General features: G+C 35.3%; 2 protein-coding genes across 2 annotated transcripts; one reads left to right on the top strand and one right to left on the bottom strand.

Annotated features, from left to right (window-relative positions):
* Nucleotides 1-26340: 26340 nt before the first annotated feature.
* Nucleotides 26341-32703, top strand: LOC133329415 (homeobox protein 2). Its single transcript, XM_061537887.1, has 4 exons — nt 26341-27955; nt 30294-31617; nt 31902-32079; nt 32146-32703. Exons 1-4 carry the CDS (start codon nt 26341-26343, stop codon nt 32701-32703), a joined length of 3675 nt encoding a protein of 1224 aa, XP_061393871.1.
* An 18441-nt stretch (nt 32704-51144) lies between these two features.
* LOC133329414 (carcinine transporter-like) lies at nt 51145-53906 on the bottom strand. Its single transcript, XM_061537886.1, has 4 exons — nt 53719-53906; nt 53217-53659; nt 52017-52209; nt 51145-51952 (listed from the first exon to the last, which is right to left on the bottom strand). The coding sequence occupies exons 1-4, from the start codon at nt 53904-53906 to the stop codon at nt 51145-51147; spliced, it is 1632 nt and encodes a 543-aa protein (XP_061393870.1).
* Nucleotides 53907-72089: the final 18183 nt, after the last annotated feature.

Genomic DNA, 72089 nt, shown 5'->3' with positions numbered 1-72089 from the left:
AAGTTTTAATAAAACAAATACAGAAAACTTCTGCGGAACATTAAATGAAATTCAATGACTTAAAGGTTTGTTGTTGGATTTCTATTAGAAGGAAAGAAGATCAGAATTTTGAAATTTTGTCGAGGTTCTTATAAATTTCAAACGGAATACATATGGAAAATCCGATGTAATCTTATAGCAGACAATAAGTTATTCCAGTAGCAGAGAACATTTGCACATACTTCTTCTTAAAGAAGTTGATTTTTTGTAGAGGGTTTGATGTCCATTTAAAAGCAAAAGATAGTCGAGGTCTTCTACTTCTTCATAGAAGAGCTGAAGGAGGTCTTCTTCTTCATAGAAGAGCCGAAGGAGGTCTTTTTCATCATAGAAGAGCCGAAGGAGGTCTTTTTCATCATAGAAGAGCTGAAGGAGGTCGTCTTCATAGAAGAACTGAAGGCCTTATTCTCCATCGAAGAGCTGAAGGACTTCTTTTTCGTAGAATAGCTGAAGGCCTTCTTTTTCATAGAAGAGCTGAAGGCCCTCTCCCTCATAGAAGAGCTGAAGGCCCTCTTCCTCATAAAAGAGCTGAAGGCCCTCTTCCTCATAGAAGAGCTGAAGGAGATCTTGTTCATAGAAGGCCTGGAGGAGGTCTTCTTCATAGAAAACCTGAAGGAGGTCTTTTTCATAGAAGAGCTGTAGGAGGTTTTCTTCTTCATAGAATAGCTGAAGGAGGCCTTTTTCACAGAAGAGCTGAAGGAGGTCTGCTTCATAGAAGAGCTGAAGGAGGTCTTCTTCATAGAAGAGCTGAAGTAGGTCTTTTTCATAGAAGAGTTGAAGGAGGTCTTCTTCTTCATAGAAGAGCTGAAGGAGGTTTTCTTCATAGAAGAGCTGAAGAAGGTCTTCTTCATAGAAGAGTTGAAGGAGGTCTTCTTCATAGAAGAGTTGAAGGAGGTCTTCTTCATAGAAGAGCTGAAGGTCTTCTTCTTCATAGAAGAGCTGAAGGTCTTCTTCTTCATAGAAGAGCTGAAGGTCTTCTTCTTCATAGAAGAGCTGAAGGTCTTCTTCTTCATAGAAGAGCTGAAGGTCTCCTTCTTCATAGAAGAGCTGAAGGTCTTCTTCTTCATAGAAGAGCTGAAGGTCTTCTTCTACATAGAAGAGCTGAAGGTCTTTTTCTTCATAGAAGAGCTGAAGGTCTTCTTCTTCATAGAAGAGCGGGAGGTCTTCTTCTTCATAGGAGTGCTGAAGGAGGTTTTATTCATTAAATACCTAGAGGAGGTCTTTTTCATAGAAGACCTAGAGGAGGTCTTCTTCATAGAAGACTTAGAAGAGGTCTTCTTCATAGAAGACCTAGAGGAGACTTTTTTCATAGAAACCTATAAGAGGAAGACCTGAAGGAGATTTTCTTTATAGAAAAGCAGAAATTCTCTTAATAGAATACCAGGAGGAAAATTTCTAGATGACCAGAAGGATTTTTTAGGTGAGCAGGAGGAATTCTTTTGCACGAACAGGGTGATAGTACCAATAAGAACAGGTGGACTTCTTCTAGAGGAGCAAGAGTGAGATCCTTAAAGAAGACTAGGTGGACTTCTAAAAGAAATCGGGACTTCTTAAATAAGTCATGTAGTTTTTCTTACAGTAGTCCACAAAGACTTTTAAAAGAAGTCCAGTAGAGCTTCTATTGAAATCCAATAGGTCTTTTTATAGAACTTTAGCAGAATTTCTTATAGAAGAGTGGAGTTATTCTTAAAGGATTTCCTTCATACAGACTTCATCTACAAGACCAGGTGAAGTTTTTATAGAAGATCGGGTGATCTTCTTAAATAAGTCCAGTAGTTCTTCTTTTAATAGTTCAGAAGGTCTTCTAATAGATGTCCAATAGAGCTTCTGTAGAAGTCAAATAGGTCTTCTTATAGAAGACCAATAGGCCTTCTTCTAGAAGTCCAAAAGATCTTCTTATAGAAGTCAGTAGGCCTTTTTATAGAATACATGGAGGATTTCTTATACAAGAGCGGGAATTATTCTTACAGGATTGCCTACTTACTGACGACCAGGTGGATTTCTTATAGATGACCAAGTGGACCTCTTATAGAAGACCAGGTGTACCTCTTATAGAAGACCAGAAGGGCATCTTCTAAAAGACCAGCAGGACTTTGTTTAGAAGACCATGTGCACTTTTTTATAAACGACCAGGAATTCTTCGTATATAAATCAACTTATTAGAGGTCCGCTATTGGATTTCTTATAAAAGTCCAGTAGCCTTTTCATATAGAGGTCCGCCAGGTATTTTTACCGAAGTCCAGGTGGTATTCTCATAGGCTTCTTATTTGAGACCAACAGGTATTATTCGTTATATCCTTTTATCCTGCAGATTTGATTAATGACTGATGGGCACTAAATGACTACTGTATATTTTTTTCGTATTTTTTCGTATTTCCCCATATTTAATCCCTCCCTCAATTTTTTTTTCGAATTATTAAGCTTTTAATATTTCACAACAACAATAACAAAAAACTGCGACATCAATTCAATGCTTAATTTACCAATTAACAGATTACACTTGACTCAAAATTGCAACAATTTCCAATTCCCACCCCTCCTCACTTACAGAATAACCATGAACAAATATTGTCCACCCCGCTGTGGGGGACCGTAAAGCAAATCACATTTTTTCCAAAAAACCACTATTGCGAAAACAAAAATGAAAATTCTGACAACCAAATAATTTGATTATGAAGAATATTTTTCCACTCAAAAAAATCACCACTTCCATATAACTATGTGTGTGTGTGTGTAAGTGAGTGTGTTGGCATGTGTGTGTCAGGACAAATTTTTGTGTTTATTGGCATGGATTATGCGGTGTTGACAGATTTAATTTATTTGTGGCTTCAAATTAAATTAGCAAATATTTTCATAAAACAAGCAGCAAAAGGCAGTGCGACACACACACAAACACTCCCACACATGTACATACACATGTAGATATTATTGGGAGAGTACTATGAACACCCTAAATCCAGGCATTCAAAATTTTTGCTTGGCACAAAAAATCCAAACGAGTGAAACATATCCACAGCGACAGTTGACAGACAATACAATGCCAATGAGTGGCTGGGTGCGGGCCTGGTCGATGCTCCGCAATGCCTAATAAGCCATGTACAAAAGCAATATCAACCAACGTCAACAGAAATGAATTCTTTTTGCAGAAATTTCAACGTTCGATGGCAGTTCGACAGTAGCTCCCCCCTCCGCCCATCATAAATATTGGAAACTCGCAAATAATAAAGTCAGGAAGAGATGAAAAAGAGGGGCAGGGAAAGAGAAAGTGGAAGGGGGGTTGGTCCTTTATGGTTTCATCCAGTAAACACTTCAATGTGTTGCTTACCCATTGGCCCGTGGAATTTTTTCCTTCCCTCGGGGTTTTTTTCCAACAACTGCCGGGTCCTTGCTTATGTGTTCCTGGATGTGTTGGCCACTTTGTTATGTCATTGTGTGGATTAACGTGTATTAATAATAGTCAATAATAAAATTGTTGTTCGATGCGCAACAGTTACAAAGGACCACAAGGACTCACACATACATATGTGTGTGTGTGAACAAAGGTATCTCCCCCGAAAAAAATCGCATGAAACCAATTAAGCGATCCCAAAAATATCAACCCCAAAGGCCAATTGCCGGAGCCGTGTAACTCCCCCAAATTTGCATAAAGTGTGCGAATGTGAAGTTGTTCACAATGCCAATGCCGATTTGGCTGGGCTATTGCGGCCCAGATCAGTGTGATGGGGGTTACATGGCCACAATGTGTCAGGGTGTTGTTACCAATTTTTGGGACATACAATTATGGATATTTGTTTCGTGGATGCAATGGATGGGATTTAACTGAAGGGTGCAGGTCTAAAAAGTAGGAAGATCAGAAGGTCAAAATTTAGAAGACCTTTAGATTTTATCAGGAAGAGCAGGAGTTTAACATTTAGAAGATCTGATGACCTTCCATTAAAAAGACCTAAGGGAATTTTTAACTAGATATGATGCCTTTCTAGAAGAAACCCCACTGGAATTCTTTAAGAAAAATTATAATATTTTATGGAAATACCTCCTTCTTGGTCCCCTATAAGAAGACCTTCTGATATTTCATTAAAAGAATTACAGAATTCTATAAAAATGCAATCAGGTAGTTTATAATATGACCCTGAACTGGTCTATAAGAAGACCTCCTAACGTTTTATAAGAGGTCTGACCCTTCTGATCCTCTATTATAAAATCTTCAGTTTCTTCATAGCAAGAACTTCTGGACTTTTTTAAGAAACCCTGATGACCTCCTGGACCTCTATAATAAGAACTTCTAATAATCTTTAAAAATACCTTCTTCTTGCTCTTCTATATAAAAAAAACCTTTAGCTCTTCTATGAAGAAGACCTTGAGTTGAAATCTGAAGAAGGACTTCAGCTTTTCTAGACGAAGAAGACCTTCAGCTCTTCTATGAAGAAATAGGTCACCTTCATCTCTTCTCTGAAGAAGGTCATTTTCAGCTCTTCTATGAAGAAGAAGATGACCTTCAGCTCTTCTATAAAGAAGAAGAAGAGGACCTTCAGCTCTTCTATGAAAAATAAGAGGACCTTCAGCTCTTCTATGAAGAAGAAAAAGACCTTCAGCCTTTCTATAAAGAAGAAGACCTTCAGCCGTTCTATGAAGAAGAAGACCTTCAGCTCTTCTATGAAGAAGTAAAATACCTTCAGTCGTTCTATGAAGAAGAAGAAGACCTTCAGCCGTTCTATGTAGAAGAAGAGCTTCAGCCGTTCTATGAAGAAGAAGATCTTCTGCCGTTCTATGAAGAAGAAGAAGACCTTCTGCCGTTCTATGAAGAAGAAGACCTACAGCCGTTTTATGAAGAAGAACACCTTCAGCCGTTCTATGAAGAAGAAGATGACCTTCTGCCGTTCTATGAAGAAGAAGACCTTCAGATCTTCTATGAAGAAGAAGAAGACCTTCAGCTCTTCTATGAAGAAGAAAAAGACCTTCAGCCGTTCTATGAAGAAGAAGAAGACCTTCAGCCGTTCTATGAAGAAGAAGAAGACCTTCAGCCATCTTATGTAGAAGAAGAACTTCAGCCGTTCTATGAAGAAGAAGAGCTTCAGCCGTTCTATGAAGAAGAAGAAGATCTTCTGCCGTTCTATGAAGAAGAAGAAGACCTTCTGCCGTTCTATGAAGAAGAAGACCTTCAGCCGTTCTATGAAGAAGACCTACGGCCGTTCTATGAAGAAGAAGACCTTCAGCCGTTCTATGAAGAAGACCTTCTGCCGTTCTATGAAGAAGACATTCTACCGTTCTATTAAGAAGAAGAAGACCTTCTGCCGTTCTATGAACAATAAGAAGAAGATCTTCTGCCGTTCTATGAAGAAGACATTCAGCCGTTCTATGAAGAAGAAGACCTTCAGCCGTACTATGAAGAAGAATACCTTCACCCGTTCTATGAAGAAGAATACCTTCAGCCGTTCTATGAAGAAGAAGACCTTCAGCTCTCCTACGAAGAAGATCTCTCTCTACTCGTCTATGAAGAAGATCTTCTGATCTTCTATGATTAAGATGTTAGCTCTTCTATGAAGAAAAAAGACTTTCAGATCTTCTAAGAAGAAGACCCGCTTCAGCTCTTCCATGAAGAAGACCCTGCACCTCTTCTATGAAAAATACCTTCACATAGTAGAATTTATGGGCATTTTTAAAATACTATTGATCGTCTATAAGCTTTTCGAGGCAGATAATAGAATGATTTCTACTTAGTTACCATACGAAGGTCTTCCTAAGGAAAATCCAAAGGAAGTTTGTCTGAAGGAAACCTCTTAGGGACGTTTGCTTTCTAAACGTCCCTTCAAAGCCTTGAAGAAATAGAAGAGGTCTTCCGGAGGCGACTTTGAGATGCCTGGTAGATGGTAGATCTTTGAGAGGCCTTTTGGAGACACATTGAGAGGTCTTTTCCAGATGACATACCCTAGTAAGTTCTGATGAAAATGGTAGATCTTTGAGAGGCCTTATATAGATTAAAGTTATTGCAGATTTATAAAGTAATTTTGAGGACCAATGAGAGGGTTTCTAGATATAGACCTTGAACATCTTTGAGAGTCATTTTTGTAGTTTGATGACAGTATTGTGAGGTTTTCCAGAATTGCAAGGATCTTGAAAGGCCTTCTGGAGATTGAATACATCAAAGAGGTATGTAAGACCTTTGAGAGGTTTTCTATAGACTGGTGGCATGTAAGAGGTATTTTCGGAATAAAAGTCTTATAGGACCATTTAGAGAGTATTTGTTTGGTTGTATTGTTTTGAGAGATACTTTAGAGGTGAAAACCCCCATTTTCCTGTTCGATCATAGAAGAACCTAATTTCAGTTCCTTATTTGTAAACTTTTTCTTCCTGGCCACTTCTGTTTTATAGCTCCACTCGGTATCTTTGTTCCACGACTGTTCATCGTCACATTTAGGCCGTGTTACTTCTCCCTACTGTAAGCAACAGAAAGCCGTGATTGTTGTTTTTTTTCTGCCCTGACCACGTTTAAATATTGAACTAATTGAAATGGGGGAGCTACTCATATTGCGTAGAGATTCTGGTCGCCCCTAGTCACGGTGAGTGAGCGTGGTGAAAAAAAGTACTACCACATTGTACCTTTTGTTATCATCGTCAGCAGCATCATCGTCATATGTCAATAAACATAATATCAGTATAAGTGTTGGATGAGTGAGTGTGAGTGTGTGGGTGTGTGTCTGTGTATTTTTGAGTGGATATAATATAATTATGATTTTAATTTGCTTAATTGAATTTCCGTTTTTAAAAGGCACCAAACAGGCATCTCTGCTCGATTTCAGGCATTTGCAAATAGTAATTGCAGGAATTAATGCAGTGGCAGCGGGGTAGCAGTAGCTGCAACAATGGATATCATCATCATTGTCATGACTGTATCAGTTGCATAGAAGTGGCATATGCCATTTTGATTCAGTTATTGGGAAGTTTGCATGTGCGGGTGTGTGTCTGGGAGTGTTTCAAGGATCACTCGTCAATTATATTATTATGGAAATTACTCAGTTATTAAATGATATGCCGTCCGACGCCATATATCATTATGAACCAATAATCGCTTGTTTGGTCATTGATATGTGTGTGGTGACTCCGATTGCGGATTGTGGCAATGACAATGACCATCAGAGGTGATGATGATGATCAGGATAATTGTTAAGTGGAATAATATGAACAGACAAAGATATATTTTTGTTATGATTTTTATCATAATAAATATATTTCTTAAAAAAAGATCGGAAATATTTTTTGAAGAAATCAGAAGACCTGACGTAAAAAAAAACATTTTTTCAAGGATTCGTAAGGCGTGTATATTTTTAAAAAAATATTTTTCATAAAATTCACATGGCTCGGATTTTTTAAAATATTTTTTGAAGTATTAATAAATTGTATATTTTTTTAAGTACAAAGGAGGATTTAAAAAAAATATATTTTTTTTGAAAATACTCATAATTCTCATTAAATACCAAAAACAATCCTTTATTTCTCCACAAACCTTAAATGGAATACGAAAATGAATTTCTTTGTAACAACAACAATGTAATTTTAGATTTTTTTGCTGGTGCATCTTTCGAGCTTGTCAAATGTCCGTCTAATGCTTGTCATACAAGGAGATCACAAACAAATAAGTTGGCAAAAGAAAAAAAGAAACTACGGAACTGAAACACCAAATTCCACTTAATGCATTCCAAGCGATTTGCTGCAGAGCACATGGGGGGAAATGGGGTGCGATACCCATTACACAAAAGAAGAAGAAGTTGTCATACAGACAAAGACATGCTATTGTTTTCAAGTCCTATTGTTTGGTGTGGATTCTTTGCTGATTTCTTTTTTTGAGGGTGCAAACGCCCAAATGGTCAAAAAAAGTGTTGGGAGGAAAAATTTCGGAAAGGGGATCTAATTTTTGTTTGTGGGTTTTGAATGATTGGGTTTGTGTTGACTGACAATTTTATGCCTAATGGCCAAGAAATAATGCAAAAAACTACAAGAGCAACGTTATATGGAAGGGTACGGCAGGGTATGTAAGGATATGCAATGAGATGCTGTAAATGAATGGGTGAGATGAATAAAAAACACAGCACCCCGAACTTCCCAACCTTTAGATTTGCATGCTGTCCCTTCCTTATGATTTTGTTGGAGGGGTTGATAAGGGGAGTCCAAATGCAATATGATATTTTTTTATATAAATGTTGGGGTCTTTTTGTGGATATATGTATGCACGATGGCATTGCAAATTAAAATGGAGGTTATGCCCATTTTGTCGTTCAGTTTGCAAACACCTAGAAATTTTCTTCGTAGACCACAATGAAGTGTAGATATTTACCTAATCGAAGTAAATTTCTATGTTGATTTAGTTATGAACATCGGTCTCTCACGAGGATATAGAAGTATGGGACCATATTTTGACAAAGTTCTGGTTTAAAGATCCCATGAAATTTTAGGTATCTTGAAGGATTTATTTCTCACTTAAGGGAACCTCCCCCCATTCTCAATTTTTTATTTTTAAGATTTTAAATGGGCTGGTAAATTAATACCAATGCTTGTTAAGGCTTGTAACATTGCACATATATATTTGAAGATTTAAAAAGGAAGAAAAATAATTTACAACAAATTTTTGTTGTTGTTTTGTTGTTGTTTTTTGTGATCAAAGAAAAGTCATTATTTTTGATGGCGGGCATGATAACTCCTCACTGGAACATCGGAATCCCAAAATTCCAACGGTGTTAGAAAGAGTACATGTCTGGCTCCCATATGAACTAGGATTATTGACTTCGCTCTAAAATTAACAAAATGGCGGACCTTTCAAAAAATATTTTTGGAAAATCGCCAGATTTTGACCAAAAACCACGTTAAAAAATAAGGAAGATCTCCACCGATTGGCTTTATCCTAGTTCATACGATAGCTATACACCCAAAGAGAAACGTGTAAAAATTTGAAATCGATTGGGTTATTAGTTTTTGAGTTATCGTGCCCGCCATCACTTGATGCTGACACAATAAATCGGCTATATCTTCAAGAGTTCTTCAGATTTTTACTTGACATTTTGTAGGGACATTCTTGAATTAGTGTAGATTCGAATTGAATCAAAAAATTTTTGAGACCAAATATAGAACCTATAAAATATTTTATATAGAAAATATGAAAAAATATATGAAATATTTTATCACTCAGCCTATGAAATAACTTTTTTTACATAAAAGGCAACCTAACAGCAAAATAGAAATGTTCCGTCCGGTTATACGTAGTTCGAAAATTCTAAATGCACTTATAAAACTAAATATTAGTCCATGTTTTCACAGAAACTGAATTTTCGTATGATCTGGGCATTTAAGACCCACTGTACCCAGGTCCCCTTAGATATATTAGTTTGAGGAAAAAGAAAACCATTATTTTTATATGAACAATAGGACTTTATTAAACATGCTTCGAACACGACACCTCTCCTGTTGGCCTGTTGGTTTATGGGCTGCATGAGGGTTGTATCTGCCTTCCTCGCATATGGGGTATACACATATATAACCATCTACCGTATATAGGTTCCGTTCTATTTAAGAGGCTTGTCACATTACCAACCGTAATGGCCCTCCTTCTTCTTCTTGCAAAAAATGATCAATAGGGTCCACGTTTTGACATATTACTCTATATTACATATTTAGAGAATACCCAGGTCAGGGCTCAGGCATTTCGAATGGTTTCGGGCTTATCGGAAGATCTAATGCCATCGCTCCATCCATGATTGAATAGAGCTAAGGTATTTATAACAGAACTCCAATGAAGTGCTATCACCGGATTTTTTATTTCAGTTTCTTTTTTGTGGTTTCTCATGGTGAAGGGAGTCACAAGTTCGACCTGACCGAATTTAATGACGTTTTTCTTTACATTTTTTCTTCTGGCCATTCATAAAGATATCAATGGGAAAAATTATCATGTCACAACATGTCTTTCCAGTTTTTCATATTTGTTGTTTTTTTTTTGTCTAAAATTTTGTAAAGTAAAATATGATGTTCGACAAGAAAAAGGGAAAACTGTAAAACAGGACAAATACGAAGAGAACAGGACATTTGATGGCAAAAACAAGGAAATATAATTTTCATATTGGAAACTTATTTACCCACCCTTTAACCTTCAGTAATTGTAGTACGTAGATGGGGAAATAATTTAAAGGTTTGAGGTGCTTCACCGCCGGTCAACTTCGATCCAATTTTATCGACATTTTCATAATGGATTTCTTTTCCCAACGTAATATTTATCATCTAAAGATTAGTTTGTGATTTCATTGGACGGTCTCAGACCGAATATACCTTATAAATAAGTATTTTATTATTGTTAAAAATTATTAAAATACCTATTTCTTTGAATTTTATTAAAAAAATCCGTCCATATCGTTCACAATAAACACGAGTCTACCTACCTCCTTCATCATGCCATCCATATTACTTTATACCAATCGAGTAGTATGATACTCCTCAGACATCCATCGGCTTTGTCTAAATAAAAATTGAGCCAAAAATTACTGCTGCTTCTGTTACTACTGCTGAACCTGCCACTACTTCCCTTTATGCGGCGGCAGTGGTGCATTTGCCGACAGTTTATGGGCTCATTGGTCTCCGAAATGTAAATGCATCCGCACAATATAGACACTGAAGTTTTTCCTTCCTACTTATGTTTATTTGGATTTTTTTTGTTTTCGTTTATTTGTTTGCTGCAAAAATTTGTTTGTTGGTAGTCGGTGTTTATGTACTGGGCCATTCAATAAAGTTAAGGTAAGCGCACAATGGGTCGGAAAATACCAAATACGATTACTTAGATAGAAACGAATAAAATATTATTTAAACGAGTAAAATATTCAAAAAACATGGATCTACCTACCTTCTTCATCATGACATTCTTATTATTTTATACCAATCGAGTAGTATGATTCTCTTCAGACATCCATCGGCTTTGTCTAAATAAAAATTGAATCGATCTGAATCTGAAGAGTATATTTCTCGGAGTCGTTTTTCTATTCTTCTTCTATGTACAAAAGTCTTGGAAAAGTAAATTTTCTATCCATACATTTTTTTGAAGTGGGTCACCAATAGAACTGGAGCCGTTTTTCTATTCTTCTTCTATGTATGAAAGTCTTGGGAAAGGTAACTTTCCTATACATAAATGTTTTGAAGTAGATCTATCAATAGATGTGGCCTTATACATACGGAAGCTTTGGAAAAGCCCATCTATACATAGAGGACTTGAGAAGCTTGTCTATTTATCAAAAGTATAGAAATTTGTTTCTGCAGAACTTTCAATTACACATTTTCAAATCCTTTCACGTAGGTACTGCCTTGTTTAGGTGTCCTAGCAAAAACCTTCTCCAGGAACTTTATATGATGGTTTTGATGGTCCTTTAAAATTCTTCCCGCAAGCCTTATCTAGGCAGGTATTCTTTCCGAGGTCTATTTTAGACATAAGACATATTAAGAGGTAGAACAGAGAAATACTTTCTCAATGCCTCCTATGAATTATCTAGAGAGAATAATTTCCACTTTCAGACATCTTATAGAAAAAGGATTTTCAAGGCCTCCTATGAATTTTCTAGGTTTTCCTGGTCATATAAAGACAGAGATTTTATAGACAGATGACCTTTTTCTAGGCCTTTTTTCCAGACGGAAACGCTTTTTAAAGACAGATGATGTTATCATGGCCTCCATAGATAGAGGACCTTCTCCGTGCCTTTTTAGGCAGAAGCCCTTTTAAGGCATAGAAACTTCACTAGGCCCCTTCCAGACAGAAACCTTTTTATGTATAGAAGATCTACTTCTCTAGGCAGGTATTCCTTCCGAGGTCTCTTTTAGACAGAAGACATATTAAGACATAGAATAGAGAAATACGTTCTCAATGCCTCCTATGAATCCTCTAGAGAGAATAACTTATACTTTCAGACATTTTATAGAGAAAGGCTTTCTCAAGACCTCCTATGAATGTTTTGGGTTCTCCAGGTCATATAAAGACAGAGATTTTATAGACAGAAGACCTAGGTCTTTTTTCAGATGGAAACGCTTTTACAAGCATTTTTATAGACTGATGATCTTATCATGCCCTCCATAGATGAGGGACCTTGAAAAGGCCTTTTTTAAGACCCAGAAACTTCACAAGGCCTCTTCTAAACAGAAACCTTTCTATGTACAGAAGACCTACTTCAGTTTGTCTATAAATGGAATATTTTCCTTAGGCCTATTCTAGATTTCTTTGGTATTCCATAGATTTTTCATTGATGAAATACATTTTTCAGGTAGAAGTCCTCCTACTGGACTTTAACGGAAATAACAATTTATCCAGACCTTCGGCGTATAGAACACCTTAAACATGGATTGTATATTCAGGTCTCCTACAGACATAATAATTTAGCAAGACCTTCTCTGGGATATAGAAGACCTAATTCAGGAAATCTGTAGATGAATGATTTCCTTTTTTGGCCTACTCCTTACTCCGAAAGAGCAAGGTCTTCTTTTTGTACGAAAGCAAATCTTCTATTGGTCTTACATAGAAATAAGGTCTTTTACAGGTCTTATATAGGAAGAAGAGCTTCCATAGGTCTTTTTCGGCTAAGAGGTCTTTCATCTAGAAGACTGTGAAGGTTGTTAAGAAAGACTGTGAAGGTTGTTATATCAGATCCTTACACGAAAGGTTTGCCTTCTTCAGGAGTGTACCATTTAATAAAGTTAAGTTTAGAGCACAATGGTTGGAATGTAATAAACATTATTACTCAGATAGAAACGTGTAAAATATCGTATAAATTCGGGTGGAACTCTTAAATGGAGGATATGTACCTACACTGTAAATTATGTCAATTCTTTAGATGCGGAAAATGGGATGGGACCTTTATATAGTTTTCTCTGCTATCTATACTAAAACAAAGCAAGATTTTTATATTGGGGGCTATATGAAAACATGGACTTTACATTCCAATATTCATCTCTTCCCTTATATATCCCCTAATAAGTATTTTGTTCAAAACCCATTGTGCGCCACAGTACCCTAGCCTCACCTACCACCGTTACTGCAGTTTGCCATTTCAGAACAAATTTACAACATGAAACATTTCATTTTATGGGTCTCGAAATGAACAAATGGCATTCGTGCCTTTTAGTCAGAGTGCGGATATGGTCTTGGATTACAATATTGTCTTAATATGGAGAATGACTGAATGAATGGATGAACGGATGCTTCGTTGGAGGCTGAGACTATTTCCGACGAAAACACATACACAAATTCATGGCTAAACAACATTTTGGAAAAATAACCAAAAACCTCCCACAAAATCATCCGCATCTCTAGGTTTCCCAAAAAAGGGGAGAAATGAAGTAGCGACGAAGTGTCCAAACACATGACGTACCGTGTGTGAGAGTTAGTCACTTTAACCAACAAAAATATTCTCCGACTCATGTTGGAAGGCATTTTGCATAATTTATGAATTGAATTCATGGCGAAAACACATGCAACCGGCCAGAAGATGTGTTTTCGTAAAAAAAATTAGGAAGAACCACCAAGCTGTGGGTCCAGTAAGTGAGGCTTTCCATACCAAAAAAAAAAATAAAAAAGACCTCATCTCAAACTGCAGTTCGACAATTTTTTGTCGTATTGCTTCGTTAAATTGTGTTGTTTACCTCAAATTGAATTCGTGTAGATCCTTGACATCAATATGTTATCCTTATGTGTTTCTTTTGGTCGTTGGTCGCTGTGGGTTTTAGTGTAAATGCAAAATATCATTGAACCCAGGTGGTAACCTGATAACAAAGAAATATATACTTCATAGGAAACGTGAGGTATACAATTGAGAGGAGTTTCTTTATAAGACCCATAGAAGTCCTATTAAGGAAATTTTACATATAGGCGAAATTTCTCTAAAACTCATTATATAGGGTTTATATAGACAGACAAATCATAAAAAAGTCTTATATAAGAAGATGACATTCTATAGAAGACCTATAGTCAACTAGACTTTTTTTAAGACTCAGAAGGTTGTTAATCAGCAGAAAGCCAGAGGAGGTAGCATATCTTTTTCCGACTCAATGAAGGTGCTCTCCAAATAGAAGACATGTGTGAGATCCTTTATCTGTACAGGGCCTCCGAAAGGTCTTTCTCATATATAATCTTTAGAAGGTCAATATTTTTACCGCAGGGTGTGAGATTTTTCTATTTTTAAAAATAATTGAAAAATGTCATCTGCCCATAGAAATCATATAGAAGGGGGTATATATATATATATATATATAACATGGATACGACCTTTGATTTACGGAGGTCTTCGCCTAGCCATTGACGACCTATGGAAGATTTTATGTCTGTAGAAGGACACCATATGGAAGCCCTAGTGAAAGTCTTTAAATCTATGAAATGTCGGAAGAAGGTGTTCCTTCTTTAGAAGAATATATCGTATCCTGCAGAAGAGACTATCCTGAGAGACTTTTCTCTTTAACAAACAACTGAACAATTTCCTCTTATTACAGATTAAGTTCTTATGCCTGTAGAAGGCCTTGAAAAAGTCTTCTATCCAATGAAGGTCTGCATAAATTATTATGCTATAGAAGGCCTGCAAAGATAATCTGTATATAGAAGGCTTGGAGGGAGACTTCAATCTATGAAATGCTGTAAAATGGTCTTAAAAGAAGTCCATAGAAAGCCTGCAGCAGTTATTTTGTCTATAGACGACCAGGAGATGCTCATAAAAATAATTAGGCTAGGATGTTTATATGTTTATTTGTAGAAAGTCCCAATAAGTGTTTATATTCTTTAAAGGTCTGTAGAACCGGTGCTATACTCAGAAAGCCTAGAGAAAAAGGTACGAAGCTCATTTTATATCCAAGATATTCTTTCTAAAACTAGAAAATCTTAAAAAAAAAGTTCTATATATTAGAGGCTTATATAGGGTATTTCCATAGAAGGTCTAGATCAGGAATTCCGTCTATAGACGACCTGGAGATTATCTTATATATAAGGAGATCTATGTATCTGATAAGTAGAGGTGTTTGTATCTGATAAGAGGAGGTCTATGTATCTGTTTGTAAAAAGACCAGATAAGAGATTATAATCATAAAAGTCTGGAGAACGAACTCTATATACAGAAAGTCTGGAGAAAAAAAATATATGCAGAATGTAGAAGCCTCCGTCTATGAAAGTCTTGGGAAAGGAATTTTATATAGAATGACGGGAGTTGTTCTTAGACGTATAGAAGTCTCGGTGGAGGTGTTAAGGAAGCCACTTAAGGCTTCCTATAGTCAGAACATCTATGAATGGCTTCCTACATCCATAGATGTTCTGAAGAAGATCTACCAGTAATAGGACTGCAGAAGGTCAGTCTTTATACCCTTCACCACACTGTGGTACAGGGTATTATGTCTTTGTGCATATGTTTGTAACAGGCAAAAATAATCGAGATAGACCCATGGTTCCTTTTGAGAATATGCATAGAATCACTTTCTGAATCGATTTATGCATGTCCGTCCGTCCGTCTGTCCGTCTGTCCATGTTAAATTGTAAACAAAGTACAGGTCGCATTTATGATCCGATTTGGATGAAATTTGGCACAGCTCATTTGTTTGGCCCAAGGACGAACCCTATTGAAATTGGGAAAAATCGGTTCAGATTTAGATATAGCTCCCATATATATTTTTGCCCGATTTACGGACTTTAGACCCCGAAAATCTTTCGATTTGCACGAAATTTGGCATAGCGTACTGAATTGAGCCACGAAAGATGTGTGCCAAGTTTCGTGAAAATCGGTTCAGATTTATATAGCTCCCATATATAGTTTCGTCCGATTTCATGTTAATGGTGCCCCAAAGTCCCTATATATTTTTCGATTTGCAGGAAATTTGGCATAACGTACTGAATTGAGCCTAGAATGATGTCTGCCCAGTTTCGAGAAAATCGACCCAGATTCAGATATAGTTTCGTCCGATTTCATGTAAATTGTGCACCAAAGTCCCTATATACCTTCGATATATTTGGATAGAGCTTCCATATATATTTTCGCCCGATTTTAAGTAAATTGGACATCAAACTCTTCATGCTAGTCAGGTGACATCAAATTTTGCACAACGTACAAAATTGAGCATAGAATTACGTAGTTGCGTTTTCTAGAAGTACAGACATAGCCCAACAGATAACCTATTTATATTTGATTGAAGTCGATTTATATAACTTATGGATATATAGGTAGATTCACATTTAGATAAATATCACATATTTTATTTCATCCAATTTCATGTTAATAGTCCTGTTTAATATATCCATAGTGGTGAAGGGTATCATATAGTCGGCCCCGTCCGACTTTACTACTTTCCTTACTGGTTTTCAGAATAGAATCTCTTCCTTCAGACCTTTTATAAAGAGAGGATGTATTTAAATTCTTTAAGATCGTAGAATACATTTTCCAGACCCACTATATAGATAGAAGCCGTTTATTCGCCTTTGATCAACGCCAACATACACAGCATGGCTTCCTCAGACCTCCAAGAACCTAGAAAACCTTATCCAGACCCTATATATGTATATTGAAGATTTTCTTTTAAATTTTCTTCCGTAAGCCTTCTTTATGCAGGTATTTTTCCGGGGTCCTTTTTCGACAGAAGAAATATTAAGACACAGGATCTTCTTCAGACAGAAATCCTGCTCAGGCCTTTTTTAGACAGATGATCTTATCGAGGCCTCCTATAGACAGAGGAATTTCTTCACAATTTGTATAGAGGAGAATCTTCCAAAACTGTTAAGGACAGAATACCTCTTATAGAGTAAGACTTTCTAAAGGTATCCTCCTCTAGAGAGAATAACTTCTACTTTCAGACATTTCATAGATAAAGGCTTTATCAAAGTCTTCTATGAATCCTCTAAGTTCCCAGCCCTTCTTCCGATCTGTCACTGATAGAATATATAATATTTACCAGGCCTACTATAGGTAGAAGTTCTTCTGTTGGTCTTTAACGGAAGAAATAATTAATCCAGACCTCAGTAGATAGAAGATCTTCTACACGCTTTGCATATTCAGGTATTTTATATATACGACAGAAGATAACTTCTTATGAACTTATCAATACGAAAGAAGACATCCAGGGCTTTATAGACTTAGGTTAGAATGCTCTCCAAATTTTAAGGACCTATGGATGAAAGCAAAGGACCTTCCAGGACTTCTATAAACAAAAGACTATTTCCAGGCCTGCTCCTCCTAGACTCCCATGACAGCTCCAGAGTAACGACCTCCTTTAAACCTTTAATGAACAGAATGCCTTTAGAGGCCTGAACAATATTCAAGGTATTTAACAGACGGAATACTCTTTCCCCAACCTATAATAGACTGAAGGTGTTCTCCATAGTTTAAAAACGTCTGTTACCGACACAAAAAACTTCTTCGGCCCTCTCTAGTCACAAGAAATTATCCATGGATTTTATAGACACAGTATCGTATCCAGAGCTTCCATAAACAGACAACCATATGTAAACCATTAAAAAATAAAATATAATATCCAGTTCTCCCATAGACAGATGACCTTTTGTTGCCCTTCTATGGGCAGAAGACTTTCCCCAGGTCTTTTTAGACTTTTTCCAGGCCTACATTTATATGACTTGTAGAAGGTCATATATATAGAGAATATTTTTTATTAATAGACTTAGTTTCGAATGTCTCGCAAATTATCAGGACCTATGCTAGAAATTCTACATATAAGGAACCTACTTACGGCTTTCTATTTAGGTTATTTTGTCCATCTGTTACAGGACCTCCCGATGACGGTGACCCTTAAAAAGTCCACCACTGTAAGAACCTCGAGTATTCTAAATGAAGGTGTCTCGTATAAAGTCTTGGCAGATATTCGATATATCGGAGTATTTTTCCTATCCATTCTACCCTCCCTCGTATTTATATCCCATCTATTTTCGGATGTTGATGGAGGTTGCAGCTTCAAGAAGAAGACATAAATTCGGAACATGTGTGACTATTGAGTTCAATGTTTCGTTGCTGTTGTTTTTAGCCGCAATTGAATATCGAAAAGCAAACATTATTCTTTTTCCAACGTCTTTTAATAGTTTTCTTCACTTCTAAAGCGATTTTACGTTTGAGAAGATGAAACCGATGCTAAAGAAGAAAATTCGATTTTTTGGAACTCGTTTGGTTTTTATGAAATTTATGTGACACTTTGGATGCAATTGATCAAATTAAATAAACATGAGCCTTGATATGCAGGTAGGTTGGGAGGAGACATGCTGTAGGATATAACAGCAGGAGGCTATAAGGAAAATTTTCAATACGATGGATGCCGTTCACTTCGTGCATCTATTTTTATGTTAGTAAATAAGGAAAGGTGAACAAACCACCAAAAAGTGTCCTTTTGGGAATTATTTAAATTTTTTGTAAAAAATATTGTAAATAATTGAAAAATTCAAATTTATTTTCATTCCGCATAGAAAAATAAATTCAATTTTATCCTCGAATTTAATATTTCACATTTATTGTAAATGAAGAATCCTTTTGCCTCACTGCCTCTCACGCGTACCTGCCGTTTTGTTACCACACACACTCTTCGAAAAAGGAAATGTTCAAATGTTCTGACAGAAATCGGAAGTTATTGTTGGAAAAAAGTTACGAGTAGTCGTAGTAGGTTGTATGCGGTTACATGAATGAATATATGACTTGTGTTGTTGTAGTTGGTTTTTGTTTTATTTTCAATATGCGGATTGCATATTGTAACCGCAGTGTGAAGTTTTATGGCAAAACATACTAGAATAGAAAGAAAAAGGGGTACCATGACAAACCCACATCGCAAAAAAAGCCATAGGTAGCTATATAGAGATGTGTATACAGCATCATCGCCAGGGACAGGAGGAATATTTATGATGACATTCATAAATGAAACGAGCTACACTAAAGACAAAAGTCATATTAGATTTACAATGGATCTGGTGATGTATTAAATATATTCTGAGGGGCTTACAAATTTTTCAGTTTAATATAGAAAGAGAGGGCTTTTTGCAGTTATTCCGAGAGAGTGAAGCCCTTTCCTTTACATGATACCTAATTTAAGGGTCTATAAAAACAAATCATTTCGATGTCATCTGCAAAAAGATGAAGTTCTCCTCTTATGAATAAAATATTTTAGACATTCAATCGATAAAATAGCGAGAACCCATTATAGAACAGTTAAAAATCTTCTATACATTAGGTCTTTGCCAAATGCTCTAAAGATATAGGACCATATAAGCAAAGAATACCATCTTCTATCTTCTCCAGATGTTCTATAGGAAGAAATCATTAAACCGATATTATATTAACAGGAGATATTCCTGAGGCTGTCTATATATAGAAGAGTTTTTAGATGCCGTCTATTCCTTATATATTGCTTCTATGAGGATTTCAATAGATGTAAGAGGTTATCCAGGACAGCTGTATATAGAACACATTTTTTAGGCCTTTCATGAAAAGGAAACACCCAAAGGTCTTCTAAAAATATGATATGTTACACAAGCCTTCTGTGTGGAATACTTACTTGTTATCCAGATCTCTTATAGATACAACACCTCCCCAAGGCCTTCGGTGTTTAGAAGACATCAGAGATGTCTCCTATACATATAAGAGGTTTAACATGCCATCTATGTATAGAATATTTGATATCGGTATATTTTAAAATTAGAAAATATTGTCCAGATCCTCGATATACAAATGATATATATATATATATATAGATAGACGGCCTTCACATATATATATAGACGGCGCTCTCCATGTATATAAAGACAAATGACCTACCCTAGACCTTTCATAGGCATAAAACCTTACACAGTCCTTCGACTTTTTATACACAAAAAACGTTCTCCGTTCACAAACAACACCTTATACACGTCTCCCAAGAGAGAAGTCCACCTACACACCTTTTATGAACAGAATACCTTTCCAGGCTTGCAGTAGATAGAGGAGCTTCTCCATTTATTTTCTTGCGGATGACCTTCCAGGACTTCTATAGGAAGATTATAAGCCTTCAATGGAAAGAATATCTCTTTCAGAGTTTTTATGGATAGAAGACCTTTTCTAGGTTTTTGAACAGACGAATGACCTTCCCAGGACACCAATAGGCAGAAGGTCTTTTATATGTTTTCCTTTTCTAGTCATAAACAAATCTCCAGATCTTTTATAGACACAAGACCTTATTCTGGTCCTATATAGACAGAAGACCTTCTTAAGTCCTCCTGTGAATATAAAACCATATCCAGGCATTTCATATATAAACCTATTTGTAGAACCTCAGAAGAACACAGAACCTCCCCCAGTTTTTTATAAACAGAGGACATCACAAACTGAGGACATTATCGGAATATTTTATAGCGGAAGACATTTCAGGACTCCTGTATATATAAGAGCTTTTTTCTAGCCGACTATGTAGACAGATAACTGTTTCTAGACCTACTGTAGAAAGGAGCCCTCAGACCTTTTATAGACACAATACCTCTCTCGGGCACTTTATGCCCTTTCAAGACCTTTGGGAAAGGGAGATGGTCTTCCTGTATATATAACACAACATTGTCTCCAGGCCTTTTCTAGATATAAACAAATCTTCAGGTCTTTTTTAAACACAATACCTTATTCTGGGCATATATAGACAGATATATAAATCCTTTTGTTTTTGTGTCTATTCCAGTTTTTTATAAACAGAAGAGATTTTAAGACACATAAAACCCCTGCCATTTATAGATAAACTGACATTATCTTCTCATACAAGCCTCTTATGACTCTTGAAGAGAGAATACGTTCTCAGACCTTTTATAGACATAATACCTCTCCCGATCTTCTACAGAGAAAATAACTATAGACAGAAGGTCCTCTGAAGCCCTTATATGGATGGAGGACCTTACCAAACCCTCCTACATAGAGAGGATCTTCTTCATGTTTTGGCCAATGAGCTTCTGCAAGACTTCTGGAGGTCATTTGCTAGCAAAATCCTCTCTCCAAGTCTTTATAGATAGTCCTTCTATAAAAAATATCCTTGTTTTATATAGCCATAAATCTTCCAACTGATAGAAGTCTTTTGTAAGCCTTCTATGGCTTGTGTAAAATCCCTAGACCTATTATGGATATGACGTTCCCAGGTCTTTTATAAATGGAAGTCCTTTCTGCGAACTTCTACAGTTGGAGGTCGTCTGCACAAAAAGCCTTCATCAAATCTTCCAGAGCTCTTCTGCAGATTATCTCCAGATCTTATGAAGTTCGACGGTTTCTCGAGATATTCTACTGACAGGAGATATTTTCCTGACGGGAGATATTCTCCCGAATATATATATGAACTTCTATGAATGTAATATTATCTCTATGTCTGATATAAATGGAGGATCTTTCTGACTTTGTACATACTATTTATAGACGAAAAGACTTCATAATCGTTTTCATAGATTTACGAACTTCTTCAGATCTCTTTTCGATATAAAAACTTATCCAGCTATTTTAGAAATAGCATACATTCTCTAGATCTTGTATAAATAGAGGACCTCCAATAAATAGATAAACTTCTTCAGGCTTTTTTATGGCGACACTGTTATGGGCAGAATGTGTGGCGTGTTATAGACTTCCAAACCCACTATGAATTGACGATCTTCTTTGGACATGGGATATGTCTTCAATATTTTAAAAACAATTTATAGGCTCAAAAATATTCTCAGGGGATTCCTCGGATATAATAAAGTACAAGCACAAAAAAAATCTGTACATGGAAAACCTTCTACGAATGGATACCTTCCCCTAACTTTATACAGCTAGAAGACAAGAACAGGTTTCTTACATATGGACCACTTTCTTCTGATTATCTAGGGTTAGGATATACTTTCCAAGGCTCCGTTCTATAAAAATAAAAAAAATCAGATATAAGATCTGAAATATCTTATATAGCCAGAAGGCCATCCACAGATTTCCAATAGATATGCTATTTTCTCCTGACTTCCTATGAATAAAGAACAGGCTTGAATATCTTCTCCTCGACATCCATGGATACAATACAAATCCAGCCATTCTGCAAGTAGCAGACATGTTCTTGTATATATAAGAACTTCTTCTTCTATGGGTGGAATGCCTTCCCCTGCCTTTTTACAGCCCCTGCCTTTTTACAGTGCATCCGCACTCCCTATGGATATAATACTTTCTCCTTGACTTCGATGTCCTCTCCTGTTTTCTACAGATATACGAAGATTTTCAATAGCTCCTATAGAAATATTAGACCTCTATAGTTTTTCTAAAAAATAAAAAGTCGACCAATCTCCACACATATCCATTACTTTGCAACTGATTTGTATTCATTTGCTCATTTATCGGTGTTTGTTATGCAAATTCAAAAGAAAGCACACACACATATATACATATATACCTTACAACAAAAAACACCGCTATAACATTGGAAGGAATCAGACATCATGGCCAACACGCCATTAAGTGAGAAAAACAATGGTTCTTGGCTCCAACCAAACCACAAATACTCGAAATGATATGATTACATTATAGAATTTTGTATGTGTGGGTAAGTGTGTGTGTGTGTGTGTTGTGAGATTGTTATTGAAATCTCACAACGGATACAACGTCAAACTTTTCTGTTATCAATATACGATAATACAATACCGAGACATACACATATCCTTACTCTTAGATAGGATGGTTGGATGACACCGTCAAGGAAAATTCTACTTTTCAATGACACCAAACAAATACAACGATACATTTTACAAACACCCATATGAATGGTGGTGGTCCTGCTGCCTGCCATTGATATATGAAAATGCATTTACCATCGTTTATGAAATTTTCAAAACAAAACTTTTTGGATAATTTCTATATGCATGTAGTGGTGGTGGTGGTTGGTAGTTGGAGTACACACCTCACACCTTTTGTTTTAGTTCGCTTCGTGTGCATGCGTTGTTGCAGGTGTGTGTGTGAGTACCTGGCAATGCGTGCAAAAGTGTTGCCTTTTGTTTATAGGAAAAAGTTTATATTTTTTTGTTGTTCGGGAGTTGTTGCACACACAAAAACGTAAGAAGAAGAAATAATTTCATTTAACACTTCATAACAAACACCTGTTGAGTATTGTTGTTGAGTTCGACATGCATGCATGTTCACACGTACATCCATTCTCATACTCAAGGTAGTTTGGAAACAACAGAAAGTTAATTTTGTGTGTGTAGTGTTTTTGAAAAATAATGTTAAAAGAGTTACTCTTTGTGTGAAACTTTTGTTATTCTGCTCCTTAGAGTTCTATTCGCAAACAAGAGTTTTCAGCTTATTCATATTTATTGTCTGTGATTTCGGTTGATTTCATTATTATTAACTTATGGAGTTAAGGAGTAGACTTCTTATATGTAAGAGAAAAGTTTTCAATTCAATTTTGGTTCGATTTGAAAATGAGACGCGAGGGAATATGTTAGAATTGCAAATGAAAGGAGTTAACTGTCTCTTTTTTGAAATAAAACGGTTTTGAGAGTAATTCCCTCCACTATTTGGTGAACATTTTCGAGGTGTTTAAAGGGTACCACAACCATTCTCAATTTCAAATTTCGATTTTCAGCCGGCTGGTAAATAAGGGTACATTATTTTGAAGACTTCTATCGTTGCATATAAGTATTTGTAGACTTCAAGGATAAGAAAGTGAATTTACATAAAAAAACTAGTGAGCGGAGCAGTATAGTCGGGCGGGGCTGTACTTGACCATACCTGGATCCTCATGGAAGTGTAGTAATGGGTTATTAAATAATATCTGAATACGTCAGCACCTGTAAATATTTAAGTGTAGCTCCCACATCCGAGTACATACGACAATATAATTGGTATTAATTTAAAGGCCAACCACTCCTCTTGGATATAGTATCAACTTCTCGGGTCTATGGGGTAAATATATACGCTATCGAATACAAATCTATCATTTTTCAAACAAACAAAAGTCAGGGTCCATTTGACCCGCTACATATTGACCGATCTTTATCAAAACAGGCATGCTTATTCGTTGGGCCATAATTGCGGCCTCTGGAGCGATTAGAAAACCCGACAAAAAATAAGTTTTTGGTCCATTTCATCCCCTAAATATTAAACGATCTTTACAAAAAACAATATCGTATTTAAAAATTATAATTTTTCCAGGCCTTTAACCGACAGACCATCTCCAGGCCTTTTATAAACAAAAAGACTTCATAAAAGTTTTCAGGATTAAAAATCTTCTTCCGATCTCTTTTTGATATAAGAATTTATACAGATATTTTATAGATAGGTTACATTCTCTAGATCTTGTATAAGTAGAGGACCTCCTATAAATAGAAGACCTTCTCCAGGTTTTTTTATGGCGAGACTTTTATATGCAGAAGGTGTGGTGTGTTACAGACTTCCAAACCCACTATGACCTGACGACCATTTCTGGACTTTAGATAACCCTTCAATATATTAAAAATCTTTCACAGGATCTACGGATACAATTTCTAATACACATAAGACCTTATATGGATAGAATACCTTTCCCCAACGTTACATAGTCAGAAGACACTCAAGAGATTTTTTTATATGTAGACAATTGCCTTCAGGCTTTCTATGTATAAAAAAATATTCGTATAGAACGAGAATGAGGGGTCCACTTAAGGATAGAAGACGCTTTCTAGGCGTTTAACAGGTCTTCATAGGTGTTCTGTCTATAAAAGACCTTATTTACAGAATAATACTCATTTTACTGATATAGCAACGTCGTCAAGTCCTCTCTAGTCACAACATATTCTACCGGCCTTTTATAGACACAACTCCTTATCCATCTCTTCTATAGAGAGGAGGCCATCTTCAGGCCTCCTACCATCTCCGGAGATTTTATCATGATCTTTTTTAGGCAGAAGGCCTTTTTAAGACACAGAACCTTCTCCAAGCCTTATATAGACCGACATTCTATCGACTGTCATCTCTTTGACATTCTACATACAAAAATCTTATGTAGAACTCCTATAGACGGTATGCCTTTTCTAGGTCTTCTATAGAAATCAGACCTTTTTCTGTCTTTTATAGTCAGAAGACCCTCAACAGATTTCCTATAAATAAATTATTTTCCCCATACTTCATATGGAAAAATCTGGCACGAATATTTTATCTCGGACTTTCATGGACACAGTATAACTCCTGGTCTTCTAAAAAAATCGAATATTCTTCAAAATAAGCCCTTAAATGGGTTGAATACCTTCTACAGTCCCTGTATTTGTTTGTTTTGAGATGACCTTCTCCTGCCTTATATATCCAGAATATCCACAACAAATTTCCTATAGATAGCATATTTTCTTCTGGCTTTCATGGTTAAGGGAGGCTCCAGTATCTTCTCCAGGATTTCCACAAATAGAATATAACTCCAGTCTTTTTATAAAACTCAAAAATTGTTCTCTATATGACCTTCAAAGGGTTGAATATATTCTCCTGTCCCCTTCTCCTGCCTTATATATCCAGAAGATCCTCAACAAATTTCCTATAGAAAGGCTATTTTCTCCAGACTTCCTATGGATAAATCAGACACGATTTTTTTCTTCAGGATTTTCACGTTCCTATTTCGAAGCTCTTTTAATGTGTGGATTTTTTGAAGAATATTTTTCAAGGCTCTTTTAAAGAATATTTTGCGAAGGGTTCTAAGGGCGCCTGAAATTATAGAATGCTGACCTTTTCTAGATCTTCTACAGACCAATGACCTTTTCCATAGTTTCTATAGACAGAAGAGTTTGGCGGTGCTGCTTCTACTGAATGCCTTTCCGAGTCCTTCTATCGAATAGAAAGAAGTACAAATGTCGTTAAATGTGGTAAACCCGAAATTTGTATGTCCCTCATCCTGAGTTGGACTATTGAAATACCCAAAATCATTGGGATTTGTTTACATTGTCTTCTCCAGTTTTTCTATAGATATACGAAGATATATTAAACTATAGAAGGGAGGCCTTTGCTAGCCCTTCTACAGACAGGTGTCCGTTTTCATGTCTTTTTATGAACAGAAGGCTTTGTAGAGCTTCTCCAGGTCTTCTATTTACAGATTACCTTCTCCACGTTCTTCTAGAGATAGGGGAATTTCTTCGACTTTTCTGTAGATATAAAGCCTTTCCGATAAAAGGACTCATATCTAATAGAAACAAAAAAATAGTCATAAAGTGTGGTCGCGTCGATATTTTGCCCCACTGTTCCTTTATTCTTTTCCAATTTTTTGTCTAGTTGATTTGAACTTGACTTTTGTGTTACTGACAAACAAATTTACAAATATATTCCTATAAATATTTTTTTTAAATATATTTTAATATCGATGTATTGGGTTTTGCTAACTGTAACCGTATTATTATCAGCTATAACAATCCCAACAGGATCCGAATTATTGGATCTGTCGAATTCAAACTCAAATTGTCAATGTCGAGATTGTGAATGCTCCAAAAGGCAAAAGAAAGCCGAAATTGATTTTGATTTTTCTGGTGATGTCACTAGGAATGCCCTACTTCGAAAGCGTCGTAAAAACATTGAGGAATTACTGAGAAATTTCCATATAAATTTGGAAAATGAAAAGAAAGCTGCTCAGGAAATTCGAGATGTAAACGCAGCTAAAGGGCATGACAAGGGTGTGTCGAGGAATTTCTCGAGATCTACAGAAAATGGAAAATATTTGGAAGAAAATACAGAAAAGAAATCCGCAAGACCCAAGGGATCACCTAAGGCTAACGTATCAAAGCAGAAGGATAATAAGTCTGGTACTCAACATAAAATAAAGCCCAGAGAAAGAGCAACTATTAACACAAAGAAGATCCCTGATCATAATACCAATCATAATAATGTGTCGAATAAAGGCAAAGGAGGGAAGTCTACATATGGCAAGGAATTGGACCTTAGATACCATAATAATGACAAATTATCTGATAAATATCCTCATCACTTTACTCGATCTAATATTAAGAGTAAAGAAAAACAAAAGGTCAATTCAAAGGAGAGGAAACAAGAAAATATTAAAAGCAATCCCCAAAAATTAGGAGATCAACTGCATGCGTCCCCTGGCCCTGAAATCGCAAATTACAAGAATGATAGAGAAACTCAAGATGAAAATGTGTATGAATCGAGCGATTATGAGGATTATAATTATGATATCCAAGATCTAGAACATTGTAAAGATATGGAACCATTATATCAGAATGCCTGCTATAATGAATTACAAACTGCGAAACATACCTCGAAAGCCATTGACAACAGTATTTCAAATAATTTCAAAAATCCGCCAAAAGAAAACTTTCCAAAACCATCGGACACTAAACTTTCTAATGAACTCTCTGAAGATTATCCACTGGAGGAGGTTCCTTTACAAGAGCTTCCCTTAAAAGAGGAATCCTTATCAGAACTACTTTCGCCAGAGGTTCCCTTAAAAGATGTGACCTACAGTAACCTCCATTCATCCCATAACAATGAATTACAATTAAAGAAAAATAATCTCTCCGACGAAGCCAACTATAAATTATCGAAAATTGAACAAGAATCGGCTGAAACAAATAACAACAATTCGAATAGTTTTTGGCGCTGGCCCTGGAGTGCTGAAAAACGTTCTTCGGATTTTAATGCAATGGATGAAATTAAATTGAAAACAAGTAATCGGTTAATGGCCAAAGGTTATGGTCCCTCATTGCCGAGTTATTCGTTAGGAGAGAATCTTAGAGAGTTACGGATTGATAATTTATTGAAGTCCCAAGAGGAGGGTATTTTGAAGAATGGGATGAATTGTCAGGAAGAGGGTGTGAATGATGACAATTTAAATGACTTTAAAATTGAGGAAGATGCTGTGGATTGGAATCCTGGCAATGTGGTAGAGAAATGGAATCACATTCGTAGAAAGAGATCAATTGATGAGTCGGAAGAGCAGGAACTGTCAACTCTAAGGAATGAAGGTAATTGACGAAACTATAATTATTCTGAAAAAAGACAAATTAGCATAAGCAAAGCGGGTAATTTAATTTTTATTAATATTATGGAAATTTTTACACTACCCATTATTTTTTCATATCCAGGTCGTATACGTTCTGACAACAATCATACGACACAGGATCCCCTACTTAATATACAAACAGCCGCATAATTATTTTTTTTTATTATTTCCCACTGAATGAAAATTTTAATTACTTCCTTTTTTTATTACACAAAGGTCCTACATACGCGAAGTTTTTCCCTGAATTGAATATTGTCTCCTAACAGACGTCGCCTTTTCGAAGGAACATTAAAATATGGGAACTATATCTAAATCTGAATCGATTTTCTCGAAACTTAGCACAAATCATCCTAGACTTTATTAAGTACGCTATGCCAAATTTCGTGCAAATCGAAAGATATATAGGGACTTGGGTGCACCATTTACATAAAATCGGAGGAAAATATATATGGGAACTATATCTAAATCTGAACCGATTTTCACGTAACTTAGCACATATCATTCTAGACTCAGTTCAGTACGCTATGCCGAATTTCGTGCCAATCGAAAGATATATTGGAACTTTGTTGCACCATTTACTTTAAATCGGACGAAAATATATATGGGAGCTATATCTAAATTTGAACCGATTTTCACGAAACTTAGCACACGTCATTCTAGACCCAATTTAGTACGCTATGCCAAATTTCGTGCAAATCGAAAGATATATAGGGACCTTGAAGCACCATTTACTTTAAATCGGTCGAAAATATATGGGAGCTATATGTAAATCTGAAGCGATTTTCACAAATCATAGCATATATCATTCTATACTCCGTTCAGACCGCTATGTTAAATTTCGTGCAAATCGAAAGATATATAGGGACTTTGGTGTACCATTTACATTAAATCGGACGAACCTATATATGAGCGCTATATCTAAATCTGAAGCGATTTTTGCGAAACTTAGCACATATCATTCTAGACTCAGTTCAGTACGCTATGCCAAATTTCGTGCCAATCGAAATATATACAGGGAATTTGATGCACCATTTACATAAAATCGGACGAAGATATATGGGAGCTATATCTAAATCTGAACCGATTTTTCCCAATTTCAATAGGGTTCGTCCTTGGGTAAAACAAATGGGCTTTGCCAAATTTCATCAAATTCGAATCATAATTGCGACCTGTACGTTGTTTACAATTTAACATGGACAGACTGACGGACGGACATGCAAAAATCGACTTAGAAAGCGATTCTATACAAGCTCTCAAAAGGAACCATGTATCAATCTCCTTTCTCTTTGCCTGTTACCAATATAGACATAATACCCTGTACCACAGTGTGGTGAAAGACGAAATTAGTGAAATGAGCTGATCTCACAAAAGAACGAGATCACAAGAAGGAACTATGGGAACTAAAGAACTAAATCTAGTTCTTATCGTTCCTTTAGCAGAATAGTTCCAATGAAATAGTTCGTTCCGGAACTACCCAACTCTAGTCCTGTCCTGTTTTAGTTGTTCCGAATGTCCACATGGCGTTCTATATACATTCTGGTATCATAGAACGAATTCCTTTCGGTGTGGATGTTTGTAATAATTAGATCCTCTTTTCTGGTATACTATAAGAAGAGCTTTTATACGAATGTTCTATAAGAAGATCCAATGGTATTCTATAAGAAAATCTTCTGGTCTTTAAAAAAAGTTAGCTTTATCTTTAAGACTATTTGGTCTTCTATAAAAATTACAAGTTCCATTATAAATATTTATGTTATGATATATCGAACATTGGCCAGTTAATTACGGGTTATATTTACCTTTCTAAAATGCTGTACAATTCGAGAGAACTATTGAACCAACTGTTACCTAAATCTAAAATTCGTTGTACATGATAATAATTCCAACAGGAGGTAATCGATTTGACCTCTACATCGATTTGGCCCCTACAAAAGATTCCTTGTAAAAATAGTACCCGATTTGATCCAAAAGAAGATCCAAACTTCAAAATTATGTCTTTTTATTAAATGGATACTACGTCGTATACGTTCTGTCGGTAATCATACGCATCGTAGTTCGCAGGTTTTAAACCAAATACGCACTGAAAACTATTTCAAAACTTTAAATAGAATGAATATATAACCAAGAAACTTAGCCCGATAAATGCTGAGCAGTTTTTCAAGAAATGTGGATTCCTAAGATCCATGGTCCCAAATTTTTGTGGTTTACAAATTTTCATCTCCGCTATTTGAACATTTTTACTTTTTGAGTATAATTTATCAATATTTTTTTCAATACTTTAACTTTTTTATACCTTACAGAAAACTATCAGCAAAAACATCATATCACCAAACGTGATGGTTTTTACTATAAAGAAAATCCAGATCAAAACTTCGAAAATATCAATTATGAAGATTTAGAAGAAGCACAGAACGGTCTAGCGAGAATTTCCAATACCAAAAATAATCCTAACAGGCGTTTCAAGACGAAGGAATCGCCTCAATATAATAAATATGTCAGACGGTCACCAGGCTATCGTTCAATAAATAATAAAACCGAAAAAGCTCCCAGGAAAATCAAAGGGGAAGGTAACTCTAAAGATTTCGGTGGAAATCGAAAATACAAAAGCCATGAACCTTACTATAAAGATTTGAAGGGAAATCGAAAATATAATTCTTTAATGAAACCCGACGAAGGAATGAGTACCAAAGAAACATATGAGAATTTAAATCGCAAAGATTCTCTGCGAAGAATAAGACTTCATCATGGCCACCAGAGGAAAAACTCGAGACCAAGACCAGGTACTCGGAAACCGTTTAGTCAGAGCAGGGAAACCCTTGTTAATAATCCATTGACATCTGTTATGAATCCACATGATGTCAATTTAAAGGATAATGTCTGGCCTACACATTTATATGATCACAATCCGAATCTGAGAGCCTGGTTGGATGCCCTGACCAAAGATAATATAACGGATTTAAAAACAACTGATGATCCCGATAAATTGGAACTACACTTACACAATGATCTACTCAATTGTACCACCTATGCAGGATTAGATGAGTTTTTAAAATCCCTACCCAAAAATACAACTGAAAGTACCCCAAATTCCAATGATATGGAAGAAATTGATATGGATTTTACAACAGTGGAAATTGATGAGTTCCCTACGGAAAATCCAAATTCAGAAAATGTTACCGATTTATATACGGATACTTATGAGGAGAATACCACAGAAGATTTAGAAGAACCTGAGGATTACTTTACCGAAAGTGAAATGGAAAATACAACAGCATGTGTGGAAGTAACAACCAGAAATTGGTTGGATTTTGAGAACACAACGGAAGATGGTGCAGATTATGAGATTCCTGAAAATAATACTGACGATTATGAGTGGTCAGCTATTACTCAGGACCCAGATTTAAATAATTCGGCTATTGAAAATCCGGATGTTAAATGGAATATTAATATCAATGCCCAGGTTCATGGAAATGCAAAAAATAAGAGTTATATGGGAAATGGTACCATACTACTAAATTCCGGGTTTGGTGAGGATGATCGTTACAGAAGACATACGCCGAAGAAAATTGATAGTTCAAGAGGAAATTGGCGGAACAATTTAGCAAATGAAGAACAACATGAAAGGTATGTTGTAAGAATTTTAAATGGATCGATCAGAGATATAGTAAAATTTATCAGCATATAGGGACGTATACGTTGTGTCGGTACTCATACGTATCATAGTACTTTACTATAATGAAGGTTGTCTTAGATTCTATATTGTATTAATACCGGGTCAACCATGTGGCGTAAACGTTTTGACGATAATCATTCTCAAGCTCCATAAATCCAGTCTTTTTTAAATAAAATACCCCCTTATTTGTCTATTTTAACCTACAACATTACTCCTCTATCCCTTCACCTTATAGACCCTCTGACGATGACTCCTCTGATATAACATCCGGTAAATTATCAGCAAATATTGTGCAAAAAATATTTCGAACGGTGCGAGAACATCCAAAATTGAAAATTCTATGGCCAAGTTTGCAGCGTAATAAGCTTGCTCAGAGACCAGAAATGCCGAACTTTTATACTATTCGCAATAAGGTATGCTACTCATTTTAAAAAATTTCTCATCATCGAAATAATTTTTATCTTCTTCGTTATCGACAGGATAGCGAACAACAATTGCAACAAAGTGAACAACTGATGAAGCAAGCTCTCAATACACTAAATGATCTTATCGATCAACAGGTTTACTCGCGTAGCTGCCTGCCTTTGAGACCAGATTTACAAAAATTCTATGAACAAATTTTAAAGACCCAAGATGAGCGGAACAAGTATCGTAAAAAACGTGAGAATGATAAGAAAATTGTGAAACGACAAAGTAGTAAAAATAAAATATCACAGGGCAGCAGCTATGAGAATTCGAACGAAAAATCTGATGAAAATAGAAAAGATTCCCCGGGGAATAAAGCTGAAAAGAAATCATCCATTGGTGTCAGGAACCTTTTGAGATTATATGAAGGAGATGATGTGAGAAGTGCAAGTGATCAATTGGAAGCTTTACGTGAAATGCAAGAAAGGGAAGCAAAAGAAAGAAGAAAACATATCCAGGAGAAATATAGGAAAGATGGTTCGAATGATGCTCTAAAAATTTTGGAGCAATATTATAGTCCGGAATATTCGAAGTTGCAGAAGGCATGTGAGTCTTATAGGGAGTTGGGATGAGAATATGGATAGAGATGAGAGCACTAATTTTTATTATGATTATTTCTGAGAGTTTTATTTAATATTTACATTATGAAAATATAATTTTATTCTATATATTTAATTTTAAAAACAGCGTATTTTAATTAACAAATATTAATATTAAAAAAAATGCACAAGAATATATGGATCCTTTTTTATGATTTTTTTCGACTGACATATATTTAAGTCTGTGACGGAACATGTTGTAACTATTTATCCTGATATTTGTAGTCAATTTTGTACACTCCAGTATATATCAGACTTACAAAATCTGATTTCCATTGGCAAACCTTATTTAAGAATATTTCAAATGTATCTAAACTTGAAAATTACAATTTTCGTTTGTCGTATACGTATTGTCGGTCATCATACGCACCTTAGTACATATGCTTTAAATTGAATACATATTGAATTTACATTGAACATATTAGTTCGAATACATACATCATCACTTCACGCTGTCAATGCTAACAGAACTATGGCCTCAATATTTTATAATTTTTCCCGATATGTCCCATTTGCAATACCAAACATCCTAAAAGTACCGGCAATGTCTGCGTAAAATTTCAGAGTTCTATTTGGAATATTGGTCTTTATGGATGGATTTGAACAGACCGGCGGGCTGAAAGACGGACATGAATAATGACTCAAAAGTACTGAAAACGGGTCGGTACCATTTTTTGGATCTAAACCAAAATTTTCTGCAAGAACTCGAAATGCCAGATTAGTCTCTTTAGGGGATAAGTTGCGACTATAATGACCTATATCGAACATTTTCTGCGAGTGGCTCACTAACAATTCACTACGGCCAAATTATAGTCACTTCGCTTAAAAAAAACCTTAAATTGGGTTGGACCTGTGTATGGAACCTATGCCTACAAATATATTTTGTACCCCCCATATTGTAAATTTGTGTCTACCATTATCCTACCAGAAAGCTATTCTGGGGGTTGAAAGGGTATAAAATGATCGACCATTTCCGAATTTTATAGCCTCTACATTTTTTGCTGATTTGATTCGGACTTCCCAACATATATTTGAAAACAGCAGCCGAACTTTGTAATTGTATATGAGGTGGGTGGAGGTATGGTGCAGAGAGAAGACAGAAAATTATGAGTAAAAATGATCTACTTCGATTCGATCAGGAGGTTGTTTTTTATAGTCGAACAGAAGACCAGGAGATTTTTTTTTTATAAAAGAGCTTCTGATCGATTAGAATAAAGCTGGTTGGTTTATTTAAAAGAATATTCTAAAGAATGCCGTCTGGCATAGTCTTCATGAAAAACTACTAGAAAATGACTTTCAGGTCTTTTAGAAGAGACTTGCTTTCTTCAACCTTCAGCTCTTTTAATAATAAGACCTATAGCTCTTCTAATAATATGACCTTCAGTTCTTCTAAAATCATACTTTCAGCTTTTCTAATAAGAAGACCGTCAGCTCGTCTAATAAGGAGACCTTAAGCGCTTTTAATAAGAAGACCTTAAGCTCTTCTCATAACAAGACCTTTAGCATTTCTAATAAGAAGGCCTTTAGCTTTTCTAACAAGAAGACCTTCAGCTCTTCTAATAAGAAGACCTTAAGCTCTTCCAAAAAGAAGACATTCAGCTCATCAAATAATAGGAACTTTAGCTCTTCTAATAAGAAATCTTAAATTCTATTAATAAGCAGACTTTCAGCTCTTCTAATAAGAAGACCTTAAGCTCTTCTAATAAGAAAATCTTGAGCTCTTCTGATAAGAAGACCTTAAGCTCTTCTAATAAGAAGACCTTAAGCTCTTCTAATAAGAAGACCTTAAGCTCTTCTAATAAGAAGACCTTAAGCTCTTCTAATGAGAAGGCCTTAAGCTCTTCTAATGAGAAGACCTTAAGCTCTTCTAATTAGAAGACTTTAAGCTCTTCTAATAAGAAGACCTTCAGCTCTTCTAATAAGAAGACCTTCAGCTCTTCTAATAAGAAGACCTTTAGCTCTTCTAATAAGAAGACCTTAAGCTCTTCTAATAAGAAGACCTTTAGCTCTTCTACGAAGAAGACCTTTAGCTCTTCTACGAAGAAGACCTTTAGCTCTTCTAATAAGAAGACCTTTATTTTATTATTATTATTTCATTTCTTTATTCATAATACAAAAGCCTCCTGGGCCTATTTACTGTATTAATAGTATTATTAAAAACCTGATAGTTTAAAATTCATTTTTATTTACAACATTGGCTCCCCAGCCTAATTTACTTTAACAGTAATATTATTTAAAAAAACATACAAATGTCCATTAGCAACGTACGTAGTACGAAGATCATAAAACACGAATGAACTAATTCTCTGAAAGATTTAAATGCAGTTTAAGTTTTAAACGAAACGCATTATTCGAATGCGAAAAAATTCGCAATACAATAGGTAGGTAGTTCCAAAACCTCGCAACACGAACAACATACGATTTCTCATATAAGGAGCTATGAATTAAAGGTATATTAATCTGTGGGTTTCTGCTAGAATGTGAAAATGTAAACAACGCACGTAACGACCTAGGTATACCAGTTTTAATAATTCTATAAAAATAAAAAGTATTACGAAAATCGACAAATTTGCGAAACGAGGTGCCTAAAAAGTTAACAACAAACTCTGATATATGCTCACGAAATCTTACATTATAAACAAATCTAGCAATCATATTTATAATTTGCTGTAACTTATGAAAATTATATTCCGAAGTTCCAGATATAACTTCCAATACATACAACACATGTGGCATCATCAGTGAACAGGCAATTTTCGTCCTAACATGCAAAGGTAGATAAATACTGGTGGAATACAATTTACGTAACACTGAATAAATTTTACTGTGTATACTGTCAATATGGGATCCAAAATTTAACTTGTTATCCAAGATAACACCTAAACACTTGTGTTTCTCAACAACGTCAATACTTGAATTACCTATACATATCCCAAGATCTTGAACATGAGAACCAAACATAATAATTTTTGTTTTCAGTGGGTTTATTTGTAAACAGTTAGCGTTGGTCCATCTCAGTAAATTCCCCAAACAAGAATTCATTGCCTCTTTTAAATAATCAATGGAATTTGTTTCAGATTTGAATAAAAGCATAACGTCATCAGCAAATATAAACAATGAGCATACATCAAGATTAATATATTCTGGCAAATCATTTATGTATAGAAAAAACAGCAAGGGGCCCAAGACCGAACCTTGAGGTACCCCTGAAGAAAGAAAAGCACTCCCAGATCTAACACCACCCATCTCAACATATTGTGATCTACCGCTAACATACGACATTATCATTTTGCAGGCTGAAAAGGAAAAATTGAATTGATTTTTAAGTTTATATATAAGCGTACTATAGGAAATCGAATTAAAAGCCTTGGATATATCCAATGAAATAAGTGAGCACATTTGCTTATTATTAAGATCACTCCTGATAGATTCTGTTAGGTGTAACAGCAGAGAAGTTGTGCTCCGGCCACGTCGAAATGCATGCTGCCCATCAAAAATTTCGGAATTAGTGTGCGATAGAATTTGGTCTTTTAATATATGTTCACAAATTTTCGACAATGTCGGGAGTATTGAGATTGGTCGTAAGTCCTCAGGACCCCGGACTATAGTAGATTTAGGAATTGGTACAACTCGAGCCATTTTCCATAACAGTGGAAAATTTGAGGTAGTTAAAATTGTATTTATTAAGTCCAAAATCAAATGAGAGGTATGAGGCCAAATTAGTTTCAAAAATTCAATAGATATTCTATCTACACCAACCGACTTTGATTTAACTTTGCCAATAGCAACATCAATATCATAGATTGTAACACATGAGAAAGAAAATGAATTGCCAGCATCAAGAAAAGGTTCAATGTCAACACTATCATGTCCATCCGATGTCACATTAGAAGCAAAGAAATCATTAACAGATTCAGCATCACAACCATACACAGCATCATTATCCCCAGTACAACCATGTCTTCTAAGTATCCTCCAGAAACTCTTGGGATCAAGGTTACGAAATTGCTTTGTGTAATAATTGTATCGTTCAGTGCGCATAACTCTCTTTGCCCTATTTCGGTATTTGCAATAAACTCTCCACCTTAACTGACATCTGTTTTCTAGATATGCCCTGTAAGAACAATCCCTTAAAGACTTAGCATTTGCAACATTTTTGGCATTAATCCAATTATCAGGCTGTAATGTAAGATATCTCTTTACAACTGGAACATTGGAGTAAAGGTTTTTAAATAAATTGTTAATAATCTGGCACTTATCATCAGAATTATTGGCCTGATAATAATGCGTATGATCAAAATCTGATAAACATTCGAAGATACCATTCCAATCAATGTTTTTAAAATCATGATATTCAATTCTATCATCCACGGCATTCATACTTAAATCAAAACATGCAATTATAAGTGCATGATGCGAAATCGAAGACCTTAAGCTCTTCTAATAAGAAGACCTTTAGCTCTTCTAATAAGAAGACCTTAAGCTTTTCTAATAAGAAGACCTTAAGCTCTTCTAATAAGAAGACCTTAAGCTCTTCTAATAAGAAGACCGTCAGCTCGTCTAATAAGAAGACCTAGAGCTCTTCTAATGAGAAGACCTTTAGCTCTTCTAATAGGAAAACCTTTAGCTCTTCTAATAAGTAGACCTTACGCTCGTCTAATAAGAAGATCTTCAGCTGTCCTAGAAGAAGACCTCTGCTCTACTATAAAAAGAACTCCTATTATTCCATTGGAAGACATTATACCTTCCGCTCTTCTGTGGGAAGGTCTTGTTGTCGAATATTCAAAGAACCGATTATAATGAAAATCCAACATCAATACCTATCTTACAATCATATTTCTATGGAAAACGTTTAACAAAAATTGCGTACACAATTCCTTGCGAAAATCTGGCAGTGGTGGGGGATACTAAAATAACAGTTTAGCATTAACAACATGAGAGCAAACAAAAAAAGGTAACACATTTGCTATTTTAATTATTTTCAATTGAGTTTCAATTCAGTTCGTTTTGTTCCGATTCATTCGCCTAAAGAACAACTTTCTCAATAAAAATGTTCATTTTATGTTCGCTGTGTGAGTGTGTGAGAATTAGTATTAACTGCGAAAACAGTTACTGTAATGTTTTGTAACATTTGTTAGGAAAGGGAAATGAGGGGAGGGGTATACAGGACCACCCCTTTTTACAAAATGTGCACTAAATTGACTTCAATAATTTTTTTTGTTTTTTTTTTGCGTAATAATTTTGAATATGAATGCTCATATACATAAGTTGAATACTTTTCGTTGTTGTTATTTGTATGTGAATGAGTGTGTGTGTGAGTGAGTGAATTGAACAACTTGAATGAATGAATGAATTGTTCGAAATCTGTTCAAATTGAAGAACAAGAAGCAGCATTGTTTGTTGCTAGCAATTGTTTCCAAAGTTCGAAGGAGTTCTGCCAAAGTGTTTTCTTAAGTTTATTAAAAGCCATTCCGATTTGTTTAGGTTTATTGAAGTATAAATTATGGAAATTGAGAAAAATAATAATTTTCTTAAATGGAAATAAAAAAAACAGTTTTTAATTAATGAAGATGTTAAGAGCAATTGAAGGAAATGCGGATTTGAAAATTTGATTATTATAAGTGAAGGAGGAGAAGACAGCATAAGGGGGTGAAGGAGGAGAAGACAGCATAAGGGGGTGTCATAGATTATATTGGGAAAGTCAGATGGATAATAATTCAATATATCAGTTGAAATTAAAATGATGAAACATATTGCATATTTTCAGGCACAATCTGGTATGGCATTTTCAACACAAAATAAAAGTGTAGTTTTTTTAAGGAATATATTTTCAGGGTCTATCCAAGACGTGGATTTTTATAGACTAGTTTTTCATGGTCTATTTAAGACGAGGATTTTTTAAAGACTACTTTTTCAGGGTCTATCCAAGGCGTGGATTTTTTAAAGACTAGTTTTCAAGGGTCTATCCAAGGCGAGGATTTTTTTAAGACTAGTTTTTAAGGGCCTATCCAATACGTGGACTAGTTTTTAAGGGTTTATCCAAGGCGTGGATTTTTTAGAAACTAGTTTTTCAGGTCCAATCCAAGGCGTGGATTTTTAAAGACTAGCTTTTCAGGGTCTATCCAAGGCGTGGATTTTTTAAAGACTTATTTTTCAGGGTCTATCCTAGGCGTGGATGTTTTAAAGACTAGTTTTTCAGGGTCTATTCAAGGCGTGGATTTTTTAAAGACTAGTTTTTCAGGGTCTATCCAAGTCGTGGATTTTTTAAAGACTAGTTTTTCAGGGTCTAGTCAAGGCGTGGATTTTGCACAGACTAGTTTTTCAGGGTCTTTTCAAGGCGTGGATTTTTCACAGACTAGTTTTTCAGGGTCTATTCAAGGCGTGGATTTTTTAAAGACAAGTTTTTCAGGGTCTATCCATGGCGTGGATTTTTAAAGACTAGTTTTTCAGGGTCTATTCAAGGCGTGGATTTTTTAAAGACTAGTTTTTCAGGGTCTACCCAAGGCGTGGATTTTTTAAAGACTAGTTTTTCAGGGTCTATTCAAGGCGTGGATTTTTTAAAGACTAGTTTTTCAGGGTCTATCCAAGGCGTGGATTTTTCAAAGACTAGCTTTTCAGGGTCTGTCCAAGTGGTGGATTTTTCAAAGACTAGCTTTTCAGGGTCTGTCCAAGGCGTGGATTTTTTAAAGACTAGTTTTTCAGGGTCTATCCAAGGCGTGGATTTTTTAAAGACAAGTTTTTCAGGTCCAATCCAAGGCGTGGATTTTTTAAAGACTAGTTGTTAAGGGTCTATCCAAGGCGTGGATTTTTTAAAGACTAGTTGTTAAGGGTCTATCCAAGGCGTGGATTTTTTAAAGACTAGTTTTTCAGGGTCTATACAAGGCGTGGATTTTTTAATGAGTAATTTTCAGGGTCTATCCAAGGCGTGGATTTTTTAAAGACTAGTTTTTCAGGCCCAATCCAAGGCGTGGATTTTTCAAAGACTAGCTTTTCAGGGTCTGTCCAAGTGGTGGATTTTTCAAAGACTAGCTTTTCAGGGTCTGTCTAAGGCGTGGATTTTTTAAAGACTAGTTTTTCAGGGTCTATCCAAGGCGTGGATTTTTTAAAGACAAGTTTTTCAGGTCCAATCCAAGGCGTGGATTTTTTAAAGACTAGTTTTTCAGGTCCAATCCTAGGCGTGGATTTTTTAAAGACTAGTTTTTCATGGTCTATCCAAGGCGTGGATTTTTTAAAGACTAGTTTTTCAGGGTCTATACAAGGCGTGGATTTTTAAGGACTAGTTTTTCAGGCTCTATCCAAGGCGTGGATTTTTAAGGACTAGTTTTTCAGGTTGTATCCAAGGCGTGGATTTTTAAGGACTAGTTTTTCAGGCTCTATCCAAGGCGTGGATTTTTAAGGACTAGTTTTTCAGGCTCTATCCAAGGCGTTGAAGTAGACTTCTGAGAAGAACTCACCCCCTCTCAAACCAAAAAAACAACAAAGTAGCTTCAGATAAGAATCAGCCATAAAGAAAAAGCGTAGTATAAGAACCATGAAAACAAAAGCCTTACACTTGGACATTATTGCTGACGAAGATAATGACAAGGACATTTTCAAATGATGTTGATATCCCACTTTGGTTGGTTGTCAGTGGTTTTTACATAAATATCCTCTCTTCTCGTTCTTTTATTTCTTCTTCTTTTGCAAAATGAATATTGTCATTGTTTGTAAACTTGTAATTGGAATTAATTATGCATTCGCACTTCGAAGTCACAGCCACAGAGTAGCATTGGAGGTTGTCGAGAAGTGACTAAACTGAGGCTTCACAAAATTGAAACCCACACAACTTGTGTGTGTGTGTTTATGGGTGTTTTGTGGTGGTTATGGTGTTGGTACTCCATGTCAGTGATTGCCTTGCTTGCCATGCCACAAAGTGTTGTCATTGAGATTATAGTCAAGAAGAGCCAAAGTACCCTTCCTCCTCAGGAAACCATACCCACGACAAACTACAAGTGAAGCAAAGGAGTCATCTAACGAAGTCTTTCTACTACTCTTTCAGCCACTTGCTCCCTCTCTGAATTTCCTTTTCCTTGTAAGACTCCAAATTGAATGAAGCCAAGCAGCCTGCCTACCAACCAACCAAACCTGCGCTTGTGCTTATCTAAATGTTGCTCTTCCCAACCATCCATCCAGTCATCCTGCCTCCATTGGCTCGTTTTTTCTAACTTTCTAAAGTTCACTCCATTGAAGTACTTAAGTGCAATTTGCACTAATCGTATATCTTCGCAACAACCTTTCTTAAATGACACCCCGGAAAAATGTTCGATATTTTGTTTTAAAAAGATTTTCTTTACAAATTATAAATTGTTATTGTAGTTTCATTACAACTTGCATAGATTGCTGTGCGGATGATACAAGCTTATGGTAAGTGCAATAGAAACACCTGTGCCATAGGGCTAAAGAGGGATGGCTGGATGGGAATAAATGTGCTGGGAGGTAGATAGAATGGGAATTAGAGGCATTTAATAATACTATGCTCATGGGTATATCACTTAGAGTGAATTCAGCTAAGTTTTTCTCAAGAAAAAGCAATTCAGCTAATTTTTGTTATAAAAAAAAACTTAATTCTGTGAATAGTTTCTATGAATACCTTATGTAAACTACAATTGTCTTAAAAAGAAGTCAATTCAGCTAGACTTTTCAATAGAAAAAGTCAATTCAGCTAACTTTTTCAATAGAAAAAGTCAATTCAGCTAACTTTTTGGATAGAAGAAAGAGTCAATTCAGCTAGACTTTTCAATAGAAAAAGTCAATTCAGCTAACTTTTCCAAAAGAAAAAGTAAATTAAGCTAGACTTTTCAGTAGAAACTTTTCCTGGAAATAGAAAAGTCAATGCAGCAACTTTTCAAGAAAAAGTAACTTTTCCCATAGAAAAAGTCAATTCAGCTAGACTTTTCAATAGAAAAAGTCAATTCAGCTAACTATTTCCATAGAAAACGTCAATTCAGCTAGACTTTTCAATAGAAAAAGTCAATTCAGCGAACTTTTTGAATAGAAACAGTCAATTTAGCTAACTATTTTAATAGAACAAGTCAATTCAGCTAACTTTTCCAATAGAAAAAGTCAATTCAGCTAGACTTTTCAATAGAGAAAGTCAATTCAGCTAACTTTTTCAATAGAAAAAGTAAATTCAGCGAATTTTTTCAATAAAAAAGTCAATTCAGCTAACATTTCCAATAGAAAAAGTAAATTAAGCTAGACTTAATAAAAACAGTAAATGCAGCTAACCTTTTCAATAGAAAAAGTCAATTGAGCTAATCAATTCAGCTAACATATTCAATAGAAAAAGTCAATTCAGCTAATTTTTCCAATAGAAAAAATCAATTCAGCTTACTTTTTCAATAGAAAAAGTCAATTCAGCTAACTTTTTCAATAGAAAAAGTCAATTCAGCTAACTTTTCTCAGAGAAAAAGTGAATTCAGCTAAACATTTCAATAGAAACAGTCAATTCAGCTAACTTTTCTATAGAAAGAAAAAACTTTTTAAGCTCTGTTTAAGGCAAGGATTTTTTAAGGAATAATTTTCAGGACCAACAGAACGTCCTGGGTTTTTAAGAATATTTTTTCTAGGTCTATAAAATGTGTACAAATTTCCTTCGTTAGTTTTTTTTTGGCATTTCATTCCCTCTTGTCTCCCCCTCCACAAGAAAACACCCAATGTCCAATATATGTCACTTTTCTGACAACATAAACTTCAAAGCTGATTTTCTCAATTTCCACTAGAATTTCCGCAAACGTAATTGTGACGACGAGTCCTTGTTTCCGGCCATTTAACCCGCCAACATTATGTCGTACAGCTTAGAACGCACAGAGCGAGTGAGAGATTGGCGAAAATTGATGTCTGACGATCAATCATTTATGGGGGCAATAGCTGTGGCAAAAATGCTTGTTTAATAACTTGCTTTACACGCAGCATTTGGCATTTTCATTTCATCATCTCGAATTCTTCGTCTTCTTCTTTAGCTTTTCATTTGGTACTCCCTGATGGTGGAATGGATATTTGGGGGACGAAAGAAAAACATTTGACTTCAGGCTTCCTTCCTAGTTTGGCAACAGTTACTGGTTCACACTAAATATTGACAAGGATATTTGATGAAAATGCGTTTTAGTGGTCAAACAAATACAAACACACACACACACACAGTTGGGCGAATGTACACAGACTCGCACACACACATACATACCCACAAATATACACTGGCAATCACAAAACTAAACAAAAGCCGGAAGGAAATGGCTTTTCAATGATGTTGAGTAGATAGGGAAACTTAAATGGATTTTGTAATGGGTCGGCAATGGTACCACTATGGGGGCGCTATTTCAATTTCGGAAAATGTTCTTAAAGTTTGACGCCTTAGAAAAAAATTTAAAATTCCAAGCCTTGAAAAACCAAGGCGTGGTTTTTCCTCGCCTTGAAAGAACAACGCCTTAGAAAAAATATTTTTAAAAAATCCACGTCATAGAACAAATATTTTTAAAAAATCTACGCCTTAAAAAATATTTTTAAAAAATCCACGCCTTAGAAAAAATATTTTTAAAAAATCCAAGCCTTATAAAAAATATTTTTAATAAATCCACGCCTTATGTGAAACCTTGGATACACGCCTCAAATGTTCTCTTCATGAGCCCTTAAAAAATATTCTAAAACAAATTCACGTCGTATGGATCCCTGTGAAAAATATACCTAAGGACATTTTCAGGACCTTCTGGTGGTCCTGAAAATGAATTACTAAAAAATCCTCGCCTTAAACAGAGCTTAAAAAATTTGTTCTTTCTATAGAAAAGTTAGCTGAATTGATTTTTTTATTGAAAAGTCTAACTCAATTGAGTGTTTCTATTGAAAAGTCTAGCTGAATTTCCTTTTTCTATTTGAAAAGTTAGCTGAATTGACTTTTTCTATTGAAAAGTCGACCTGAATTGACTTTTTCTATTAAAAAAGTTAGCTGAATTGACTTTTTCTATTGAAAAGTCTAGCCGAATTGATTTTTTATTCTGAAAAGTCCAGCTGAATTGGCTTTTTCGATTGAAAAAGTTAGCTGAAGTGACTTTTTCTATTGAACAAGTTAGGTGAATTTACTTTTTCTATAGAAAGCTAGCTGCATTGTCTTTTTCTATGGAAAAGACTAGTTGAATTGACTTTTTCTATTGAAAAAGTTAGCTGAATTGACATCTTTTTAAGACGATTGTATTTTATATAAGATATTGGCTGAATTGACTTTTTCTATTGAAAAGTCTATTTGAATTAACTGTTTCTATAGAAAAGCCAAGCTGAATTTCTTTTTTACTTTTTCTATTGAAAACGTTAGCTGAATTGACTTTTTCCTTTGAAAAGCCCAGCTGAATTGACTTTTTCTATTGGAAAAGTTAGCTGAATTGAGTTTTCCTAGTGAAAAAGTTAGCTGAATTGAATTTTTCTAATGAAAAAGTTAACTGAATTGACATCATTTTTAGACAATTGTATTTTTATATAAGATATTGGTAGAGAATATTCGCAGAATTAAGTTTTTTGATGACAAAAGTTAGCTGAATTGATTTTTATTGTGAAAAACTTAGCTGAATTCACTCTAAGAGATAGACCCATGAGCATAATATTATTAAATGCCTCTAATTCCCATTTTATCTACCTCCTAGCACATTTATTCCCATCCAGCCATCCCTCTTTAGACCTGTGGCACAGGTGTTTCTATTGCACTTACCATAAGCTTGTATCATCCACACAGCAATCTATGCAAGTTGTAATGAAACTACGATAACAATTTATAATTTGTAAAGAAAATCTTTTTAAAACAAAATATCGAACATTTTTCCGGGGTGTCATTTAAGGAAGGTTTGTGGGATGATATTGACCTTGAAATAATATTTTATTTTAAATCCACGACTTAGGTATTTCTTGAAGTAATCAAGAAAAGAATTCATTAAAAATCCACGTCTTGAAAATATTAAAAAAATCCAAGACTTATATAACGTTGAAAAAATTCTTTAAAAACTCCACTCCTTAGACTACATAATAACACACGACTTACACGACCTTAAAAAAATACTTTAAAAAAATATGTAAAAAAATACCTCCTTAAAAAGTGCTTAAAAGCTTAAAAAGTGCTTTTAAAAGACCACGCCTTTGATAGAACTTGGAAAATTGTTTTTATAAACAATTCAAAAAAATCTGCACCTTAGATAGACTCTGAAAAAATATCCTTTATTGCCTGCTATAGGGTATCCTTCCTCCATCCCTGCTCTCAATCTCCATTGTTGATATTGTAATTTAATACACTTTCACTATGAAATGCAAACTTCATTGACTTCCGCCAAAAATTGTTGGCATTTATTTTGACTTTGGCATTTCAAATATTCCTAAATTACACAATGACCAGTTACCAGTCCGACAGCCAGCCAGCTGTCATTCCGTCAAACAGCCACTCTATGCAAAATTTGCATTGTAGATGAACATAGTGTAATTGTAGACAATATTGTCTAAGAGGACAATGAGGGTAGGGGGGAACAATATATCTAATATTTCGTTGGGGGGGGGGGGGGTGAGAATGCATCATCACCTCCACCCTCCTTCACCCATCAACATCACCATAATTTCTGGTCCATTTGCCAAATATTATCTTGTTTACACAACTTCATTTATATTCTTGTTCTCCGCAACAGTCAAATAGTCAGTCAGTCAGCCAGCCAACCAATCATTCTTCATCCATTTTGTTATTTTAATAGTTTTTTTTTTCATTTGTGCGGAATTTCTAAACTAAAAAAATGCGATAATTGAAAAATCCACCATTCAATTGTTCATTATTTTCATTTTGAGAGATGTTCCCCTGTTTGGTGATTTGTAACCATCGTGGAAGGGACAAAATAACAAATGGTGGATGTTGAAATTCCATTACAAATCCATTTCATAAATCATTAGAAGATTTGTAAACGTTTAGGAGAAACAGATTTAGAATTTCCATTTCAAAGCTGTTAAATAATAAATGGAAAATTCAATTGTTTGGAAGTCATTGGAAAATGATGATAATAATAAATTATAAATAAAAAGTGAAAAAACGTTAAGTTCGGCCGGGCCGAACTTTGGATACCTTCCACCATAGATATACTAACACAGTGAAAATGTGCCCCATCGAAATATTCGTTCTAGACCCCATGTTTCTTTGGAACAACTCCTTACGTTCTAATTGTTTATCTCGCTATCCTCCGCAAATGAAATTATTACAACATAGTCTTAGAACCAAACTCAAAACGCGGAACAAATCAGATAACTATTTTAATATAAAAAGGGGGTTATATGGGGACTAGCCCAAAAAGGAGGGCGAATATTATTAATTTTTGGTAGGGAAGTTTGTTACCATATACGACTACAAAATACCAAATTGCAGCAAATTCGGCTGAAAAACGCGCTCTAGAATCCCAAAATACCGAAAATTTGGGGGTACCCTTATATGGGGGATATCCGAAAAAATTGACCTATATTTATAATTTTTTGTGGTGAGATTTGGTACCTACTAAGAACTCAAAATACTAAATTACAGCCAATTCGGTGGAAAAATACGATAAAAACCACCAAAATACTGAAAATTAGGAGGTACTGTTATATGGGGGCTACAAGAAAAAGTGGACCTATACTTATAATTTTTGGTGAATACATTTACTACCCAATAAGAACCCAATGTACGAAATTTCAGCGAACCCCAAAATACCGAAAATTGGGGTTTACTGTTATATGGGAGCTATACCTAAACGTGGACAAATATATCCCATCTTCGAACTTGACCTGCCTGCAAACAAAAGACAAACCTATGCATTCCTTCAATTTCTTCAAAAGATAGCGTGATTACAACAGACGGACGGACATGGCTAGATCGTCTTAGAATTTTACCTTGATCAAAAAAATATATATACTTTATAGGGTCGGAAATGAATATTTCGATGAGTTACTATGGTGGAGGGTATAAAAAAATAAAAATAAATTTTTTATTTGAATTTTAAATGGGGTATGATTGTCGACAAGATTGATGAAAATAGGTATACAGCCATCAACGTACGTGTAAACGACAGAAAGTGAATCTGTCGTTAACGAAAAGTAGGCAGATTAGTCGCCGAAGTTGTCGTCAACGACAACTTCGCTTACCCTATCGCCCAAGTTGTCTTGCATGAATACTGCGACACTTGTGTGGAAATTTCGTCAAGGATCTCACATTGTTGTCTGCAAAGTGTCTTCAAGGAATTGCCATTGTCTTGCACGATTCAAAACATTACACACATATACACAAAATATGTATTTTGATTTGATGGAACAAGCCACCTTGAGGAAAAATTGTAATCAGTAGGTAGCTGTGCCCTACATTGTAATAATTATACCATGGGCCTATCCATTTATTCGAAGAATATTTTTTCTAAACTTCCCACTTCATATTAATTTTTAAAAACATTTTTTCACAGTGTATCTTTATAAAAAGCACTTAAGGCACATTTTTAAATACCCTGAACTAATTGATATGAAATGTATTCTTGACAAATATCATCAGCAGTGGCAACAACAACAAAAATAACAAAAACAACAGCAGCGATCTGGTCAATTAGAAATTAGTTAATTGATATTGTCAATGGAAATGGAAAAAAATGAGTAAAGAATTTTGATGAACTATTTTTTACACTAGACAACAGAAATAAATACATTATTAATAATATTAAAAATATGAAAAGAAGATATAATAAAAAAAAATAATTATTGTATAATTATTAACGTGCGCAACCAACACATTAAGATGATGTACCCTTTTCAGCATGGGTGGAGGTGATAAGGGGGTATTCAGATTTCATAAAAAAAAAAACAGTAATGAAAGTAGTAAAGCCGGACGGGACCGATTATATGATACCCTTCACCACTATGGATATATTAAACAGGACTATTAACATGAAATTGTATGAACTATAATATGTGATAATTATCTAAATGTGAATGGACTTAGATCAATCCATAAACATGTCATTCGTTTGTTACAATGCACTATAGGTAATTCGTTATATCCGGTTTTTACTGTAGAAGTCTGCGTTTTCTCTTTCTTGTACATATACATCATTTAAAAAGTCAAAACATCGTTTAAAACCTCTGTTATTAATTTTTGCCTAAAAACACGGCAAATTACCTATAGTGCAATGGGACAAAAGTATGTAAAACGACTTCAAACAAATATCAGCAGAACATCTGTTGGGCAATGCCCGTACTTCTAGAAAACGCAACTACGTTATTCTATGCTACATTTTGGACATTGGGCAAAATTGCATGTCAATCTGACAAACATGAGGAGTTAAATGTGCCATTTACTTAAAATCGGGCGAAAATATATATGGAAGCTATATCCAAATATGAACCGATTTTAACGAAATTTGTCATACTAATTTCAGTACATTTTGTTCCTATCAGCCTGGTTCCTTGGTGCCTCAATTACTTAAAATCAATCTATAATATATGGGAGCTATATTCAAATCTCAGTAGATTTTCACGGAACTTGACACAAATTATTCTGGATTAAATTCAGTACGCTATGCAACATAAGAACTTTGGTACATTATTTACATTAAATCGGATGAAAATATATATGGGAGCTTTATCTAGATCTGAACCGATTTTCACGAAACTTGGCAGACATCATTCCAGGCTCAATTCAGTACACTGTGCCAAGTTGTGTGCCAATCTTTGGCAACACAGTACGTCATGACAAATTTCGTGCAAATCGAAAGATTTATAGGGACTTTGGTGTACCATTTACATTAAATCGGACGAAAATATATATGGGAGCTATATCTAAATCTGGACCGATTTTCACGAAACTTGGCAGATCTCACTCTAGGCTCAATTCAGTACTTTATGCCAAATTTTGTGTAAATCAAAAGATATATAAGGACTTTGGTGCGCCATTTACATAAAATCGGACGAAAATATATATAGGAGCTATATCTAAATCCGAACCGATTTAAATGCGAAACTTGGCAGACATCACTCTAGCCTAATTCATTTCGTCATGCCAAATTTCGTGCAAATCGAAAGATATATAGGGACTTTGGTGCACCATTTACATAAAATCGGACGAAAATATATATTGGAGCTATATCTGTATCTGGGCCGATTTTCACGAAATTTGGCAGACATCACTCTAGGCTCAATTCAGTACGTCATGCCAAATTTCGTGCAAATCGAAAGATATATAGGGACTTTGGTGCACCATTTATATAAAATCGGACGAACAGATATATGGGAGCTATATCTAAATCTGAACCGAATTTTCCTAATTTCAATAGGGTTTGTCCTTGGCCGAAATAAATGAGCTGTGCCAAATTTCATCCAAATCGGATCATAAATGCGACCTGTACTTTGTACACAATTTAACACCAAAATACTGACGGACGTACAATCATAAATTGACTGTACCACAGTTTGGTGAAGGGTATAATTACTCGTGTCATTTCGAACTTTATTATGTAACCGGTTTTTTTGGAATTTGCAAAATATTAATAAATTTTGTGATTTATTCTAATGAGAATCAAATTTGTACGTAATTAATGAAACAAGTTAATGTGGGAGCAATTGTTAACTGGATCACTCAATTATTTTCGAAAATAAATTTTTAATTCCGGGGTTAATGGCACTGAGGTTTTTTTTATATAATGCAAAAAATATATTGATAATAACATTGAAAAAAAAATGAAAAAATAAAACCACGCCTTGGATAGACCCTGAAAAACTAGTCTTTAAAAAATCCACGCCTTGGATAGACCCTGAAAAACTAGTCTTTAAAAAATCCACGCCTTGGATAGACCCTGAAAAACTAGTCTTTAAAAAATCCACGCCTTGGATAGACCCTGAAAAACTATTCTTTAAAAAATCCACGCCTTGGATAGACCCTGAAAAACTATTCTTTAAAAAATCCACGCCTTGGATAGACCCTGAAAAACTAGTCTTTAAAAAATCCACGCCTTGGATAGACCTTGAAAAACTAGTCTTTAAAAAATCCACGCCTTGGATAGACGCTGAAAAAATAGTCTTTAAAAAATCCACGCCTTGGATAGACGCTGAAAAAATAGTCTTTAAAAAATCCACGCCTTGGATAGACCCTGAAAAACTAGTCTTTAAAAAATCCACGCCTTGGATAGACCCTGAAAAACTAGTCTTTAAAAAATCCACGCCTTGGATAGACCCTGAAAAACTAGTCTTTAAAAAATCCACGCCTTGGATAAACCCTGAAAAACTAGTCTTTAAAAAATCCACGCCTTGGATAGACCCTGAAAAACTAGTCTTTAAAAAATCCACGCCTTGGATAGACCCTTAAAAACTAGTCTTTAAAAAATCCACGCCTTGGATAGAGGCCCTGAAAACTAGTCTTTAAAAAATCCACGCCATGGATTGACCCTGAAAAAGTAGTCTTTAAAAAATCCACGCTTTGGATAGACCTTGAAAAACTAGTCTTTTAAAACCCCACGCCTTATAAAGGCCCTGAAAACTAGTCTTTTAAAGACCCACGCGTTATAAAGGCCCTGAAAAACTAGTCTTTTAAAGACCCACGCCCTATAAAGGCCCTCAAAAACTAGTCTTGTAAAGACCCACGCCTTATAAAGGCCCTGAAAAACTAGTCTTTAAAAATCCACGCCTTATAAAGGCCCTGAAAAACTAGTCTTTTAAAGACCCACGCCTTATAAAGGCCCTGAAAAACTAGTCTTTAAAAATCCACGCCTTATAAAGGCCCTGAAAAACTAGTCTTTTAAAGACCCACGCCTTATAAAGGCCCTGAAAAACTAGTCTTTAAAAATCCACGCCTTGGATAGACCCTGAAAATTAGTCTTTTAAGGACCCACGCCTTATAAAGGCCCTGAAAAACTAGTCTTTAAAAATCCACGCCTTGGATAGACCCTGAAAAATTAGTCTTTAAAAATCCACGCCTTGGATAGACCCTGAAAATTAGTCTTTTAAAGACCCACGCCTTATAAAGGCCCTGAAAAACTAGTCTTTAAAAATCCACGCCTTGGATAGACCCTGAAAAATTAGTCTTTAAAAAATCCACGCCTAAAAATTTGTGTAGCCTAGTGTGTAATAGTAAATATTTGTATTATTAAAACCGCAGCACGATACATATCTATGATCGGCATCATTTATTTATCTAAGTTTTCATTTAATATTTATCTTTGCAGCTATTTTAGGATAAGTAACACATGACTGTTAAACATTGATGTAAATTAAAAAAAAATGTAGATTATAATACAATACTGATATATCGAACTAAAATAAATAGTACAAGTAATTAGTGTTCAACTAATAGACTAGCATTCTCTCCTCAACTATTACGTTGTACCTATTCCGACTAATATAGTCCGAACAGCGTAACTACTCACAATCCCCTTTAGGTTTTTTCTGTAGACATGGTATTTCCCACATACGTTGATTTCGACCAAATTCTTCGCCATCCTGGAGAGTTTGGGGTAAAACACGATCCACAGTTTCGGGTAGCAGCAAACAAAGCAGTCCTCCCATAATTCCCAGGCATCCCAGAATTATCAGAGGCAACACTGTGGCAATATTACTTAAGTACACAACGAAGGGAGCCAATATGGCCGAAACATAACCCATAATATGGATAAAAGCCACTCCCTGGGCCCTTACCACGGTGGGTAGAACTTCAGCGGCATATTGCGATCCGACATTATAGGAAATATTAACAAAAAATCGTCCCGCAATTGCAAATGCCACGGTGTACACACCCGAAGGGGCAACTGCCGCCAGAAGGCTAAATACACCACTCAGAACCATACTGCCACAGGCATTCCAACGACGACCCAAACTATCCATGGTCCATAAGAGGATGACTCCCGCAGGAAATTCCGTTAAACAGGCCAGGGTGAAGGTCAGGAAAATATCTAACGGCAGGGAACCCACACTGCGCACATGGCCATCAAACACGAGAGTTATACACATCCAAACGATTACCAAAATAATTGTGGTCCTTCTCATTCGAGGAGTCTTGAACATATCCATTATGGAGTAGGAGAGATTTTGCTGCTCCTCCTCTTGTATTCTTTTGCAGCTCAATCGAAATATTTCGAAAGTTTCATCGCTGACTTGGGAGCGATTGCGTCGTGCCAGGGTTTTCATAATTTCGATAGATTTTTCGATTTTCCCCTGGGAAACTAACCATCTGGGGAAGAGGGAGAAGGGAAGAATTTTGATTTTGTTTTTTATATTTAGAGTTTTGGTCTTACCTTGCCGATTCCGGTACCAACCATGGTGTAAATATTACCAAAATTAGGGGAGCCGAGGTGGCTATGGCCAAATATTTCCAATTGGCAATGTAATAGGCAATCCAGGGCAGCAGACAAGTGGCTGAGGTAAAATAGATGGCAATGGGCATGTTTGCCACAAAGGTGCGATATTTTGGACCCACATATTCAAGGGCTAAAAGAGAAAATATTTTTTTTAAGAATTGGGATTTTTTAAAGAATATTTTTTGAGGGGCTATCTAAGGCGTGGATTTTTTAAAGAATATTTTTTGAGGGTGGATTTTTTAAAGAATATTTTTGAGAGCCTATATAAGGCGTGGATTTTTTAAAGAATATTACTTGAGGGCCTATCTAAGGCGTAGATTCTTTTAAGGATATTTTTTGTGGGCCTATCTAAGGCGTGGATTCTATTAATAATATTTTTGTGTAAGGCGTGGATATTTTTCAGGGTCTATCCAAGGCGTGCATTTTTTTCGGGGGTATCTATGGCGTGGATATTTTTCAGGGTCTATCTATGTCGTGGATATTTTTCAGGGTCTACCTAAGGCGTAGATTTTTTTCAGGGTCTATCTAAGGCGCGGATTTTTTTCAGGGTCTATCTAAGGCGCAGATTTTTTTTTCAGGGTCTATCTAAGTCGTGGATATTTTTCAGGGTCTACCTAAGGTGTAGATTTTTTTCAGAGTCTATCGAAGGCGTGGATTTTTTTCAGGGTCTATCTAAGGCGTGGATTTTTTTCAGGGTCTATCTAAGGCGTGGATTTTTTTCAGGGTCTATCTAAGTCGTGGATATTTTTCAGGGTCTACCTAAGGTGTAGATTTTTTTCAGGGTCTATCGAAGGAGTGGATTTTTTTCAGGGCCTAACTAAGGCGTGGATTTTTTAAAGAATATTTTTTCAGGGTCTGTTTAAGGCGTGGCTCTTTTAAAGAATATTTTTTCAGGGTCTGTTTAAGGCGTGGCTTTTTTAAAGAATATTTTTTCGGGGTCCTCCTAAGTCGTGGATTTTTTTTAAGAATTTTTAAAAAAAGATTCAAACAAAGCGTGTATTTTTTCTATAGAAAAATTCTTCCTTAGCCACTGTTAAGCTGAACTCGCTAATCACGCATTAAATTACCCCCACCACCGCAAAAATGTACCTTTCCAATTACCACGCTAATGAGCAACACGAATTTTAACGCACTTACCCAGAATAAACATCATGACAAAACAATTATCGAATGCAAATCCAACCAAAAATCGCATCAGGGCAAATAACCAAAAATTGTTGACAAATGCTGTGGTTACACCGGCGGCGCAGCCCACCAAATTGCACGCAATCATTGAGGGGACACGACCGAATTTGTCAGCTACCCAGCCAAATAGAAGGCCACCACAAATGGCGCCCACAAAAAATAACGATTGGGCATAGGTGGCCAAGACCGCGTGGTCACAGACCCAATTTTGTTCGGTGGCAATGGTCGTGTAGGGTATTTCCTTGAAATCATAAGTCCAGCCATGTGTGCACGAAGTTGTGGGCCATGAGTTGTTGGCCTCCCTGACACCCAGCTCCAGCTGCTCGGTGAAGTTAACATCATAACGTAAACATTTGCTGTATTTACCCTCCACCAAAGGTATGGAGAGTTTGAGGCTGCAAGTGGGGATTATTCGGAATCTGTTTTACTTGAAATACATTTTGATGGAACTCACCTCTCCTCCTGACTCAAATTCCCTAGCTCCGGTACTGTACACCAATAATCTTCTGGTATCAGGGTCAAAAAGATTTGTGTAAAATACACAAATGCCAAATAGTAGGCAAATGGTAATATCAGAATAAACAAAAATTTCTGATAACGTCCGAACTCTCCAATCAGTGGCAGCATATCATTAAAATCCATTGTCTGTGTCTCCTCAGCCCCCTTACCATTACATGTGGGATACAATTCAATATCTGTATAGCCATCAACGGTACCCCACTCCTCAATGTCATTATCGTCACCCATAAAATTCGGATTCTGATAGGTGGCTATTTTCCGTTGACGATCGCCCATTTTCCATTCAGCTTCGTTCGCAGACACCAATTGATGGAATTAATTAAAAGTCTCCAATTGTTATGGATCGTTCGTTCGTTTGCTAATCCGATTCGTTCACAGATACTGTGACTGCTACTGACCGCCGCTGTCAGTGATACTGTGGATCGATGTGCGTTGCCCAGCCTCCAAAACCGTTCACTGAAACTTCGTTTGATAGTCTGAGTAATTAGCACATCGATTCAGAAGTTTAGCACCACTTAAAACTTGATTCACTTGTTAATGACCGACCGACCGATCGATCGATCGAACAGACCGTCGAACGCCAGATAACACAATAAAAAGAATAACATTTAAAGGGTGTTTACATTTCATTGTCAAAACAAATATTTGAAGAGAAAAATCGATTAAATACACTGAGAGAAAAATTTAATTAATTTTGACGAATGAAACTTCAATTAGAAATATTTTTCTATTGCAAATGGCATGTTCCCGTACTGCAAGAATCTACTATTTTTTACTCCGATAACACTTTTTTCCTTAATGATATCGAAGAAAATAGTAAAATCGAGTAGATTCTTGCAGTACGGGAACAGACCAAAAATTCTTAGTGACGGAGGAAGGCCTGGATAATTTAAACCTTTTTTCTATGTCTCTCTTAGACTTGCATTTTTTTAAAGAATTTTTTTGTTTGGGTCTATCTAAGGCGTGGATTTTTTAAAAAATAGTTTGCAAGGTCTTTATAAGGCGTGGATTTTTAAAGAATATTTTTGAGGGTCTATCTAAGGCTTGGATTTTTTAAAAACTAGCTTTTCAGGGTCTATCTAAGGCGTGGATTTTTAATGACTATGATTTCAGGGTCTATCAAAGGCGTAGATTTTTTAAAGACTAGCTTTTCAGATTCTATCTAAGGCGTAGATTTTTAGATACTGTATTTTCAGGGTCTATATAAGGCGTGGATTTTTAGAGAATGCTTTTTCAGGGTCTATCTAAAGCGTGGATTTGTAGAGACTGTATTTTCAGGGTCTATTTAAGGCGTGGATTTGTAGAGACTGTATTTTCAGGGTCTATCTAAGGCGTGGATTTGTAGAGACTGTATTTTCAGGGTCTATCTAAGGCGTGGATTTTTTAAAGAATATTTTTGGGGGTCTATCTTAGGCGTGGATTTTTTAAAGAATATTTTTGGGGGTCTATCTAAGGCGTGGATTTTTTAAAGAATATTTTTTCAGGGTCTATCTAAGGCGTGGATTTTGTAAAGAATATTTTTTCAGGGTCTATCTAAGGCGTGGATTTTGTAAAGAATATTTTTTCAGGGTCTATCTAAAGCGTGGATTTTTTAAAGAATATTTTTGGGGGTCTATCTAAGGCGTGGATTTTTTAAAGAATATTTTTGGGGGTCTATCTAAGGCGTGGATTTTTTAAAGGATATTTTTGAGGGTCTATCTCAGGCGTAGATTTTTTAAAGAATATTTTTGAGGGTATATCTAAGGCGAGAATTTTTTAAAGAATATTTTTGAGGCTCTATCTAAGGCGTGAATTTTTTAAAGAATATTTTTGAGGCTCTATCTAAGGCGTGGATTTTTTAAAGAATATTTTTGAGGGTCTATCTAAAGCGTGGATTTTTTAAAGAATATTTTTGAGGGTCTATCTAAAGCGTGGATTTTTTAAAGAATATTTTTGGGGGTCTATCTAAGGCGTGGATTTTAAAGAATATTTTTGGGGGTCTATCTAAGGCGTGGATTTTAAAGAATATTTTTGGGGGTCTATCTAAGGCGTGGATTTTAAAGATTATTTTTGGGGGACTCTATCAAAGGCGTGGATTTTCAAAAAAATATTTGAAGGACTCACAGAACTTGTGCATTTTTTGGGGGTTATCAGGTCGTGGATTCTTTCTACAGAAAAAATAAGAAGAATCTTCTTTTTGCTAAGGTCTCATTTTTCGATAAAATTTTTCGTGGATTTTTAATCCTCAAGTCCTGTAAGGTTTCATTTTTTTATAGAAAAAAATTTTCAGTCCTGCTAAAATTTTTTTTCGCTTAAAACTTCTTAGCCTTTCACTGACAAATTGATTTCAAATTGTCATTATTTAACGTCAAATTGTGATTGGCATATGAGTAAATTTTGTGAGTCACTCCATGACAAATGAACGCTGGTTCTATCGCCTTTGAAGGGAATTATAAATTCTGTGGATTTTTTTATTTATTCTGGTTTCATTAAATCCCTTAACCTGGTACGATATTCATTGTCAGTTAATTGGAATTTAGTTCGAATACAGTTGGTGGTATTTTTTTGTACTACGAATATTTATTTGCAGATGTGCGTAATGTTAATTTGATGGGATGGGGGAGGGTGGGATCACTCGAGTAGTCAATCAACCAAATGTTTAAATCTTTTCCTCCTCCTCTTCTCCATCTCTGTACACAAATTAATCGTTGTGCGGATGTCAACCACTACATGTTCGGGCAGTGTTTGCTGCTGTTAGACAATTGGAACATATCAATCATTTTTGGTTGTTGTTGTTTGTTTGAGACGCATATGCATGCAGAAGCTCAATTATGTGGCAGGATATAGATCGCTTAAGTCCATGTATTTATTTAGGATAACATAACAGATTTGGAATGTGTAGGAGGAGAAAAACTTCAGAAAAAATATTATGTTGAATCCGACATATTATGATGGCTCTGAAAAAAAAATTGTATAAAAATTCACTTTGAAAAATAAAAACAAAAACAAAAATAAAAACAAATGCTTTAAAAAAATCAAGCCTTAGATAGACCTTGCAAATATTTTTTAAAACTTCGAGCTTTAGATAGACCTTGCAAAAATTTTTTAAAAGTTCGAGCTTTAGATAGACCTTGCAAATATTTTTAAAAAAATCCACGCCTCAGATAGACCTGGAAAACTATGCTTAAAAAATCCACTTCTTAGATATCTGATGAAAAAATGCAGCCTCATAGTTCCAATCAGATTAACTTCTTATTTTCATAGCTTCATAGCTATGGAGGGTATGTAAAAGTAAGGCCATCCAGCCATAGTCTATAAATATTTAGATTATTTGCATATTAATTTACAATTGTAAGCTTTCTAAGGATATTTGTTGCTACAAATTGTGGAACAATGTTTAGCTCCCTTTAAGGATACTAAACGACAATTGAAATGTAGACGAGCCAAAGCTGAATATCCTTGAACACATAATCGTTGGTGGTGTCGGCATCACATGGAACTGAAACATAAAACATTTAATAACAATGGAGAAGAGAACATTTTTGCAAAACACCAACAACAACAACTCGAATAAAATGCAACAAATACAAATGTTATTTTTTATGATTTTATTTTTCAAAAAAAAAAAAAAAAAAAATGTGGATGGGAGCTCTTTCTGGGCGACAATTGTACTTGGGGCTCTAGAAAAAATATTATTATTTCATTCAAACAGCTGGGAACCATTTAAGATTGGCTTTATGGCGATAACAAGGAATGCCTACCAGAAAAACACGGCAAAACAAAACAAAAAAGGCGGAAATCGGAAAAAATATGCGGCAAAGAAAATTATTACTGGATTTCAGTTCATTTTGTTATTGCAAGGATTTTTTAATACACAGTCCCACAGGACCTCCTGGATGAGAAGCACACACCTCTCACACTCATCTCTCATTCCCATTCTTCCTCAGTGCTTAACAACTTAAGCTGCTACTTTATTTATATGAGACATGTTTTTCATGTTTTTGGCATGCAAATGAACTGCCGCAGCAAACCTCCACACCCACACCAACACACAAGCTGAACACGCCGAAGAATAAGTGTGTGTATAAATGACATTTTTATGATTATTTTATGAGTAATAGTTCAGACTCCCACCATCATTTCCGTTACTGATTTCCTTTAACATCCGTTTATGGCTGGCTGTTGCATGCGCCGCTGTTCCATCTGCGTGTTGGGAAGTGCAATTTAATGCCTAACTAGTTTCATATTTTGTGGAATTACAAAAAGAAAAAAATAAAAAAAAAAAACATTGGATTCTTGGAAAAAGTCCTAGAATGGATGAGAAGTGGAATAAAGAAAACAATTAACATGTTTATTTGTTCAGCTGTTAGGGAACACTTGCAAGCAACATAATAATAAACATTTATTTGCTAAAAGTTAAAGTCCAAGAATTTCTAGTTTAAGGCACTTGCGTAATAAGTATTGTATAGGCCAAGGATATATATATATATATCCTTGTTGAAAAATAGAAGAAATTTTACATACAAGGAAAAAGAATTTTGTTAAGATTATTTATTAAAGGACACAAGTCGTGGAATTTTTACAAAAATATTTTTTTTTAAGGATTTTTTTCTAAGGGCCTCTGAAGCGTGGACTTTATTAAAAGAATTTTTTTAAGGGCTATCATTGGGGTGGATGGTTTAAGGAATATTTTTCCCAAGTATCTATGAGGCGCGGATTTTATGGAGAATATTTTTCCAAGGACTATTTACGGCGTGAATTTAATTATGAATATTTTTTAAGGACTATTTAAGTCATGGATTTTATAAAGAATATTTTAAGGGTCTACTATTCGTGGATTTTATAAATACAATTTTTGAGAGTCAATAAGATGTGGATTTTATAAAGTCTTTTTTTAAGAGACCTTTTAAAGATAGGCATTGAAAAAAATTTCTATAAAAAATCCACGCCTTGATAGGCATTGAAAAAAATTTCTAAAAAAAATCCACGCCATTGAAACAATTTTCTATAAAAAATCCACGCCATTGAAAAAAATTTCTATAAAAAATCCACGCCTTGATAGGCATTGAAAAAATTTTCTATAAAAAATCCACGCCTTGATAGGCATTGAAAATAATTTCTAAAAAAATCCACGCCATTGAAACAATTTTCTATAAAAAATCCACGCCATTGAAAACATTTTCTATAAAAAATCCACGCATTGAAAAAAATTTCTATAAAAAATCCACGCCTTGATAGGCATTTGAAAAAAATTTCTATAAAAAATCCACGCCATTGAAAAAATTTTGTATAAAAAATCCACGCATTGAAAAAATTGTCTATAAAAAATCCACGCCATTGAAAAAATTTTGTATAAAAAATCCACGCATTGAAAAAAATTTCTAAAAAAAATCCACGCCATTGAAAAAAATTTCTATAAAAAATAAACGCCATTGAAAAAAAATCCACGCCTTGATAGGCATTGAAAAAAATTTCTAAAAAATCCACGCCTTAAATACATATTTACTTAGATGGCTTGTTACCGAACGGTTATTCCATAAGCCGAGCTTAAAAAAGATTTCCAAGCGCGTCGGTCTTGTGCGCATCTCCTCCAATTTGAAAGACCACGTTCCAAAATGTTATTTTCTACTTGGTCTTTCCATCTAATTCGTGGCCTTTCCCTTCTACGGGAACCATTAGTAGGCTTGCTTTTATATGCCTTTTGAGCTGGGGCATTCTCATTCATTTGCACAACATGGTCTAGCCACCGTAGTCGCTGCAGCTCAATACGACTGACTATGTCGATGTCCGCGTATAAATTTTAAATCTTGTGTTTCATTCGACGCCGATATTCACCGTCGTCGCAGATCGGCCCGTAGATCTTTCGGAGAATTTTTCTTTTAAAGACCCCTGCCTCATCTGCTTGCGCAAGTACCCATGCTTCAGATTCATATAACAGCACGGGTAGTATCAGCGTCTTGTAAAGTGTGAATTTGGTTTGGCGGGATGTGGCCTCTAAACTGCTTATTTAGACCATAGTAGCATCTGTTAGCCATCACAATCCTTCTCCGATTTCCAAAACTGATGTCATTCGTTGATTTATGGTGATACCAAGGTATATAAAATACTTAACTACCTCGAAGCTGTAGTTCTCAAGTTCCACAATTGGTCCAAGTCTACTGAACGTCTTGCGCGTTGATACCATCAGCTTGGTCTTCTCACCGTTTACTACCAAACCCACTTTGACAGATTCCTTCTCAATTTGTACAAAGGCTACCGCTCGCAATGTTCGGCCCATTATATCGATGTCTACGCCGATTACATCGACATAGTGGGTCGAACATTGCGAGTAACATGTGTTGTTTGGGGTACAGAGTGTCATTTCTGTTCACCTTTGCGTCTCGTATGACATTAGATAGGCATTGACAAAATTGTCTTTGTCAGATAGGCGTTGAAAAAATATTCTTTAAAAAATCCACGCCTTATAAAGACCCTGAAAAAATATTCTTTAAAAAATCCACGCCTTATAAAGACCCTGAAAAAATATTCTTTAAAAAATCCACGCCTTATAAAGACCCTGAAAAAATATTCTTTAAAAAATCCACGCCTTATAAAGACCCTGAAAAAATATTCTTTAAAAAATCCACGCCTTATAAAGACCCTGAAAAAATATTCTTTAAAAAATCCACGCCTTATAAAGACCCTGAAAAAATATTCTTTAAAAAATCCACGCCTTATAAAGACCCTGAAAAAATATTCTTTAAAAAATCCACGCCTTATAAAGACCCTGAAAAAATATTCTTTAAAAAATCCACGCCTTATAAAGACCCTGAAAAAATATTCTTTAAAAAATCCTAGCCTTATAAAGACCCTGAAAAAATATTCTGTAAAAAAATCCACGCCTTACAAAAGTTTCAAAAAATATTATTAAAGAAATCTTCGCTTGTCTGTTCATATTCTCAACTTTTAATATTCGTCATAACTTTATAAATGCCATATTTGTTCATGTTTTATACGAACATGCAAAACATAAGTTTTCCACAAGAAAACATTTAACCATAAGAGCTAAATAAATTCTCTCAAAATGAGGCCGAATTCACTTTTATCACATTTTCATTGGGAATTAGGGTCTTTGCATTTAAAATTTAACTGAAGACATTTATTTCGAAAAAAATATTAGCAATTTTACATAAAAACCAATAACATAAATTCATGCTGCCATTGATATCCATCCACCTCTGCAAACAATCATACGCACATATATAAATGTCCTTTCACCAACATATACTGCCCCTCTCGTCCTGGAAATGACTTCTTCATGTTCGGCAGCAGCAGCAACAAACATTAAAATATCAAAAATCATCAATTTCATGGAAAAAGTCATTTCAGTGTAAATATTTGATGCCACAGGGAAATGGAGGGAGGGGGAAGGGGGATCGAAATAACAAAGAAGACGAACAAGAAATCAACCGTTCAGCAAACGTATCGAATAAACAAACCCATGCAACCCAAATGCACATCCCTCTCATGTAACCATCACCCCCCGTCAGCAACATCCTCATCAGCATTGCCCGTCAAATGGACCAAATGGGACAATGCTGACAATAACCCTTATTTCTGGATGCCATTTTTTGTTTGCTGCTTCTCCTTGTTTTAACAACTAATGCAGTTATAATGTCTGTCTGTCCCAGAAAAAAACGAGTTTACTCCCCCGGATCTGATACTTCTCATCGGAATATGTGGGACTGACTGCTTTTAGGCAAAAAAAAAAAATGCAAAAAAGCAGAGAAATATGAAGCAATGAAATAAATAATCGAAGAAAAAGGTGGGATGGGTGGTATTGTTTGCATGAGTATGTGTGTGTGTGCAATTTCAATATCAATAACAATTTTAAGTAGTACTAGTGGTAGGGGGAGGAGGTTGAAGAGCAACTGAGGAAAAAATTATTATGCAGCAACTGCTGCAGTAATGCCATGCCCAGCATCGGGTTTAAACATCTGCATCAGCAGCAGCATCAACCTCGATATCAATGGCCATAGCTTAGTGTGTAGGTGTGTGTGTGTCTGTCTGTGTGTTTGTGGTATATGTCACCATTAAGTAAGGAAATGCATTTTTGAAGAGGTCCTTTTTTGCCGGGGATTCCTTTTTCTATGGATTTTAATAAAAATCCATGAAAGTGTTAGTTGCAAGAATGTTGTCACACACGCACAGAGACACACACGGAATCATCTAAGGCGTGGATTTTATTAAAGAATATTTTTTCAAAGGTCCATCTAAGGCGTGGATTTTTTAAAGAATATTTTTCAAAGGTCCATCTAAGGCGTGGATTTTTTCAAAGGTCCATCTAAGGCGTGGATTTATTAAAGAAAGATTTTTTAAAGGCCCAGCAAGGCGTGGATTTATTAAAGAAAGATTTTTTCATGGTCTATCTAAGGCGTGGATTTTTTAAAGAATATTTTTTCAAGGCCCATCTAAGGCGTGGATTTTTTAAAGGCCCATCTAAGGCGTGGATTTTTTAAAGGCCCATCTAAGGCGTGGATTTTTTAAAGGCCCATCTAAGGCGTGGATTTTTTAAAGGCCCATCTAAGGCGTGGATTTTTTAAAGGCCCATCTAAGGCGTGGATTTTTTAAAGGCCCATCTAAGGCGTGGATTTTTTAAAGAATATTTTTTCAAAGCCCATCTAAGGCGTGGATTTTTTAAAGAATATTTTTTCAAAGCCCATCTAAGGCGTGGATTTTTTAAAGAATATTTTTTCAAAGCCCATCTAAGGCGTGGATTTTTTAAAGAATATTCTTTCAAAGCCCATCTAAGGCGTGGATTTTTTAAAGAATATTTTTTTCAAAGCCCATCTAAGGCGTGGATTTTTTAAAGAATATTTTTTCAAAGCCCATCTAAGGCGTGGATTTTTTAAAGAATATTTTTTCAAAGCCCATCTAAGGCGTGGATTTTTTAAAGAATATTTTTTCAAAGCCCATCTAAGGCGTGGATTTTTTAAAGAATATTTTTTCAAAGCCCATCTAAGGCGTGGATTTTTTAAAGAATATTTTTTCAAAGCCCATCTAAGGCGTGGATTTTTTAAAGAATATTTTTTCAAAGCCCATCTAAGGCGTGGATTTTTTAAAGAATATTTTTTCAAAGCCCATCTAAGGCGTGGATTTTTTAAAGAATATTTTTTCAAAGCCCATCTAAGGCGTGGATTTTTTAAAGAATATTTTTTCAAAGCCCATCTAAGGCGTGGATTTTTTAAAGAATATTTTTTTAAAGCCCATCTAAGGCGTGGATTTTTTAAAGAATATTTTTTCAAAGCCCATCTAAGGCGTGGATTTTTTAAAGAATATTTTTTCAAAGCCCATCTAAGGCGTGGATTTTTTAAAGAATATTTTTTCAAAGCCCATCTAAGGCGTGGATTTTTTAAAGAATATTTTTTCAAAGCCCATCTAAGGCGTGGATTTTTTAAAGAATAGTTTTTGTGTCGTGGATTTTTTAAAGAATAGTTTTTGTGTCGTGGATTTTTTAAAGAATAGTTTTTGTGTCGTGGATTTTTTAAGGATTAGTTTTTCAAGGTCCATCTAAGCAGTGGTTTTTTTTAACGAATAGTTTTTCAAGGTCCATCTAGGGGGTGGATTTATTAAAGAAAGATTTTTTCAGGCGTGGATTTTTTAAAGAATAGTTTTTCAAGGTCCATCTAAGGAGTGGAGGGTCTATCTAAGTCGTGGATTTATTAAAGAATAGTTTTTCAGGGTCCATCTAAGGCGTGGATTTATTAAAGAATATTTTTTCAAAGGTCCATCTAAGGCGTGGATTTATTAAAGAAAGATTTTTTCAGGGTCCATCTAAGGCGTGGATTTATTAAAGAAAGATTTTTTCAGGGTCCATCTAAGGCGTGGATTTATTAAAGAAAGATTTTTTCAGGGTCCATCTAAGGCGTGGATTTATTAAAGAAAGATTTTTTCAGGGTCCATCTAAGGCGTGGATTTATTAAAGAAAGATTTTTTCAGGGTCCATCTAAGGCGTGGATTTATTAAAGAAAGATTTTTTCATGGTCTATCTAAGGCGTGGATTTTTTAAAGAATATTTTTTCAAAGCCCATCTAAGGCGTGGATTTTTTAAAGAATATTTTTCAAGGTCCATCTAAGGTGTGGATTTTTTTTAAAATATTTTTTCAAAGGTCCATCTATGGCGCGGATTTTTTTAAAGAATACATTTTCAAGGTCCATCTAAGGCGTGGATTTTTTTTTAAATATTTTTTTAAAGGTCCATCTAAGGCGCGGATTTTTTAAAGAATAGTTTTTCAGACGTGGATTTTTGAAGAATAGTTTTTCAGGCGTAGATTTTTAAAGAATAGCTTAAGGCGTGGATTTTTTTAAAGAACAGTTTTTCAGTCGTAGATATTTTAAAGAATAATTTAAGGCGTGGATTTTTTAAAGAATAGTTTAAGTCGTGGATTTTTTTAAGAATATTTTTTTCAAGATCCATTTAAGGCGTGGATTTAATTACAGAATATTTTTTCAAAGGTCCATCTAAGGCGTGGATTTAATTACAGAATATTTTTTTAAAGGTCCATCTAAGGCGCGGATTTTTTTTAATAATATTTTTTCAAAGGCCCATCTAAGGCGTGGATTTAATTACAGAATATTTTTTCAAAGGTCCATCTAAGGCGTGGATTTAATTACAGAATATTTTTTCAAAGGTCCATCTAAGGCGTGGATTTAATTACAGTATATTTTTTCAAGGTCATACACACTTACAGAGGTATTCATTGATATATATTAATATTCCCCATTAGTATCTTCCACTGTAATGATTTAACCCAAAATACCAAATTTCCAAAGCTTGTGGCAACACCACACTTTGTTTACATTCAGTTATTTACGTATTTTCTTTGCAACAAGTTGACAAATTCAGTGTCCGTGTTAAAATTCAACTTTTCGGTTAATTTCAGTACTCAACATCAATAAAATCTATTAAATAATTGATTTAACAGTGATAGTGTATCATAACATACAATAATTTGTTACAAAAAAGTGTTAATAAATGTTTAATTCACAAATGAAAATAGTTGATCAATTCCTTCTCATTCATTCCTTTTTGTTTGCTTCTCGCGCTGCCGCTGCCGCCGTCGCATGTTGGCGCTGTTGACGTTGCTCTCTTCGCTGTTTGCCATTAGTTTGTTGTGTTGTGATTTTGTTTATTGTGTCGTGTATGTTAAAAATAATGACAAACATTTGAAAATGAAATAAATTATTGAAAAAATATAAAATTTTGATTCTTACAATATTGAATATGTTTGCTTTGTTACAATACCGTTTATTCTGTAATTGACATATTTTACTCTGCTACGAAAAACGTCCACGCCAATCATGTGATCTCTTTGTGAATTTTTTTTCATCATCAGCGAAGAGGGAGAGAGAGAAGGAGAGATTTCTCTTTTTATTAAGGGATATTGAAAGAGAAATGATCCATTGACATTGAAAGGTAAGTAACTTAATTTGTCATTGTAGCAGTTTTCTTGATAAATCTAATATATAAATCTAATGATATTTTTTATATATTTTGCAAACATTTATTGGAATAAAAGATGATTAATAAAGGGATTTCAATGAAATGAATCAATTTAAGACAGAAAAACACAAATGTGTAAACAATTGGTCTGTTCCCGTATTGCAAGAATCGATTACTTTTTACTACGATATTGAATTTTCCATTATGATATCTGCTGTACGGGAAGAGGCTTAATAATTGTAAAAAAATTAACATATGATTTTTTGGTTTATGCTTATGGGTTACAAAGTCGCAATTTCAATGCAATGAAAATTTATTTAGATTCGATTTTGCAAAAGAGAAAATTTCAATTTGGGACCCTGTTTTGACATAAAACCTAGTGGCCACCTCCGAAAGTGCCTTTTTGGAGATGGCATTTGGAAGTATCATCAAATCGTATTCTGCGTATAGAGTTAAGTCTTGATGGACGTGTGTTAAGTTTTGTTGAAATTATTTCAGATTTGGATATTGCTCCCATATAAAAAAATTTCAAAATTTCAGTTTCATCCAAATGTCCTTCATTCCTTACTGGTTTTTACTAATAATAGTTCCAGAACCTAAAATAATCTACTAATTTACTTTTTACTCGAAAACCGTTCCTGAACCCACAAAAGTGGTAAAACATTGAATCAAATTTAAGAGACCACAAAACAAAATTGCGTTCTCTTTGTAAAATTTTTACTCGAAAAATTTGGGCGAGTAAAAATGGTAACCAGAAATGCTAACTTCTGATTGGCCGTTGTTTTGATTTTGAAGTAAAGATATCTAATTTTGATATATTTACTAGATTTCCGTTGCCGAACTTTTCGATTTTTTTTTGTAGTCTGAGAGAGATTTTGACATTATTCCCTTTTACTAGATTTACTATTAAAAAAAAACTGGAACAGACCAAAAAACAATTCTGTATGGTTTTTGAAAATAATTTCTAATAATCCTAGCATCTAAAATCATTTTCCTTATTTTTTAAAATTGTTGTCCTGTCCATCATTAGGTCCCTGGAAATAGATATAAAAAAACTGCACATTGTAGGCTATTTAGGTCTTTGAAAAATATTATTCCCAAGGTCATTCAGAAAAATATTCATTTTTATACCCTACACTAATATGCTGTGAGGTTATTATAGTTTTGTACAGCCCAAGAGTTTGTAACTCCGCGAACTATTGGTCCTAGACCCACCTTTAAGTATACCGATATTAATATATTGCCTAGCTGTGTCGATCTAAACATGTATGTCCGTCCGTCTGTCCATTAAAATTTGTAAATTCGGTACAGGCCACATCTATGGACCAATCATCACGCAATTTACATGTTTTGCCCAATGAAGACCCCTATTGTTTTTGGTAAATATCGGTTAATATTTAGGGAATGAAATGGACCAAATACTTAATTTTTGTCGTTTTTTCTGGTCACTCCAGAGGCCGCAAGCATCATGGTTACATGGTTTGGGCCAAAAAATAAGTTTGCCTGTTTTGATAAAGATTGGTCAATATTTAGCGTGTCAAATGGACCATGACTTTTGTGTGAACATTTTCTATATTTGTATTCTATGGCGTATACCCCTGAAAGAAATAGACCCGAGAAGTGGATAGTATATCCAAAAAGGAGTGCTTATATTGATGTATGTACTTGGATGTGGGAGTTAAATATTTAAATATTTGCAGGTGCTTACATATTAATATCTTATTAGGAACCCATTACCAGGGCGGAATATAGCGCTATTCGCTTTAAAATTTTGCATGATGTTCGAGTTAGGGTTAAGGACAATGCCGGTGATCGGTGGTGATCAGATAATAATTTTGGGATGAAATGAAACGAAAACTTATTTTTTTCAAGTCGATCTATAGGCCACAACTTAAGCCGAACATCACAAGACAAGTCATGGTGAAGGGAATCTGGACAAGTAATTAGAAGGGCTATACTGAATATTAGTAATATTCGGAAAATATGTCAGTGTAAGGAAGAGGTGCTGTTGACCTCTAATCGGGCAAGAGTGTGTAAATATCACAAAATATTGTTCAGGCTCGAAATAAACATCCGCAGAATGTTAGATTTCCGTGCTAGTTGTGTAGGGTATCGTATTGTCGGCCCCGTACGACTATACTGCTCCGCTCACTGGTATAAAATTCTCGTCCTGTCCATCATTGGATTTTTTTCTTTAAAATCCTAAATCCAAGCTTTTCAGGTCTTTAAAAAAATATATATATTTTTTTAATTAATTTTTTTAAAGGCCTTTATGGTCTGCAATTCGTTCATAAAAATTTATTTGGAAATGGTGTAATTATGTTTTTCTCCTATTTCTCAATATATACCGATTTTTTTTAGATTTTGTTGTTGTTGTTCTTGTTGCCGCTGATATTTTTAAGTGTTTTAATGGACTTCTTTAACGCTTAATGTCTTTTGGTCTGCGTTTTCCTTTTTGTTTGTGTTTTGGTTTTTTTGCCAGCCTGTTTCCCTGAGCTAAAAGGGTTCAATGGAAATGTGAAAACGTTGCAACAGCAGCGCTCTTTTTGTGTGGAAAAAATCTAAGGTTATTATCGAGGTCTAAGGTGAATGAATATGAAACTAGTAATGAACTCTAAAATTTAATGTTCACTATTTCAATATTTAAAAAAAATATTAGGTAAGGTTAGGTGTTGATAGTATTTAAGAAAAGGATTTTTTGGATACTTAGTGAATATTTTAAATATTAAACAATTGGTGATAGGATTAACAGGACATCGATTTCCAATAAGTGTTTAATGTGCTATATTTTCTATGAGAAATTACACTCACTTCATTATGGGGTTTCATAATAAACCCTAGGCCACCATTCTCTCCGAATGATGTTGGTTCTGTGGAATTCATGGTTATTGCCAAATTATTTACTTGGGGTAAATACCTGAATTCATTCCACCTAACATATTTATAAACTATGTCATATGGCGATATTAACTTGCAAAATATTACCCTTATAGCCCATATTTCCTACAACCATTACATCATAATCATTTTCCTTATGGGACTAATAATTTTCGAAATTATTTTTTTTAATTAAAGTTTTGCATCCTTCCGACATAAATTCACACATTCATCTCACAATGTAGGCCTATGTGAAAACTAAGTAGAAAAGTTTGTTAATTAATGTTAAATTTACTACCCGAAAAAATCTTAAATTGTTCCAATGAATGTTGGCTGTAGCAAAAAACACAACCCAACATTTGCACCTTCTGCCACAATCAAGTTAATGTCAATGAGTTTTCACCAAAAAGGGGCGAAAAATACTCATAAATAATAAACACACCAATTATGAAGTTAATGCTACGAAAATGAGAAGCTTTGAAGGGGAGGGGAGGGTGGAGGTAAATATGAAGGTCATAATCATCAACCATACTGATGATGGTGGCAACAACTGTTGCCAGCACTACTTGTCGTAACACCAATGCCAGCATCGTAATCGTCATCATCATCCGTGAATGCCAATACCTTGACACGATGTTACTCCTTCAACCCTTTGACAAAACCAACCCACCCCCTATCCCACTTTTCATCACCACGTTAATGTAGTAATGATGAAATCATTATTCGAAATCATAATAATAATTGCAATCATATTTCGAATTTATTTTCGAAATATCCAGCTGCTGCTGCATTTGGTTTCTTTGAGCTGTTAATAGTCAAATAATTTATGTGAGAACGATTTTCATGTCAAACATCAATGGCAAAAGGTGACATTTTCACCCGTAAGGTATTCGACAGAAGCTGGAAAAGTTTAAGGCTGATGTTGTTCTTATTGCTGCCTCAAAAAATAAACAAAAAGCCATTACTTTTGCCTTGGGTAGAATTGGAGAAAAAAATTGATGAAAAAATAATTACCCGGAAATAAACTCTTTGACGCAACCGGGGGATATCATTAATGCCACCAATAGGCATTAATTAATGATCCCATTAATTCGGATAAGGGTGGGGAAGTAGAAATTAAAGTGTAATTAAATGTGGCGATTGGATTTAATTTTGTAATAAAACGTAACTATTAAATCTTAAACAGGATTGAGTGGCTGAGTTGGTTTTCGTACCCTACACAACTATGTTGTCAGGGTATTATAGCTTTGTGCAGCCCCAAGTGTTTGTGACGACGCGAAATATTGGCCCTACCCACTCACCTTTATGTATACCTGTAGTCACATCTCGACTAGCTGAGTCGTTCTAGACATGTGTGTCCGTCCGTCCGTCTGTCCATTATAATTTGTAAAAACGATACAGGCCACAGTTAAGGACCAAGCTTCACGACATTTTGCATGTAGGATGGGTTCTGGCCAACGAAGACCCTGTATTGTTTTTGGTAAATATCGGTTAATATTTAGGGAATGAAATGGACCAAATACTTAATTTTTGTCGTTTTTTCTGGTCGAACATTGCGAAATTTTACATGGAGAAGGAAATCGGGCCAACGAATAAGCGTGTCTGTTTTGATAAAGGTCAGTCATTATTTAGCGGGTAAAAAAGGATCCTAACTTTTGTGTGAAAAATGATAAAATTTGTATTCTATGGCGTATATGTTTACTCTTGAAGGACATAGACCCAAGAAATTGACAGTATATCCAAGAGGAGTGGTTGGCCTTTAAATTGCTACCAATTATATTGTCGTATGTACTCGGATGTGGGAGTTAAACTTAAATATTTATAGGTGCTTACGTATTCCGATATTATTTAGTAACCCATTAACATTAGAGGGCAGAAATAAAGGGCTGATAGCTTCAAAATCTTCCAAGAGGTTTCAGTTATGATCAAGGACAACGCCTATAAGTGGTGATGATCATCATAAATGTTGGGATGAAGTGGACCAAGCCGAGCATCACAACCTACGGTGAAGGGAATCTCGATATGTAATTAGCAAGGCTGTAATAAATATTGGGAATATTCGGAAAATATGTCAGTGTAAGGAAGAGGTGCTATTGATCTCTAATCGGTCAAAAGGGTGCAAATATCACGAAATATTGCCAAGGCTCAAAATAAACATCCGCAGAAAGTTAGAGTTCCGTGCTAGTTGTGTAGGGTATCGTATGGTCGGCCCCGTTCGACTGGGTCCTCAAGAATGGATGTATATCCCTTTCAAAGTTCATGCAGATCATAAACGCTGGAGCACTCCGGCTATTTCAGCACTTACGATTTCGAATAACTATATGTGGCTTTGAGTAACTGCTCGACTTCTCATCATTGGGTTCCCCAGCTAAAATCTTATGGCACATTTTTTTTGGAATATTAAAAGGTCACGTCAGAAAAGTTCAGCTTTTGGCACTTAGTTTACGGTTTAGGAAAAAAAGGACTTAAAAGACCCCGAAGGACTCGACAAAAATCGATAATGGGGAATCTGTTAACGGTGTCAATATTAAAGCCAGTGAGAACAGATGCCCCATTATCGATTTTTGTCGAGTCCTTCGGGGTCTTTTAAGTCCTTTTTTCCTAAACCGTAAACTAAGTACGACAAGCCGAATTTTTCTGACCTTTTAATATTCAAAACAAAAAAAAAAAAAATATGCCATAAGATTTTAGTTGGGGAACCCAATGACTAGAAGTCGAGCAGTTACTCAAAGTCACATATAGTTATTCGAAATCGTAAGTGCTGAAATAGCCGGAGTGCTCCAGCGTTTAGGATCTGCTTGAACTTTGAAAGGGATATACATCCATTCTTGAGGACCAAAAGCCTGACATTCAAAGTCCTCATGGTGTTTTCCGTTATAAGGCAGTGTTCCCAACGAGTACTCCTTCAAGCGAGCAGGCCTGTGGGTTCCCGACTGACATGATTTTGGGATTTCATCGCTCTCAAAAAAAAAAAAAAAACCATTTGTTCGTTCATGATCCATTGTCATCATCCCAAGAACCATTTATAATGCTGTCGGTTGAGTTTGAGCTACGTTCCAAATAATCTGGCATCACTGAGTTAGTATGTGTAGGTACTGTAGCACCGAACATGGTATTTGGAGAATTTCCCTTCTATTTGGCTTTTTTTACCTTGGTCATGTCAAACTGTAATTTGGCACTCCGATGTCTTGGGGGTGATAAACTAAAATATTAGGTTGTCGAAAAAGAAAGCCATTTTTTTCGTCGATAAAATCGGAGATATGATCGAAGTTGACCGGCATGTTAGCAGTCGTACCATCGCCCAGGAGCTAAAAATCGACCATACAATTGTTATAAACCATTTACCCAAAGCTGGATTCAAAAAGAAGCCCAATATTTGGGTTTGGGTGCCACACCAACTAACAGGAAACAAATTGGATGGATAGAATTTCCATCTGCGAAGCCTTGATCAAACGGAATCAGATAGACCCGGAGATGAGAAATGAATCACATACGATAACCCTGTGCGAAAATAATCGTGGTCAAAGAGCGGTGACGCACCTCAAACGGTGGCCAAACTAGGAAGATGGTCAGGAAGGTTCTGCTATGCATTTGGTGTGACTGGAATGGGGATTTTGTGTTATGAGTTGCTTTGATATGACCAAACGATAAACTGCCAACAACTGGAAAGTTTGAAGATAGCAATTGACCCGAAACTGCCAGAATTGGCCAACATGAGAGGTGTCGTATTCCACCGGGGCAAAGCTAGGCCACGCACAACTACAGTGACTCGCCAGAAACTTCGAGAGCTTGGTTGGGAAGTTTTAATGCATCCGCCATACAGTCCGGACCAAGCGAGTATCATCTGTTTCTTGTATTGAAAAATTACGTTAACGTTAAAAAAGTGGTATCTAGGGAGGATTGTGAAAATCGACTACTAGGGTTATTTTTGCAAATAGAGAGCAAGACTTCTATGAGAGAGGCATACC

The sequence above is a fragment of the Musca vetustissima genome, unplaced genomic scaffold (assembly GCF_032173495.1).
Source record: "Musca vetustissima isolate MV318-11 ecotype Yass unplaced genomic scaffold, APGP_CSIRO_Mvet_v1 utg13054, whole genome shotgun sequence".
NCBI lineage: Eukaryota > Metazoa > Arthropoda > Insecta > Diptera > Muscidae > Musca > Musca vetustissima.
This window is presented reverse-complemented; position numbering and strand designations above follow the sequence as displayed.

Bases quoted from the DNA above. Each gene is read 5' to 3' on its own strand.
- LOC133329415 (XM_061537887.1), top strand. From the start codon at position 26,341: ATGTATTGGGTTTTGCTAACTGTAACCGTATTATTATCAGCTATAACA. The intron at 27,956-30,293 runs GTAATTGACGAA...TATACCTTACAG, and splicing joins GTCAACTCTAAGGAATGAAG to AAAACTATCAGCAAAAACAT. The intron at 31,618-31,901 runs GTATGTTGTAAG...TTCACCTTATAG, and splicing joins AATGAAGAACAACATGAAAG to ACCCTCTGACGATGACTCCT.
- LOC133329414 (XM_061537886.1), bottom strand. From the start codon at position 53,906: ATGGATTTTAATGATATGCTGCCACTGATTGGAGAGTTCGGACGTTAT. The intron at 52,210-53,216 runs GTAAGTGCGTTA...TTTCTCTTTTAG, and splicing joins TGTCATGATGTTTATTCTGG to CCCTTGAATATGTGGGTCCA. The intron at 51,953-52,016 runs GTAAGACCAAAA...CCTCTTCCCCAG, and splicing joins TTGGTACCGGAATCGGCAAG to ATGGTTAGTTTCCCAGGGGA.